Source organism: Neophocaena asiaeorientalis, unplaced genomic scaffold, assembly GCF_003031525.2.
Source record: "Neophocaena asiaeorientalis asiaeorientalis breed wild unplaced genomic scaffold, Neophocaena_asiaeorientalis_V1.1 scaffold278, whole genome shotgun sequence".
In the NCBI taxonomy this organism is placed as follows: Eukaryota; Metazoa; Chordata; class Mammalia; order Artiodactyla; family Phocoenidae; genus Neophocaena; species Neophocaena asiaeorientalis.
This window is the reverse complement of record NW_020174431.1, coordinates 1,325,037-1,386,829: the sequence shown is the minus strand read 5'-3', so window position 1 is coordinate 1,386,829 and position 61,793 is coordinate 1,325,037. Positions and strand designations below refer to the sequence as shown.

Genomic DNA, 61,793 nt, shown 5'->3' with positions numbered 1-61,793 from the left:
GGGGACCAGGGAACAGACCCTCCCTGCAGGAGCCTCCAGTCCTGAGGTGGAAGGGGGCGGAGTCATTGCCTGGGGTGAGGCCTCCTGTCCTCATGGATGTCCCAGGACAGTGGAGGGAAACTGGGAGACATGGAGGATCCAAGGTCCCTCTGCTCCCCCCTGGATCCCGTAGGTCCTGCTTCTTTGCCCCCTGGGGCCTGGGAGCCCCACAAAAGTGGGGCTTGCCTTGATGACCCCAAACAAAGGTCTGTTCTAATTTCTGGTTTCCTGTCTGGCGCTGCAGCGCTGCCGGTGACCACCGGGGGGCAGTTGTGCCCACTGTGGTTAACGGAGCAACTGGCGCAGGGAAGGACACCAGGGATCATGTAAGCCTGTGTACCAGGGGACAGAGGGACACACAGGCCGAGATGAGGCACTTGGGGGCCTGATTCTAAATGTGGGAGGTCCTTGGAAAGTTTCATGCCAGAGAAGGGGAGCATCTGAATTTCATTTTAACCCCTCCATGGGAGAGACTAGGGCATAAGGCCAAAAGGGGGGAAGATTTTGTTGGGGGTTACAGGCCCAGGGGCTTTGCACCTGAGTGGCCAGGGTCCCAAGGAGTCTGGGCTCCTCCCTTCCTTTACCTCTACCAGTCAGCCCCCTCCTTGGTCAGTTGCAAAATTACTTTTCATATATTTGGAGGGATATCTGAGAAAATTCTTTACATATTGCTTTGGCTTCTTGCTATGGCTGTATTTTTGCATTTTCCTACTGTTTACGTACATTTTGTGTGTGTGTGTGTGTGTTGGGGGTTACAGGCCCAGGGGCTTTGCACCTGAGTGGCCAGGGTCCCAAGGAGTCTGGGCTCCTCCCTTCCTTTACCTCTACCAGTCAGCCCCCTCCTTGGTCAGTTGCAAAATTACTTTTCATATATTTGGAGGGATATCTGAGAAAATTCTTTACATATTGCTTTGGCTTCTTGCTATGGCTGTATTTTTGCATTTTCCTACTGTTTACGTACATTATTTGAAGTGTCCCCCTTCTGTCCACCCCAGCATGAAAACAAGTCAGCCCTGAACGTGGAGAATCTGGTGCCTGCCCATCAGAGCAGAGCTCCTGTGTCCCACCTCCCCTCCACCTGCTGAAACGTCATTGGCACCCAGCAGGTCCCCGGCCTGCTGGTGAAAAGGTGGGTGCTTCTCCCCTCTACAGCACAGCTGTGTGTCTTGGGAATGTCGCTGCACCTCTCTGTTCCTGGGTTTGCTCATGTGACAGCTGGGGTATGACAAGGACCAAACTCACAGGGTTACTGCCAGAACTCAGTGGGACAAGCTACGGGAAGTGCTGAGTCCCTGCCTGGCCTGTGGAAAGGATGTGGTGCTTCTTATTTATGATTTTCCTCTCCTCCATGAGGAAGGTTTCTGCTTCAAGCCTCACTTATCCTGTGACCGTGGGCCAGGCTCTCTCCCATTTGTAAAGGAGGTTTCACATTCTGTCTGTTGGGCGGGGTCCCCTGTCCTGGGTGTAGCCAGAGCAGGGATCCCTGGCGGCTGGCTGGGGGGCCCCAGGTACACTCAGACATCCGAGAAGTTTCATTCTGTCAACAGTACATAAAGTGCCTACTGTGCACAGGCCCTTTTCTAAGCACTTAACAGAGTTCAGTGAACAGAGTGGACAAAAATCCCTGCCCCCCTGGGCTTCCATTCTGGTCCGGGGTCCACCAGTCCCACTGGACACCAAGGCAGGTAGTGGACACGTATGTGACACCCTCCTGCCCTCCTCTGGATAGGGGTTCCTCTCCCCTCATTGTCAGAAGGAGGACGGACCCCGGGAACAACTAAAGAAGTGAGTGGGCATCAAGGAGAGGACTCCTGTCTCCACACGGGGTGACATTTGGGGACTGAGGTTGGGGGTTCAGGCAGAACCCTGGATCCCTCACATCTTGTGATTCCTGGTAGAGGGCTGAGGGCTGAGGGCTTTTCCCGCACGAAGAAAGGAGTCAGAGAGCTGTGGCTGGGGTCCCGGGTCCCCAGGGAGCAGAGGGGAGGCTGAGATCTCAGAGCCAGTCCCCAGAGAAGATGCATGCACCCACAGCCCAGCCGTGCTTGCCCCTTCCCCGATCTGAGGGCTAAGGACAGAGGTGTGCCGGGTATCCTGATCACACATCGGCCTTGCTGTCCATCCTCCGAGCCCAGCTGCGCATGGAGCACCTACTGTGGGCAATGACCAGAGCAGCGCAGCCCTCCCTGCCCCACTGGGGTGGATGTTCCAGCGGGGCGGGGACAGACAGAGGGCTGTGCCTGGCTTCCCTGAGGGAGGGGGCGGGTGGTCAGAGTCTCCTGCATGAACACTCTTTGTAGCTCCTGCCTGTTACCAGGCCTGCCCCTGCTTGGCAGCCAAGTGGGGGCAGGCTGCGGTGGGGCTGGCCTCTGGATGGGCAGGGGCTGGCACCGGGGCCCACAGGGGTGCCTGTGGAAAGGAAGGAAAGGCCAGGCCTCTGACTCTGCTGCCCGCCCTCTACCTCCAGTACCACCTGCTCCTTCCCGGGCACCTGACTGGACCAGTTTCCAGAGGACTTTTGTCAGCCCTCAGCCTAAAGCAGTTTATGGCTTACGTGCAGCTCAGCATGCTGGGCTCAGACCTGGAGCCCCAGGCCTACCTTCTTCTGACCTAGCCGGGGGACCAGGAGCCCAGGAGGCAGAGCCGAGCCCAGGGTGAGGAGGCCAGGGGTGGGCGCACATGAGCATAGAAGGAGGGGTCCCTATGGGCCACTCAGGTCGGAGCCCCCAGGGGCCACTGTCTGACCAGGAGCAAAGACTGGCCTGGGACCACCCCTCAGCCTGGGAAGACTTCCTCCTGTGGGCTCTTGGGCTCCGGCTCCTCTGGAAAGCACCAGGATGTGTGGTCTTTGGAAGGCACATGGGAGCGCAGTCACACCAGTGACCTTTTCTCCTCTTGCAGCTCCACTGCCCTCCCGCGGTGAGGCTGGCTCCAGTGCCAGCTGCTGTACTTACTATCTCAAGACCTTGATCCAGCTGCATCACTGCAGTGCCAGGGCCAGCTCCAGAGAGGTCCAGCAAAAACAAGGCAAACGTCACTGGTAGAAGGACAAATGAACCTAGGAAAGCATTCCTCAGAACCCAAAGCCAGAGGAAGGTTAGCATCCCTGTGGTACCAAAAACTCTAAAGTCAATGGAGGACAAACACATGCAGTTCAAACGAGAAGTGATGCACGTGGCCATAAGCAGCAGAGATGCTGGCCTCCCTGCTCTGGACGCACACAAATGTCCTCACTGCCAAGGAGCACTGGGTACCATCACTGGTGGGTGTTTATTTCTGGTGATGGTGTGGGGGAGCAGAGGCCCCATCAGCTGCCCTGGAGGGACACTCCTCTCTGGAGAAGAGCTTTCAGGACCCGTCAAAGTCCCACAGGTGTATACCCTTACTAACAGTAATTTATCCAAAGAAATTCTTGCACAATATTTCAAAGATCCATTGATACGACTAATCATCTGGGCCTACACAGACTCTCCATCGCAGGCCATGCCCTGGTCCTGGCCCCATCCCCGGCCCCGCCCCTCCTGCATCTTAATGCAGCTTCTGAGCTGAGCACCCAGCCCTGCTGTCCAGGACACCGGAGGGCATGGCCTGCCTGCTCCCTCTCCCCCAGGCATCCATCCAGGGGATGTTCTCAGCTGCAACAGCAGGACCCTTGAGCTCCTATGAGCAGAGGAGGCCTTCACAGAGCACGGGGGTGGGTGGGGGCCTCAGGGAAGCTGCTGGAAGGTCAGAGCATCAAGCTGGGGGCTTTGGAGACGGAGCACTGCTCAGACTGCATCTCAGGCTCCATGGGGGTGCGTGCTGACACCCCAAGCCCGAGCTTCAGTCACACTCAGCTCTGCCTGGCCGGGAGGAGTCGGAGAGCCTCACCTGCCTCAAAGTGGGTTGGGGGCAGGGGGGTCCACATGGTCTGAGGCTGTCGGATGAAGCCACAGCCACCTGTGTCTTGTCTGCCTAGACTTGGAGCCCCCCAGGCAGACAGCGTCGGTCCTCAAGGGGGGAACTCTCCAGGCTCTCCCTGGAGGAAGGGGAGGGAAGACCCTGACCGTATGGTGAGCAGGTGAGGGCAGAGAGCAGGGATGCGTGACGGCCGCGTGGCTGGGGCAGTGCCACCTGGTGGTCGAGGCACAGGCTCTGAGGTCAGACAGACCCCGTCACCGGGGAAGGTGTTGCTATTTGAGCCACAGTTTGCTCCTCTGTGAAGTGGGGCCAGCAGTGGCCTTGTAAGGTGATATGGAGACAGACTCAGCGCGACTGCACTTGGGGGCCCCCCGTATGTGCTCAGTGACAAGGACCCGACAAAGGGCCACCTGGAAAGAGCACCCGTCCCCGTGGGAGGCACATTCTTGGGGGCTGTGGGTGCACTGTGAACTACTGTAGCTGTCCCACACATGTGACAAGAGGCGTCAAGGTGCCTGTCCCCTGTGCCCCAAGAACGGGACCCTGGGAAAAAGCAAAGCAGCGATTTGCCTAAGGACATCTCAGCAGTGGTGTCTGGAGCAGAGGAGGCCTGGGATGTATCTTGGAAAAGGACAGTGAATGATCGTAAGCTCAGCCAGGCGGTGACTGACTCCCGTTGCTGCTTCCTCAGTGTGATTTCATTGCCTGAGCAGAATAACACATCCCTCGGTGCCTGGCATGCAGCTATTGATCTGGGAAATGCCACTTCCTCCATACCTGCTAGGAAAGACCACCAGAATCAGAGCCGGCCAGCAGAACTCATTCATGTCCTGCCTCAGGCTGTATCAGGTCTCCAGCCCGATGTCACGGTTTTTTCCCTTCGTTCTCTTAGAGTGTTGCATTGATTGGTTTTTGCATGTTAACCCATCCTTAGAAGGTCCTACCTCGCTGTGCTTGTAGCACTCCTGAGCATCTGCGTGTGGGCCTCTGGATGGAATCTGTACTTTCTACTGTTCCACGTGTCTGTCCTGCACCACGACCGCACTACCTTGTTTACTGTTGCTGAATTAAAAGTCTGGGTGTCTAGTACTGTATGTCCTCCAACTTTCTTCTTCAAGATTATTTTGACTATTCTTGGCCCTTTATATTTCTGTATATATTTTGAAATTAGCTCATCAGTTTCCACAAAGGGATTTCTGCTGAGGCATTTTATAGAGATTGTACTGAATCTATAAGTCAAATTGGGGGAGAACTGACATTTTAACGTTGTACCAAGGGAAAAGACACCGTAACCTAAAAAGGAAAAAGTGATAAGCTGGGAAGAAATATTTGCAACTTATATCCCAGGCAAAGGGCCTAACTGCCTCTATCAATAAAGAGACCCTAGAAACTGGTAAGAAAGAGAAGAGCCACAATATAAAATTGGGCAAAAGACATTATCATACACTCCACAAAAAGCACATATAGCCTTAAACACATGAAATACGCTGAGGCTCCTATGACAAAATTAGTAAATCCAGAAGATTGAAGGTATACTCTGAAGCTGCTGTAGAAATAGCACATAGGAATGCCTTCTAACAGAGGCAGTGGAGCTCTATCTATCCACAATTACAAATGTATTTACCCTTTGATTCAACAATCACAGTTCAGGGAATTTACCCCATGGAAACACCTCTACACTTGGCATATGTACACAGTTATTCATTGCAGCCTTCTTCACATGAGCAAAAGATTGGAAATAACCCAGTTTCCTCCATTAGTGACCTGGTTAAATGAATGATGAAAAATGAATGAAATGGTGGGAAAAGACAAGCATGAAGGGAGGAAGCTCTGTCTACTGATTTGCCAAGTTCCCTCCCTGGTCCTGATGCTCGCAGGACTGATCCTCGCTGTTCTGTCCCTCCCACTTCCAGCTGGCTTTTTTGAGCACCTGTGGACATGGCTTCACTACTGTGCCACCAATGCCAGAGGCATCGTGGGCACTGGGGCTTAAAGCCCAGGGCTCCGAGCCCAGTTTAGACACTGACCAGAATGGGGACCTGAGCAGTCTCCTGGAAGACACAGCAGTTCCCTTGGAGCGCCCTGGGGTTTCCAATGAGAAGGCAGGTCACAGGGAGTTCTTTGTCTCATAGGATCAAGACAAACTTCATGGAGGAAGCTAGGAATGGATTTCCTCAGATGCCCACTGTAAAGATGGCAAAACTGAGGACCTGTGAGGGGAATGGTTGCACAGGGATCCCATGTAGCATGAGCGTTCAGACCAAGAAGCCCACGTCCCCTCCAGCCCCACCTAAACTGGTCTTCACTGGCTGATGAGGACATGGTTCCACCTGCTGATCCTGGCAGCTGCCCCGGCTGGGCTGGGACACCCCTGTGGCCCGCTCTCCTCACTCATGCCCTGGTCTGGTCAGCTCTGCGTGAGCCGGGGCTGTGCCGCTCCTTTGCTCTGCTCCCAGGTCTCTGCGACGGTGCCCAGCACACAAAAGGCACTTACATATGTATTCAGTCAGTGTGATCCTCCCAACGGTCCCAGGCGGTAGTGCTGTTCTTTTACAGATGTGAAGCCTGACACACAAAGAAGCCCTGGGTTGGGGGATGGACTCATTCACGTATTCACGTGTACTGCTTCTTGTAGTGTGCAGGCACCTGCAATATAAATGTGAACCCTGGACACCTTCCTTGACCTCAGAGCTCACAGCCTAGCAGGCAGGACAGCGTCTAACCCACAGCTTGCCAGCGGGAGACACAAAGCTACAGCCACTTCCAGCCCAAGATCTCACACAGCTGGGAAGATGTGTCTGTCTGGCCCCAGCTACACAGCAAGATTGAGGGCCAGCTACAGAACTAGAGACGCCTCCAGCCTGAACCCTTGGACCAGCTTAGGAGTTACAGCAGCTCCGGTTCTAGATCCAGGCCGAAAGTGATCCAGGCTCATCCTCAGTTTCCTCACCCCCTGTGGTCCTGGGGCCGGAATGAGAGGCAGCCACAGAGTGAGAGCTCCTGTACCAGCTCTGGCACCAGATCCTGTGCTGGTGCCCAGCCCAAGCCAGGTGCGTCTCCAGCTTCTGCCCCTGCAGTGGCTCTGGCATCCCCGTCAGCATCAGCTTCAGTACCAGAGCTTCTGCCCTTCCCTTGTGATGACAGCTTTTTTTTTTCCCAAATGTTTTCTATTTCATATAGTTTAAAGGCTTATTAGATTTTATGTTTTAAAATTTACCTGTTAATCATTTTAAATTATACAATTCAATGGCATTAAGCAAATTCAATATGCTGTGCACCCATCCCCATGATCTATTTCTAGAATGTTTTTATCGCACCAAACAGAAATCCTGTGTGCAGTACTGCAGAGGCCCGGACTCTGCCAGCACCCAGGCCTGCTTCTAGCTCTGAGAGATCTCAGAAGCTCTGTTCCCGACCCAGGGATATTGGCTCTTTCTGTGGGTGCAGAGTGGGGAACCTGGCACCAGAAAGGGTCCCGATCCCCATGTCCCTCCCACCCCCCTGCCCTCTAGTCATCTCCTGTTTCTAAGCATTTCCTTCTCCCTGGCCTGTCGCCCCTCTTGAGCACAGCTGACCTTTCCCCCGCCCTTCCCTGACCAGAGCTAATGATCCCTGACAACGCCAACCTGTTCTACAACATGGGCCCTTCAGGACTTTGTCCTGAAGACGTGGACTTTCACCTTGGGGACGCAGGTCAGGCCTGGAGCTAGGGACTCGAGATTGCCAAGGGCTCCTTCTAATCGGTCCCCAGTGCCGACCAGCACAAGGCCACGTCCCCCAGGGTCTTTCTAGTCAGGTAGCTAAGCGTTTACACACCACAGAGTCCCAGACCAGGTGGGCATCTTCCCCCAAACCTGCCAGCCCAGGCCACCCCTGGAGCCCTGATTCATCCTGAAACTCTCCTGCTGCAGCCACGATGCCCTCCAACAGGCTGGCCTAGCCTCCCCTTGTCCACGCGCATCCTTAGGTGTCTCAGAAGCCGAGCTGACACTTGCCAAGGAGTGTGGGCAGTGGGCAAGGCATCCTACCCACCTCAGGGCACTGACCTTCCTCACAGCTTCCCAAGTCCAGGTCTGAGCCACCTGTGCCCCCAACGTGGCTCACCACCCAGCCACAGGGACACAAACATGGAGCCCAGAGCCACTCCTGGTCCTGGCCCTTGGACCAGCTCAGGTGTGTCCTCTACTTCAACAGGGATGGTGCCCATGTGTTCCTCACGCACTCGGTCAGCTTCTCTGACTCTGAAGCAAGAAGATCAAGGTGAGCATTTTGCTGGGGTTCCCACTGACCAGGATGTGAGGTTCCTGTCTCGCTCTGTTTTCCCTGTAGCTCTCATCCTCCCCAGCCCCTCCCTCCCTGTTGCCCAATTTCCCGCTCTGCACCCACAGAAAGAGCCAAGTGTCCCCGGCTCCTGGACAAAGTTTCTAGAATCCTCCAGAGCTAGAAGCAGGCCTGGGTGCTTGGTAGAGTCTGGGCGTGCGGTGTACTTGCTGCCCCTGCTGTGCCGGGTCAAATCCCCATCATCCTGGGTCATCTAGCCAGACGTCAGCCTCCATCCTTCTCAGCTTCCACCACACCCATGGCCACCTTGTCAGCCTGGATGTGGACAACAGCAACATGTACATGGCAGCCTGGGGGTGGGTGGGCTGTGCCTGTGTCCCCTCTCTCAGACCTCTCTGAGTGCAGACCTCTCCTGAGTGGCTGCTTAGAAAAGTAGCCAGCTCTGGGTTTCCAGGCATCACGTGCATCCCTGGGAGGAGGCAGATGGCCAGCATCTGGAGCTCAGCCAGCTCCAAAACCGATGCAGAGTTAGAGTTAAAGTATGCAATTCAATGGCATTAAGCAAATTCAGATACAGAGCCAGGCACAGAGATAGAACTGGCACCAGGCTCAAGGAAGAGCTAGTTACAGCACTGGTTCTAACATCAGTTACAAAGCACCACATCCTGCACCAGCTCCAGAGCTAGAAACAGCTCCAACACCAGCTCCTGCACCACTGCCAGAAGGAGAACCGGCTCCAGTACGAGCTCTAACACCAACTCCAGAGTTAGAGGCCGCTTTGTCACCGTCTCCTATGCCAGTTCCAACCATAGCCATATCACCATCTCTAGAGCTAGAAGCAGCCCCCAACAGATTCCAGAATTAGAGCAGTGCCAGGTCAGAACAGGAACCAGCACCAGTTTCAGAGGAAGAGTCAGGTCCAGAACCAGCTCTAGCATCAGTTCGAAGCTGTGCCAGCTCCAGAGCTAATACCAGTTGCAACAACAGCTTTAGCTCCAACATCAAAACTAGAAAAGCTCAAGCACCACCACTACCAGCAACTCTGGAGGGTTGTCATCAACCGGGGTGCCGCCCCCAGCACCAGCTCTAGAGCTGTAACCTGCGCCAACACCGACTGCAGAGATAGAGCCACTGCGAGTTTCAGAGCCAGACCCAGCTCCAGAACCAGCTCCAGAACCAGCTCCAGAACCAGCTGGAGCACCGACACTGCACCTAGAGCCAGCTCTGCCGCCTGCTCCAGAGCTAGGGCTGCTGTAGCCTCCGCGGCCAAAGTCAATGAACGTGCCAGATCCAGCCCCAGCTCCAGAACCACAGCCAGATTTGGTGCCACATCAGTGCCAGCTCATTGGCAGCAGCTCCAGAAACAGAGCCTTCCCGTCCCTAGTCTGCGAGGGTATCCTTTTTATAGCTTTTATGTCTTTTTTTCCCCCCATATACTGTATGGTTACCTTTATGTTACGTCATAAAAGTCACGTTAAATAAAGTTTACCTTTTGAAACATTTTAAACTGTACAGTTCAATGGCACTGACTCCATTCACTATGCAGTGCACCATCCCTGCTACCCAGTTCCAGAACATTCTCATTACCCCAAACCTGCACCTATTAAGCAGTCACTCCCCACTCCCCCTGCCCCTGCTCCCTGGAAAGCACTAATCTGCTACCTATTCATCTACATCCTAGTCAGGATCTTTGTACAAGTAGTATCATACAACATGTGGCCTTTTGTGAGGGTTTCTTTCACTTGGTATCATGCTTTCAAGGTTCATTCACTTTGTAGCAGGTATCAATACCTTGTTCCTTTCATGGCTGAATAACATTCCATTGTATGTCTCTATGCCATTTTGTTTATCCATTCACCTGATGGAGACTTGGGTTTCCATTTTTCAGATATCATGAGCAGTACTGCTATGAATACTTGCACAAAGGTATTTGTTTGAATACCGGTATACACTTCTTTTGGCGTATACCTGGGAGTGGAATCGCTGGGTGAAATGGTAAAGCTATGCTTAACTTTTTGAGGAACTGCCAAACTGTTTTCAACAGCAGCAGCACCATTTTGCATTGTCTCCAGAAATGTATGAGACTGCGAATTCCTCGACATCCTCTCCAACAGTTGCTATTTTCTGTTTCTAAATGATAGCCTTCCTGGTAGGCATGGAGTGGTATCTCGTTGTGGTTTTGATTTGCATTTCCCTCATATCTAAGGATGTTGGTCATGTTTTCGTATACTTACTGGCCAGTTGTATATCTTCTATGGAGAAATGTGTATTCAAGTCCTTCCCTCACTTTAAATTGGATTGCTTTTGTTGTTGAATTATAAGGATTTTTTAATTTATTCTGGATACATGACCCTTATCATGTTTTGTGATTTGCAAATATTTTTCTCCCATTCAGTGGGCTGTCTCCAATCTCTTGAGAATGTTCTCGCATGCAAAAAAGTTTTAAATTTTGATGAAGCTGAATTTATCAGTCTTTTGCCACTTTTGCCTTTGGTGTCATATATAAGAAACCATTGCCAAATCAATGGTCGTGAAGATTTGTCTTTATGTTTTCTTCTGAGAGTACTATTCTTTTATCTCCTAAATTTAGCTTTCTGAGTCACTTTAATTTTTTTGTATGGTGTTAGGTAACACCCCAACTTCACTCTTTTGCATGTGGATATCCAGTTTTCACAGCACCATTTGTTGAAAACACTGTGTCTCATTTAATGATCCTGCTACACCTCTGTAAAGTCAATTGACTATACGTGTATAGATTTATTTCTTGACTTTTAATTTTATTCCATCAACCTGTTTGTGTTAATCTTTCAAAGCACTGCTGAAAATGTTCACCGGTTCTAACAGGTTATTTTTTGCTGTTTGTTTTTATTCCTTAGGATTTTCTATGTAGAAGCTCAACAGAGATACTTCTCCCTTCCTTTCCAATTTTGGTGTCTTTTTTGTCTTACCTAATTGCTCTGACCTAACTTCTGTTACCATGTTGAAGTGACGGGAGCAGGCATTCTTTCTTGCTTCTGATCTCAGGGAGAAAACTTTAGGTCTTTCATCAATGAGTATTATGGTAGGTTTGAGTTTTTCATAAATAATCTTTGTCATGTTGAGAAAGTCATCTTCTATTTTATTGAGCTCTCTTATCATGAAAGGATCTTGTATTTTGTCACATGCTTTCTTTGCATCAATTGAAATGATCATGTAGTTTTATTCCTTCATTCTACTGATATGGAGTATTATGTTGATAGTTTTAACCATCTTGAACAATGCTTTCATTCCTTGAATAAACTGCATTTATCATGATGTATATTCCTTTCAATATACTGCTTAATTCTGTTTGCTAGTATTTTGTTAAGGATTTTTGCATTTCTATTCATAGTGGATTTTGACCTGTAGTTTCCTTTCTTGTGAGGTCTTTGTCTTTGGTTTCAGGGTAGATTGCAGGCATCATAGATTGTTTCTTCCTCTTGTATATATATATATTTTTTTTTAGTAGTATCTGAGAATGATTGGCATCATAGCTTCTTATATATTTGGGATAATTCACCAGGGAAGTGATCTGATTCCCTGCTTTTCTTGGTTGAGAACTTTCTGATAACTGTCTCAATCTTGTTACTCAGGATCACCCCCTCTTTAGAGTTTCCATTTCTTCTTGAGTCACTTTTGGTAGTTCGCCAGCTTCTAGGAGTTTGTCCATTTCCTCAAGCTTAACCAATTTCTTAGCCTACAATTGTTCCTAGTGCTCTCTTACAATCTTTTTCTTTATGCAGAGTCATTAATAATGTCCCACTGTCATTTCTGTTTTTGTTATTTGAGTCTTCTCTCTTTTCAAAGTCAATCTAGCTAAATATTTGCCAATTTTGTAAATTTTCTCAAGAAGGAACTTGAATTCATTGTTTTTCTCAAGTGTTCATCTGTTCTCTATTCCATTTACCTTGCTCTAATCCTTATTATTTCCTTCCTCCTGCTAATTCTAGGTTTACTTTCCTCTTCTTTTTCTAGGTCACCAAGGTCATCTTCTAACCAGCTTGGCACTGGCAGGCACTGAGCCGTGCTCCCCAGGGTCTGGGTGGTCAGACAGGTAAGTACTTGCAGACTGTAGCAGACTGAGCTACCTGGGCATTTTCTGCCCAACTACCAGCCAAAGCTACTCTCAGATTCCACTTTTACCCTGAAATTCTCTTGCTGTTGAGAATATATATGGTGTCATATACGAGAAATGAGTGGTCTATAGGCTGACCTACCTCCATAGACCATTCACAGCCTTGGACGCCTTCTGTTCTCTGTGATCCAAAAACCAGCTCAGTTTTGCCAAGGAGCACTGCCACGGGTGTGGAGGCGTGTGTGCCCACCACCACCACTGTCCTCGAGGACCTCCCTCGTGTCTCCCTGGGGGTGGGTCACTGCCACCTGTGCCCACAGGCACCCCAGAGCACCACTCCTGCATGGCTCTGACCACTGCAAAGCCAGCCTTCCATTCAGCTACAAGGGCCCCATCAAAGAGCCAGGACCAACAGCAACTCCAAGTCCACAGGACCCCAGGACCCCAAGTCCTGTGAACATTACAGATGTAGCCCTTCCTCAGCAGAGAGTTCAGCGAGCTCTCTGGCAGCTCCTTCGGCTCCGAAGTGAAGGAGATCAACATGAGCTATGTCTTCAAGTCCTCCGATGGCCAAGAAAAGAAGCCTCTTCTCCCTGACAGCTCTTCTACAGCCTCTCCTGGTGCTCCCCAGTCTGTACGCACAAAAGGAGCCAGGAAGCCCCCAAAGCTGCACCCTGGCATGTGACGCCCTGCAGAGTCCAGGGCTACTGCTGCCCTTGCCATCCCCCACTGTTCTGGGAGACAACCTCCTCAAAGTCCCTCCAAATCTACAGCAGTAGCTCAGCTTCCAGCAGCGTCTCCTTTTCCGTGTGGTTGCCTGTGACTGTCCCACGCAGCCACCAGCCCTGTGTCTCAGGGGTCTGCAGGCACAGCTCCAGCAGGTAGGCGATGCTACTCCATCCCCGTCAGCCTGGAGGAGGACAACATACACAAGAGCACCCTGGTCATCTGAATGGGTGGGGCGTGGTCCGCGCACTCAGACCTCTCTGGGCATAGACCTCTCCTGAACAGGTGCCCTTCAGGCAGCACAGCCAGTCCCAGGGGGAGGCACGCCAGTGCTCCGCTGCACCATGAGGACACAGAGGCGGTCTCCTTAGCCCTGGGCGGTTCCTGGGGATCCATGCTCATTAAGCTCGCTCCAGATCTAAGATGCTGTGGCTCTGGTCGGACCACCTGGATTGTGTCTCCTGCCCACCCCCAACCTGCAGTGGCCCCTGACTCCTTGCTTGGCGCTCAGAGCCCTATGTGTTCGGATCCAGAGGACCTCCCCAGGGTGCACCGTCACCCTCCCTCCCTCCAGCCTCCCTAGAGCCTTCTTCATCCATGGAACCCACCGCCCTTGCCCCTCCCCATAGTCCCCCATCCACAATAGACTCACCTCCAAGCCTGGGCTCAGGGGCCACCTCTTGGGCTCCTGGGCACAGCATGGCCTTTTGGGTCAGATTGACCTGGGGCCAGTCACAGCCCCGTGACAGGCAATCTTCGTGGTGACTTCTCAGAGGGTCTTGGGGGCGAGAAGCCCAGGCCGGGTCCACACCGAGTGAGGCTCCCACAGTTCCGTGTCCATCCCCTCCTGGGACAATCGGGGGAATCTGAGACCAGGAGAGTTGGGGACTGGCCCAGGGCCCGAGAGGTGGGCCGAGTCCAGAGGAGAAGGGAGCGTTCAGTACCCCGAGGCCAGGGTTTGCTTTGGGAATGAGAGCCCCTAGGATCCTGAGGGACCCCCTGCGCACTTCTCCCACGTGGGGCCCTTTCCTCTGTGCATCCCCACTTGGGCACAGGTGTGGTGCATGCGCGACCTCATGTTTTCTCCCCGTCCATCTACTATGCTTGGTATGCAGAGTACATTTTTGTAGTACAGTGTATGAGGAACTTAGCAGTGTTACCTGTGGAATGGAGCAATGAGGTAGATGACATAATTTAAAACATTCTGGATGTTGTGAGATTATTTTTATAATACACATAGCTTTTATAATTTTCAAAAATAGTTTATACATTGAAGCAATGTGAGAAAAGGCACTTTTAATGTTTCTTTCAACAGGCAAAAAATGTAGGGCTAATTTTTTGTTTTAAAAGACATCATTTTAGAAGTAATTATTTTATTGCTGATTGTCTATAGTTGCAGAGAAAAAATCACAAACTGTAAATTAAGTAGATTACTATTTAGAACGTGCTTCACCTGAACTTGGGAAATCTTTTGTGACTCTCTAGAGATGGGTTTGTTTATTTCGGAAATATAACTGAGGAAAAACAATTGTATGATAAAAAATAGTTACCTTTTAATTGAGAATAGTTACGTATTAGTTGAGTTACCTATTAGTATTCCTTCTAACGCAGAACTTCAATCTTGATGAACGGTATGAAGACTTCGTTTGGTTCTCCTGCCCTCTAGTGGTAATTTATCAAAATGCAGAGAAACTTGTATTAGGTGAACCACCCTGAAATTATACAACCCAGGTGTGGGGATCAGGTTCCGAATTTTGGAGATTAGAGGAACCTGAGAAATTTTCTGACTTGATTTCCTCATCTTTGCAACATAAACACCATGTGTCGATTACATATTCCCTTGAGATTACTGATATAAAATTCAATTCTGGCACCTCTTGACTATTTGACTTAGTAAATTATCCAAAGCTACAGTTATTTTCTGTAATTTTTTAACATATATGGTATAATCTTAGACCTTATCGCTATTGCATAAAGGTTGTTTTGCAAGTAAATAAACACTTTAAAATGTACTTATACTGTTTCCTACTATTAGGTAAGTCCGTTATATACTGTACTTTTTATTCCTCATAACTACCCCGTACACTTTGTGAAGTACATGCTATATTATTCTGATTTCATGAGGAAATAAAGTGATACTGAGGGGGGCTGATAAGACTGAGGAAGTGGTACACCCCGGGCCCGAAAGACTGAATTTTGTGCCATGACTTTCTTTCTTCTAAAAATCCATATGGTTAATTAATTTTGAATTGATTTAAAATTATTTAACCAGAATAAGTTGGTCATGTTTTAACATATTAGTATGTTTAAAGCAACATTTGTGTATCACATTCTTTAATATGCTAATGTATGCCAGCCTCAAAGACCTAGGTTTTTCTATAAAGTTTAAGAACCAGGCCCCATGATTTTAGAGAAGGTGAGTTTTTATAAAGTCTAAAAAGAGGTTTTCCATTTTAACTGAAGAATTTAGAAGCAAAAACTAGAGCTTTGTGTCCCTTTTCACGGTAGATAGCAAAGAGATGCTGTGGGCTAAGAAAGTTGCACCCTGGGGAAGAGTTACATGGTATGGAATTAAGAGTATGATTTCATATAAGAAGGATAATTAACTTCAAAAAGACTTTTCATTGCTATGGAACTCCAGACTAAAAAATTTTAAGTCCTTTGCTTAAAATAGCTTCACTACAAAATCCCTTGTGCATGCCTCTGATAGCCAGGTCTAGATCAGATCATTTCTGATTAAGCCATTTGGCATCTAGCTAGACAGGTCACCCTAGTCATTCTAGCCAGTAATGACTTTACCTCCCCTGAGTTTCTACATCTCGTTTATGCTGCTCATACATATGACTTCACAGATCGGAACAATGGGACAATCCTTAAGAACGAAAGAAAGACAATCATCCTATAAGAAGAGTTAAGCCCATAAAATCCACATATAATGAATTAGGTTAGCGGCTTATAAAATAACCAGAGATGCATCTGGATGTGTGTGACTTCACAGGATCAAAGTGACTGGAGTGAAGTTTTAGGGAAGCAGAACAGACTCAGCTATAAATAGGAAGGCACAAATGGGGGGCTAGTTGTACTGTGTCCTGTGTGAAGAGTGTTTAAAATATTTATGTAACTGTTTTGATGTTAATTTAATAATAATAGCTATGTCAAATATTTAAAACCCATTTGTTATAAGTATTAATTCAAGCAATTCTCACCCCAACCCCAAGGAGATGGGTATTCTTGTTAACCACACATTCATGATGAATAAACTGAGGTACAGATGAAGTTAAGTAACTTCCAGGATTTCAATCTAGTAACTGATGGAGAAGGAGTAATTTCTGGGTTCTAGGGTCAGCACACATAAATACCCCATTATACTGCCTCATTTAAGATGGTCTACCCTGTGATGGTTCATTTATGTGTCAACTTGACTGGTCCACGGGGTGCACAGATATTTGATCAAATATTATTCTGGGTGTTTCTGGATGAGGTTAACATTTTAATTGTAAAGTAAAGCAGACTGTCTTCCCTAATGTGGACAGGCCTTATCCAATCAGTTTGGAAGCCTGAATAAAACAAAATGGTTGACTCTCCCCTGAAAAGGCCATCCTCCCGCCAGATGGCTTTTGAGCTGGGACAATGGTCTTCCTCTACCTTCAGACTTGGACTCAGACTGGAATTTATACCATCTTGGTCCTCAGGCCTTTAGAGTCAAACTGAATTACACCATCGGCTCGCCTGAGTGTCTGGCTTGTTGACTGTTGATTTTGGAACTCCTCAGCCTCCATAATCGTGCGAGCCAATTCCTTATAATAATGATTATATATGTATATGTATAAAACACACATATATAAAACCCTCATGTGCTATAAGCTCCCCAAAATGAGGAAATGTATGTTATTTTTCCACTATACATTCAGTACCTGTTACAATTCTGCTGCAGTGCAGGCTTCCCAAATTAAGCATGTGTCATTGGAGAGAAGTGCCCACAGAGCAAGGATTTGCTCTTATTCTCTTCACAAAGCACTGTCTGGGAAACAAAGGGACCAAAACTTTGGGGAGAGGAAGCATTCTTTCATTTATTCATCAGTGACTTATTGTGTATGTAGTATGAAACAGATCTATCTTGTGCTGGGTGAAAAAATACAGAGATAAAATATACAATTACTGCCCTCACGGGCCTCACACTTCTTTGGATAACAAGTAAAACCTAAGCGGATAAAATCCTAATTAACAGGGTGACTTCCACATTAATCTGAAATGGGTATGGACCTAATAACGCAGCTTCAAAATCTATAAATCCAAAGCTGATAGAACTGAAAAGGGAAAGAGCTCCACAACCATGGAGATTTCAATATGCTGCTCAGTAACGGACAGAATGAGCACACAGAAAATCAGTAAGAATAGAGAAGCGCTGCACCCAAAGCAGAGAGCCCATTATTTTCAGAAGCACCGTTACATTCACCAAAAGAGACCGTATGCCGGCCCATAAAACGAGTTTGGGTGTGTTTAAAAGGATTGAAATCGTATAACATTCGCATTCCGCCTGGCCGCAAAGCCTCTCCTCTCCGGGTGCAAGTGGAGAGAACTGGGAAGGTGACAGGCAGCGACTGTTTGCAAGTATTCGGAGCTGCGCTAAAGCAGCGAGAGATTGTGAGAGCATGAGAGATTGTGGAGGAGAAATAACGTACAGGACTCGACTCCTTGCCGTGACCGTGCGGAACAGGAGGTCTTATCGTTCAGCATTCGTCCCCCGGTTTCTGGCGTGGGTAAATGGACAGATGGTGAGCCATTTCCCAATTAAAAAAAATAGAAGACAGGTTCCCTCCGTTCTTCTCTTCCTGCAACAAAAATGATTGCTCTACCACCCTTCCTTTTCAAGTCCCGCCCTTTTACCTTTCCGCCCCGAAGAGTAATCGGAAGACCAAATACTGCCGGAAAGTGCGACGCCACATTCCAAGGAGCGGAAGTAGATTTCCCGGAAAGCCGTAAAGCGCCTCCCTCTTCCGGTTAACAATAGCCGTACCGACCGTCCACGCCGGCAGATCTCCGGTAAGCGCCTCCGCCGGGCTCTCTGTAATTCAGTTTTCTCTTCGATTCCGGGCGCTTCCTTGTCGTCGCCCTCTTCACCTTGGATCATGTTCAAGAAATTTGATGAAAAAGAAAATGTGTCCAACTGCATCCAGTTGAAAACTTCCGTTATTAAGGGTATTAAGAACCAGTTGATAGAGCAATTTCCTGGTATCGATCCGTGGCTGAATCAAATCATGCCTAAGAAGGATCCGGTCAAAATAGTGCGATGCCACGAACACATAGAAATCCTCACTGTAAACGGGGAGTTACTATTTTTTAGACAAAGAGAAGGGCCTTTTTATCCAACGCTAAGGCTGCTTCACAAATACCCTTTCATCCTGCCCCGCCAGCAGGTTGATAAAGGAGCCATCAAGTTTGTGCTCAGTGGAGCCAATATCATGTGTCCGGGCCTGACCTCTCCCGGAGCTAAGCTCTACCCCGCCGCGGTGGACACGGTGGTTGCAATCATGGCAGAAGGAAAACAGCACGCCCTGTGTGTGGGAGTCATGAAGATGTCAGCAGAGGAAATCGAGAAAGTCAACAAAGGAATCGGGATCGAAAATATCCATTATTTAAATGACGGGCTGTGGCACATGAAGACGTATAAATGAGCCTCAGAAGAAATGCGCCTGGGCTAAACATGGACCTCGTGCAGTATCTGTGTGTGACGGCATGAAGACGGCACGTCTGTGGATAGCAATTCAACAGACGCTAAAAACCGGAAATAGACGAAGTAAAGCTTTGGAACGAATCCATATGTCTGTGCATGTGTCATTGTATGTGTGTGTGTCTGTGTGAGTGTGTATGCCTGTGAATATGTGAGGGTGTGTGTGTGTGTGTTTACAGGGGAGTGATTAGATTTGCTGTCTTGTCTGTTTAAGCAGATATCAGTTCAAACAGGTAAATTATCTCTTAGAAAAATAGATTTCAAAGTCAAGAGCTTGCAGTTGCTAGATGGGAGAAGAAAATGACTGGAGAGAGACCCTAAACAACTCTATTCATGTGGCCGTTTAAGGGATGAGTACTAGAAACAGAAAATCCGGTTAAAAGTACACAGCGGTCATTATTGGTTGTCCACCCAACAGAGTAGCCCCCTCCCACCTTGGTGGCACAGCTCTGTCCATCTCTTTTCTACACGAGTCTGGAAAATGCTGATTAGTCAAGCCTATCACGGTGGTCTCTTTCCCTATGAGATGGATTCATTTGTAGGTGGGCGTGGGGCCTAAGGCCAAGGAGGCTCTTATGTTTAGGAACCCAATGGGAAAGTGAGGGTGCTTCCTCCCATGGTTTTGAGTCATTTATAGGTGGAACCACTAAAAGAAAGATGCATGGGGAGAAACCCTCCCTACTTTGGATGGACATTAGCATATGATTTTGCTCTTGCCAAACACACACACACACACACACACACACACACACACACACACACCCTTGATTAGCATAAAGTCTGAACATATTAAGTTGAAAATAGAAAAGAGTGCCCTTGGTGATCTATGAACTAATGATTAATCAGCTATGCAGATTCCATATATTGGGACCTCTTAAGGGGTGTGACTAAGTTCTGTGAAATAATAAAATTTTCTTATAGATTACTTCATTTGTACTTGAGTTTTCTGAAATTTAAAGCTAAAGAGAGCTCAGTTTTTATAGAGTGGCATCATAGACACCCAACTGAAAAATATCTTAAACAGGGATAAAATAGGTCAGCTGAAAGTTCATCAGTGACTTTCACATGAGCAGTTTCAGTGAAATTCATATGAAAGCAAGATAAATTGCAGTAGATCTGGGGGTGAATGGGGAGTGAGAAGGTTAAGGTGTGGGAGTTTACACTTCATGTTATTATTTACAGAATTTTGGGAATTAAAAGGTAGGTGAAAGGAAGGTCATAGTCAAGATAGTCTGTTTTGGAGTTTATATTATTTTGCTGTTGTTATTTTAATTGTTTTTGTTTTTTTCTTGTGGCATGTTTGTTAGTGGGGTATCTGAGTATATTTATATGCTGAGGGGAAATATTCACTAAGAGAGGGATACTTGATGGGGATTTAATCAGTGGAATAGGAAAGCAGAAAGGAATGGCTCCAAAAGCAGGGGTAGAGGATGACCTTCTGTCCTCAGAAATCTGCACAAATGAAACACATTTTCTGTTTCTAGTACTCATCCCTTAAATGGTCATATGAATAGAGTTGTTTAGAGTCTCTAGTCATTTTTTTCTCCCAACTTGGGTCCATCTAATAGCTGCACAAAAGATAATGGCACTGATTAATCTGCACCACAGGGTTGTCATGTAACAGCTCTTAAATACTCTTCAAAACACTGTTTTTTCCTTAAAGGCTTAGGGCTTTTGCCCCTATTAATTCTCCACCCAAATCAGCACCATTAAGTCTGGTCAGTGGTGGATACCTGTGGAGGGTCTCTGAACGTCTCATGATAATCTGGAGCACCCAGGCCTCTGACGAACACTGATGGAGACAATCAAGTAAGCAACCTTTCAGTTCTTCTTTTACCATATTGTAACTATCTCCACCAAAAATTGAACAAGGACCCTCTGGATCTACTCTAAGCCTTCTTTCAGGTCTCTTCTATTCTTTCTCTCATTCCAGCCTGGTTCACTTGGTCCTATTGGATGGTGGTGTAGTCCTACTGAACAACTCAGAATGGATAGCCTGTATAAAAACTGGGAAGTGGATGGAGATAAAGAGTTCTATGAACTTCCTGGAATTTCACACAAAATCTGGTGTGTATGTGCATAGATAACTGTACTTGGTAAAGCATTCTCTACACTGATCATGTGTTTAAGGTGACCTGAGAGCCAAAAGGGTATTATGAACAATTAAAGTAGAAGAGGATCCCCATCTACTTCTTGGCTAATGCCAGTGCATAGTTCAATGATAGGATGCTGGATAATGAAATACAAATTACAGTCATATCTTACCTCAAGAATCTACCCACTCCAGTGCTATGTAACCCAGAATAGTTCAACCAACATTATTGGGTACTTACTGTAGGGCAGACACTGGGCTAGGAGTAAGGGACAGAAAGAGAAATATACTATTACCTTAACTTTTAGGAGCTTGGTCTTGTTAGGAAGGCAAACTTAGATAATTTCACTTTCGTATATTCGTGTATGATATAACCTACGGTAAATATCTGAATTATCTATTACAACATAGCATGAATGAATGAGGGAAAGCTGTCTCTCCCTAGAGAATCAAAGAGGGTTTCTGAATGACAGGTTGTGTGAGTAGCACATAAAAGATGATTAAGAATATTGGGAATTCCCTGGTGGTCCAGTGGTTGGGACTCTGTGCTTTCACTGCTGAGGGCCAGGATTCAGTCCCTGGTCAGGGAATTAAGATCCCACAAGCCAAGTGTTGTGGCCAAAAAAAAAAACAAAAAAACCTTCATAATGAATATGGTGAAAAATTACAGTAAAAGATGCAGGGCGAGCAATGCAGTAGATTCACAGAAATACAAGCAGTTTGGCTTTTGTAGGCCATGATTTTCCTGGAAAAGGTGAGAGGAGATGAAGCTGGAGGCTTATGGTAGAGACCCATTTTTAATATGCTAAAGAATTTATATACTTAAGGGACTTCCCTGGTGGTCCAGAGGTAAAGAATCCACCTTCCAATGCAGGGGATGTGGGTTCGATCCCTGGTCAGGGAACTAAGATCCCACAGTCGCAGGGCAACTAAGCCTGCATGCCACAACTGCTGAGCTGACGCACCTCCATGAGAGAGCCCACATGCTGCAAACTACAGAGCCCACGTGCTCTGGAGCCCACACGCCACAACTAGAGAGAGGAAAAAAACCCCAAAAAACCTGCACGCCACAACTAGAGAGAAGCCCGTGTGCTGCAACAAAAGATCCTGCATGCTGCAACTAAGACCCAGTGCAGCCAAATAAATATTTAAAAATTTATATACTTGACAATTTAAATCGGTCTTTAAAAGGCTGCTAAAAAAGAATGAGACATGAACAATATATTTTGGATAGATGATAATGGTGAGGATGGGTTCTAGTGGGGATAAGACTAGAGAAAGTAACTAATACTGCAGCATTGTAGGTATTTCAGGCAAAAGATAATGGCACTGGTTAAAAGGATTTGAACTATTCTAAAAATGTTTGTGGAGGAAATTTTCCTAAGACATTAAGGGAACCACCAGCTCACTTAAGAAGAAATGGATAACTACAATAGTACTGTATCTATTAAAGTACATAATTAAATTTGTAGTTAAAATTCTACAAACAAGGAAAACTCCAGACCCAGAAAGTTTCACTAGTGAAATCTACTAAACATTTCAGGAAGAAATAATTTTAAAATTTATAGAATTTCTTCTACAGTAAAGAGGTTTGGGGGATACTTTCCAACTCATTTTATGAGGCCAGCAGTACTGAAAAATCCAAACCAAAGACATGGCAAACCCCCCACAAAACTATAGACCAATACCCATCTGAATATAAACACAAATACTGTTTAAAAAATGAGCAAACTGAGCCCAGCAATATGTAAAAATGGCAAAACGGATTTATTCTGGAAATGGAATCTTGGTTTAATATTTAGAAATCAATGTAATATGCCATATTAATAGATTAAAGAAGGAAAAGCATAAGGTATTCTTACTAGATGCAGAAAAAAACATTTGACATAGTTCATTATTCATTCATTCACTGAAAGAAATCTTCCTCAACCTGATAAAGTAGGTCTATAAAATACCTACAGCTCACATATATTTATTGGTGAAAGACTGAATGCTCTCTTCTTAAAAACAGGAACAGGACAGAAATGTCTCCTATAACTCCTTCTATCAGTCATTTTAGGTAGTGATTCAGTAAAGGAAGACCAAAGAAATAAAGGCATACGGCCTGCAAATAAAAAGCAAAACTGCCTCTACTTACAGACAACTTAGTTGTCTAAGTAGAAAATCCAAAGGAATGTACAAAATAAGCCATTAGAACAGATACATGAGGTTAGCAAATCAATATTTAAAAATCAGTTACATGTCTACATGCCAGCAAGGAACAATTGTTGAAATTTAAAAATAGACCATTTTCAGTAGCACAAAAAAACTTGAAATCCTTAATCAAACAGTATGTGCATGATCTGTATGCCAAAACCACAAAACACTTACGAATGAAACACTGATTAAAGGGCACTTTCATAAACACAGAGGTTTGATCTGTTCAGGAACAGGAAAGTGATAATGTCAATTCTGCCCAAATTAATATAGAGATTTAATACAACTTGAGTCAAAATCACACAGGCTTTTCATAAGAATTGGCAAACTATTTCTAAATTTTTGTTGTTCAATTTATTTATTTATTTATTTATTTATTTATTTATTTCTGGCTGTGTTGGGCCTTCTTTCCTGCACGTGGGCTTTCTCTAGTTGCAGTGAGCGGGGGCTGCTCTTTGCTTGTGGTGCGTGGGCTTCTCATTGTGGTGGCTTCTCTTGTTGCAGAGCACGGGCTCTAGGCGTGTGGGCTTCAGTAGTTGTTCACGAATGAAACACTGATTAAAGGGCACTTTCATAAACACAGAGGTTTGATCTGTTCAGGAACAGGAAAGTGATAATGTCAATTCTGCCCAAATTAATATAGAGATTTAATACAACTTGAGTCAAAATCACACAGGCTTTTCATAAGAATTGGCAAACTATTTCTAAATTTTTGTTGTTCAATTTATTTATTTATTTATTTATTTATTTATTTATTTCTGGCTGTGTTGGGCCTTCTTTCCTGCACGTGGGCTTTCTCTAGTTGCAGTGAGCGGGGGCTGCTCTTTGCTTGTGGTGCGTGGGCTTCTCATTGTGGTGGCTTCTCTTGTTGCAGAGCACGGGCTCTAGGCATGTGGGCTTCAGTAGTTGTGGCACGCGGCCTCAGTAGTTGTGACTTGCAGGCTCCAGAGCTCAGGCTCAGTAGTTGTCGCACACAGGCTTAGTTGCTCCGTGGCATGTGGGATCTTCCCGGACCAGGGCTTGAACCCGTGTCCTCTGCATTGGCAGGCACATTCTTAACCACTGCACCACCAGGGAAGTCCCTATTTCTAAAATTTTAATGGCACTTCAAAGGGACAGAATAATCCAAACCATTGTGAAAAGGGAGAACAAAGTTGGACGGCTCACATTTCCAGACGCCAAAGCTTCCTATAAAGCTGCGGTACACAGTGTGGTCTTAGCAAAAGGACAGGCTCATGAATCAAGGGAGCTGAGAAGAGTCCCCAGATGGACCCGCTAAATATTGTCAATTGATTTTCTACAAAGTTGCAAAGGTAATTCCATGGAGCAAGAATAGTCTTCTCAACAAATGGTGCTGGGGGCAACCATAAGCAAAAATATTGAACTTTGGCCCTTACTTTACAATGTAAATAAAAATTAACTCAAAATGCATTGTAGACCGAAATGTTAAAATGTATCAAATTTCTAGAAGTAAACATAGGAGAAAAACTGTGAGTTTAGCAAAGATTTCTTAGATGTAACACCAAAAACACTACCCTTTTTTAAAATTTTAATTAATTAATTAATTTATGGCTATGTTGGGTCTTCATTGCTGCAGGTGGGCTTTCTCTAGTTGCGGTGAGCGGGAGCTACTCTTCGTTTGCGGTGCGCGGGTTTCTCATTGCAGTGGCTTCTATTGTTGCGGAGCACGGGCTCTAGGCACGCAGGCTTCAGTAGTTGTGGCTCGTGTGCTCTAGAGCGCAGGCTCAGTAGTTGTGGCGCACGGGCTTAGTTGCTCCGCGGCATGTGGGATCTTCCCGGACCAGGGCTCGAACCCGCATCCCCTGCACTGTCAGGCAGCTTCTTATCCACTACACCACCAGGGAAGACCCCAAAACACTACCCTTAAATGAAGAAATAGAATTAACTGAAATTAAGAACTTCTAAATTTTTAAAGACACTGTTAAGACACGGAAAAGACAAACCGTATACTAAAAGAAACTCTTATCAAAACATATATTTAATAAGTCATTAGCATCCAAAATGTATCTTTTCAAAATTCAATGATGAAAAAGCAAGAAAAAGACAGGCAAAATGTTTGACAGACACTTCACTAAATAAGATATATATGAATAGCAAATAAGCACATGAAAAGATGCTCAACATCTTTAATAATTAGAGAAATTAAAATTAAACCACAGCGAGATACACTACATACAAATAACAACAACAGAAAAGGCTGGCCGTGTAAGTGTTGGCAGAAATGCTGAGCAAATGGAACTCTTAACCATTGCTGCTGGGAAGGCAAGTGGTGTAGCCAGCTGTGGAAAAGAAATGTTTATAGTGGCTGTATTTGTAATCCCTCCAAACTTGAAACACAGTGAAGGGACATTCCTACCAAAGGGACATTCCTACCATTGCCATATACTTATCCACTCTCAATCTTTATTTTAGTAGAAATCTTTTAACTGCAAACATTTTACAAATAATGACCAATAAGGATGTTGAATATTACAAACTGAGGTTTTCAGATTATGAGGATTAATGATAGTGAACATATTGGCACATTTTTTCACCTCTGTGCACTTTCTCATTCTTTTAAAAATCAAGGTCTATGTTAATCCTGGGACCTCAGTCCTTCAGTTCATCCTCACGTGATAAACTCCAGGAAAACTTTGAAACACAAAGAACATGATTGCAATTCTTGCGTGCTCTTTCAGCAGAGCTAAATTCAGGGTATAAATATTTTCCTTAAAAATTCAGTTGGCTCAACATATTTTCAAAGGAGGAAACTCTGAGGCTTTGAAAAGCACATCTGTGTTACAGAGAAAACATTTTCTAAGCAGGAAAAGTATTTCTGACTCTGCAAAACAACATTTTCACTTGCATATTTTGCGGTTATCTCTGTCCGAAGACTCTTTTTCTTCAGTCCGAATGATGTAGAAAGCTGCACAAGCAAGTCATGGTTATGTCAGAAGCTTAGCCAAACAATCGTGAAAACCAAATATGATATCAAATGGTTTTCTTTGGGCAAAATAATGCTTTTTAAAGTAAGCCCTGCATTTCCGGTCTGTTGAGGATTTGAGCTGACGCTGACCATGCCTTTCACCATGAAGTGAGCAGCCCCTCCAAGGGCTCCTTATATACATACTGACTATTGGGCATTACGTCTCTATTCTTTTGAGGTCAAATGACAGTTGATTTTAAAAAATTTGTATTTATCTCTATATCTCAGTAAAAATCTATAAAAATGTAAGAAAGGAATGAAAACGGGTGCATGTAGAGGGCATTAGGCTAAGAAGGACACATTCTTAAAACCATTGCAGACTCTCAGGCCAAAGAGAGCTGTGATTTGTCGTCGTGTTTATCTGTTATGCTGTTTTTTCCTTTCTTATTAACCTTCCAAGTTGTACTAGATGACATTTGAGAAGCTGCACTAAGGTTTCGAGTATCACTCTCTTAATTCCAGGTAAAGCACCACTTCGGTGAATGTGGTTTATAAGTGAGCCCTTAACCAAGCAATGCCCTCATTCTGGTGATGCACCAAAGAGGCTTAGGTTTATTGCTTTCGTTAAAATTCAGTTTAATGTACTATTACCCTCAATGAAAGGATGCTGTTCTGCACTACCTATTTGTAGATGAACGCAGGAGAAGTTCCCTGAGCTGTGTATACTTCCCCACAGGATTAGGTGGTGACTAACTCCCCATAGCTGCTAATACCCTTTACCCCAGCCTTCTTTTCCTGGTGCCCTTTTCCCCAAACCTACACAGCCCTTCCTCTTCAGCCTCCCCCTCTCCCCATATACCCTTTAAAATACTCATAATTTATGAGAACAATCATCTGAGATAGGATTATAACCTCCTTTTTTTGGAGCTGACAATTTGAGGCACACAGAGAGGCAAGGCTAATTACCCAAAATCACAGAGCCCGTGAATGATGGAGATGGGCTTGGGTCTCAGACATCTGACTCCAGATCCGGGTGCTCATCTATAGAAGACACCAGAGTATTTCCCCACCTGATTCAACATGCTGTTTCACTTGTTACCTCACCCTCAGGGACATGCAAGAATTTCTGTTAGTTTCCTCTTACTGAAAAAAAAGTCACAGAGTCTTAGTTTTCATCTCTAAAAGCTAACCATCCCACTTCACTCTAGCCAACCTGTTTTATTCACTCTCTCACAGACTTTTTGTGGACATTTTGGAGTCTAGCTTAGGTTCAAATTATTCTTTTATCTTGAGTTTTCTATTCCCTTTTGGCCTAACTATTATATACATTATCACTTTTCTTCAGAACTTAATGAAGGCTTGCATTTCCTCTATTAGATTCTCCTTTATCATTCCTCTCGCCAAAAGTCGAATCTTCTGAGATCTTAAGAGAATGTAATGTCTGTATATCTCATTTGCCATTTTATCACGTTGGCCTCAAGGAATCATATAAAAGTTACATGGATTGTCATCTACTAGCAAAATCACAGTGCTGGTTATGTTAGAACTGCAAAGCAGTGTGAAACAGGGTTTTTGCACTCAGTGAATTTATATATATATGAAGTCAAGATATAAATGTGAATTTTTTTAAATACTTTTTTAAAACCAAAACTAGGAATAAGACAAGATGATACCAAAGTAGCTGGCACTACACAGACATTCTCTGTGAGGACAATATCAATATATGCATGAAGAGGAGGGAGAGGTAACTAGTGTTCCGACCAGTCCAGAAAGATTTATGGAGGAGACAGATGAAGCCATAAACATGTAACAGAAGAATAATGTAGTGGAAGTGGAATGTAAGAATGGAAAAGGTGGATTGAAGCCACATAGAGAGTGCTTTGAGTTCTCAGTCAGTGCATTCACTTGAAGGTAACAAGTCACCTGGGCTTTTGAGCCCAGCAATGGAATGTTGATTTTGAAAGTGTCTTGCAAGAGAGACTATAGATGTGGGAAAGTCTGCGTGCTGTAAATATGGAGGGTTGAGACCCTGAGCGCAGGAAGTAAGAGAGAGAAAGGTGGGAAAGTCATGTCTGTGGGTTACATACCCACTGTTGTTGTTGTGTGTGTGGTGTGAGAGTGGGTGTGTGCACACCGATTTAGCAGGAGCAAGCTATTTGAGAATTGAACAGGCCAACTTTACATGGACTCTTCCCTACAGAATCCTCAAATAATTAGCAGTTCAATGGAGACACTGAAGTCTGTTGTCTGACACACTGTAGCCTGGCAAGAATAGCTCCGTGATTGACAGCCCCCACTCTCACCTGCTGGGCTGGAGTTACTTGGTGTTGCCTTAGTGTCTGAACTGTGTCTTTTTACCCCATCCTGTACTAAACATCAGAAGAAACACCATCCATGTGATTAGGGAACATCTGTTTGTTCTTTTTCTCTTTTAACAGCAGTGAGAACTACAAAAGCCTAGATCTTTTTAGCCCTAGGAACATGGATGATTTAAAATATGGATGATGGAATTCAGGTACGATAAAATTAGTGCAGAAATCTAGCTATAAATAAATACCAAAGAAGAATAAAATACAATGTGCAGGATTTTTCACATCAAACTCTAGTTCAGGGATAGATTATGCATATGTTCATGTATTTAAATACCTGAAAATTAAGAAATATGTGACATACAATATGCACAAACTCTAAAGTATGAAATTTATAGTAGAATAGCTTTGTAGTATATTTTATTCCCTTAGAATATTTTAAGATTTTAATGTAATAATGAATTAAACTATTAACAATAAAAACAATTTTATGAAGTGCATTTGTCAATTTTAATACACAATCCAATAATCAGTAATAATGGAGAAACCCTCAATACTTCTTATAGCTTTAAAAAATCATAGCCTTTCCTTTTAGACTTACAGCCAGAACTCTGAATAAGAATTAGTTATTTTTAACATTAGAAAATACAGTTTTAATTAAGGACTGGGAGTTTACACAGGGAAGGACCACTTCCCTGCTCTCCCACCCCTCCACCATGCTACACACTTTTCGTTTAAAACAAATATTTCGAGCAAGGTAATCATACTAGTGCATGAAAGACAAACTGCCTCTTTTTGGGGGGAGGGGGTAGAATTGGGAGTGAAAATGTAATAAACAGATGTAGATAATTAGTTGGAAGAACTAATAGCCTTATGCTGTTAATGAGATTTCCAAAATTCATCTGAAACCATTGACTTAATTTATGTATTCATTTATTCTTACATTAATTCATCTGACAACTACTAATTAACACCCACCATGAAATGGAAATTAAAATACTTAGGCAAGCCTTTTTGGCTGCAATTAACAAAGCCCTATTGCCCTAGTAGAAGCAAAACATTGCCGGCCATCTTAAAGATTTGGGGCATCTCCAGGAAGGCACAGGGTGGGAATGGGGTTGGTTCTCACGGGGCTGTGCCCGCAGACCCGTTACGACTCAAGGTGGGGGGGGTGTCTCATCCCTGTCTCTTTTTTTCTGCTTTGTTCTGTTCCTTCCTTGCAAACCAATTGCTCTGATTTTGGTGTACGTGAGTCAGAATTGCCCAGACTGTTCTCCTGAGTTGGCCACCTGTGGACGCTGATTAGTGTCTGAAATCCAAATCCAAGCTCCAGGAAGAATGTGTACCCTTGGCATTGCTTTGCTCTCATCACCCCTCAGCTCATCAATTACTGCAGCAGCCTCCTGCCCTCCCTACTCTGGTCTTTTATTTTTCCCAGTCTTCCCTGCTGCGTTCAGATGGATCCTTCTGAAATTCAAATCTGATCATCCCTCACACCTAGCTTTTAGTCTTAACAGGCTGCATATTACTCTCTGGTTAAAATAGGGATGCCTTAAATGGAGTGCAAGGCCCTTCCTGATTCAGCCTCTGGGAATTCTTAGGTCTCCTCTCTCACCAGCTTCACTAATTCTAGCCCTCTCTGCTACGGAAACCCTGAATTTGTAATTTTTCTAAGGCACCATGCTGTCCCCTGCCTCTGGGTTTTCACTTCTCTGTTCTGTCTGAAGAACTTCTCTATTCTGCCTACCCTCTGCCTTCCCGTGGCTAACACTTACTCCTCCTTCTGTGTTAAGGATGCATGTTGCATCCGGCAGACTTTCCTGATCCCAAGTCTGAGCCACGGGCCCACATGCCCCCTCGCACCAGGGACCACTGCTGCTGCAGCCCTGGGTATCTGTACAGTTGTCTGCTCATGTGTCTGTACAATCTGTGAAAACTTGTTTCCACCTATTATATACTGTATTAGCAATAAATACTGATTACATAGGGAAATAATCAAATCAGTGGAATCCATAATCGAATAATAGGATTTCCAGATGGGAAGGAGACAAGGATTTTAACTGCCCCACCCCCTCACTAAGTGAACCAGCTGCCACAGAATGCTGTTGTTTAAGGAAAATATACTGACGATTTAACTCAGAAGAAAACTGGTTGGTAAGTAATAGGAGACAGGAGGGGTTAACTTGAATGCGCTGGATGTTTGAAAAATACAATGTCTAATCCTGGTTCTTCCTGAACTTGTGTGAAATTAGTCAAATTCCTTACTAACATTAAAGGGTTGGTATAAAATTTAAATAAAACAATACAAGTATTTAGAAGCTGTAGAAGTATCTCCCCGAAGACTACAAAGTCTAAAATACCTTTATAAATATATATCTATATAAATCAATAAAATGTGAGTAACTCGGGGGTTGACATTCAAGTAGTACCTAAGGCATTAGCTCTTTTCTTGGAGTTCCTATGTTCAAATAGCCACATGCTTGTTCCAGGTGGTCGCCCTCAATACGTGCTTCCCTGTTCCTCTTCTGCATCTGGAATCAAATGAGAGAAAGACAAACCAAAAGGTAGATGGGGATTAAAATATTCGCAGCCACAGAAGCCAATTCTGTGGGCAATTGCTTCTATCTGGCCCTGCCAGAATGATGCCCAGGACTTTATTTACCTAAAGGACAAATAGCTTAGTTGTGTGACAACGTTCTTACTAATACTATGACAAACCCACAGCGCTTAGTGTCAAAAACGGTGGGAATTAAGGCTTTGAAACGTCCTAGTCTTCATGATCAAGGCCAAGTCATACATCCTTGTTTGAAACTTGATTTCATTATCTGTAAATGGAAATAAATATACAAGCCCCCCACCCCCTTATATTTGTTTTGGAGACCACATTGATAACGTGGGAATTTAGTCCATGTATTTTTAAATGGTGTAGACATTTTATTAATTAAGCATTAAAACAGCAATAATGCATTGTAATATCCCTGACATGAGACTGGGTAACTCAAGACACTAAGTCCTGGCTGTAGGGCAGTTCGTGCACCAGCCCTCTGTATACTTGGGTGATAAGTGTATCGTTCCAGAATTTGTACCTTGAATACATTTCTGTGCATTTGCTTATTTTTCTTTAATATTTTAGTCATCCGTGCATTTGACTATCTTTCTTCTAATCATCGTTTTATCATATCGTAGAAAGAGAATTCATTTGGGTTCACTTCAGGTTTTTTGAAAATATGACCTAAATATAATCCAGGTAGATTCCATGCGTCCAAGCCTGAGTTACCTGGAGAACAGTGGTGCAGCCGAGAGAAGTACAGTGTTCTGTGGGCTGGTGTGGACGGGAGAGGGTTTGTGTGCTCTTTTGTAGATTTGCTGGGTTGAGGGAATAGTGGGACAACCACATTACATATGAGTCACCTGCAGACTAGTGTGTGAATTTGAAGATAGATGTTAAAAATTAAGATGTAGTTTTGAGTGTCTTCAATGAACACTTATTATTCCTCTCTTTTTGAAGGAATAGCTTTCCAAAGCCTACTTACTGTGACAATCTATTGTTTGGGCCTCCTTACTCTCTCCTTCCCCCTTTCTTAGTACAATAACCTAGATTTTTGTTTCAGTATTTCCACAACCTTCAAAATTGGTTTGTTCCAGGAGCAACTAGATGGCCCTGCAACCCTGGGCTCAGGCCTAAGCTCGGCAGTGCAATCCTTGCCCTGACCCCAGCCCTGGTCAAATTGACTGTTTTAGGGGTCTGGGCAATTGCTCCTCTTTGGCTCCACCAGAATGATGCCAGGACTTTAAAGACTGGGGAATAAACTGGGTAGCAGGCTTGGGACAATGGCAAGCAGATTGCAACCAAAAGGCAAGTCAGCCTGAATTTGAAGCCCAGTCATGCATTGGGGGTGGATCCAAGAGGATGAGAAGAGCAGGAGGGGGGCTGTGTTGAAACTGCTTTCGAAGCCTGAAATTCTTCTGACCTTTCAGTTATGTGTCCATAACTTTCCTTTATAGTCTTAGCTAAATCTATCTGTGGCTTGTGGGTTATTATTTTTGTTATGTTGTCACCTTTGCTAATATAATCAATGCATGAGGTTGAATTTACAGATTGCACGAGATATTCAAACCATACATTAGCATCACGTATCTCTAACTATATGCAAGGAACGCCCTGGCAACTTAATCCGAGAACTGCCCACTATAGGCACCTCTAAAATCATGTAGTTCAACCCCTCATTTCATAAAGGAGAAAACTTGAGGCCAGCAAAAATAACTGAAATTGTCCAACTTAATAGACTTGGATAATGACATAGTTAAGATTAAAAAATCAGTTCTCTTTGTCATGGAAATCACTTCTCCCAGCACAGAGCGTTTTCATTATGTTTTCCACATACTGTGAAATTAGCCAAGCAAGTAGCCAAGCTAAGCCAGTTGAGAGCACTTTGTGAAGTGAGGGAATACAGGAGCATCCTCTCTAGAGCCCAGAGCCAAAGCTGAGGAACAAACCATGAAGGAGATTAGCATACATTTTAGCCCTGGAAAGACATCTACCCACCTCACAGAACACAGCCGCAAAGACAAAATGAAAAGAGAGGGAAAGAAAGATGCAAATTAGCTGCCACACCACCCCCACTGATTTATTAATTTAACAAGTCCTGTGTGTTTACTTAGTCCTGTGCTAATGCCTGGAGATGGAATGGTGAGCAGAGCCAGGCTCTGCCCTCACACATCCCCGTCTGGGTAGGAAGGGGAGTCTAGCAAATAGACAATTATAGCACAGACAGAAGGTAAGGTCTGCGGGTCAAGAAAAGAATCCTCAGGGAATCCACACCTGTCTGCAGACTGCAGGGTAGGGAAGGTTTAGGCAAGTGGAAGTCAGGGAAGAGCATTCGAGGCCAAGAGAAGAGCAAAACGAAGGTTTGTGGTTGGGAGCAAAAGCCTCGGAAATGCAGAAAGTCATGTTCACGTGGCCGGTCGTGGAGCAACAGAATGCTGAGTGATGCTAGAGGGGAGCCAGTCCTCCGGCAGAGAGACAAAAGCACACAGGAGTCCTTCAAAGGGTTGAACACCTCCTGGGAGATAGTATGAATGAACCCTTCATTACAGGAATGCACCCAGTTTTCAGCTGTAGTTTGGATCGAGACTTTGCAATTTAGAAAATCCTTTCCAAAGCAACTGAACTTTAAAGATTTTAAAGGCCATAGGCCAGACAGCATTCAAACTAATATGTTTTTGTGTTTGCTTATAGATGCAAGACAGGTGGCTTCCCTTTCACATATTATAAGGCATTTTTAGGTTTAGAAAACTGGAATGCATGCTGAACAAAATTCCTGTAAACAATCATTTATTTATCTGTGTCTTTGAAGAAACAAAAGATTGCTTTCTTTAAAATTGTATTACAGCAGAAGAAAAAAATTGTCTTTTCTACAAAGAGGTATCTAGATTATTGGGGTATTTAAACATTCCATTCCTGATATAACCAAGTCTCATTTATTCCAATACATTTAAAAAAATTATGGTATACATGTATTTGCCAAATTATGTCATGGGCACTCAGTATACTTTGAGTAAAAATAGCAGATGTCTGTATTTTCCAGTTTTATGTGAATCCACTAAACATATATAGTCCTATACTCAACTGTAATTTTCTTTCTAATTAAAAATATATGTTGGATACATATTTACATGTTAAGCTATGTGTGCCTTATGTATAGACTCTTTGGCCTCCTTAAAATAATATTTCCATAGTATTTATGGCTAACCAACCACCTGCCAAAATTTTGACATACTAAGAAATGGTCAATCTACTCCAAAAATAGCATGTTCTCTCAAATTTCTTAGTGGGCTTTGGACAGAATATTTCATTTCCTCTGACATTTTTAACTCCCTTCGAGCCAGTTTCAAGAGTCCTAGCTTCTCAAAAGTAGCTGTAAGGTAGGAAACTTGAGTTTAAATACATTTATGAATTCTGTTCACTTATTAGGAGCATGCCACAGTGCAAGTTCTATGAATGCCTTTAATTATCCCATTTAACCAAACATCTCAAACTTAGCGTGTGGAGTAGGATGAGCTCATTGTTCACAAAATGTCTCAAAACAAGCTTGATGCTCTGATTTAGCGAGGGCCTGTTACAGAGAGCAAGACACAATCGTGAAATTTAAGCGGCTTAAGTTTAGTTGAGGAGTCAGAATGTATGTATTTACATACAATAATGATACTGAAATATCATCGACATGTTAAATTTATGGCACAGACTACTTAATCGAGAGTTGCTGGGGCTGACTAAAATTAAAAGTTCACCAAGTTCACCAAGCTCGTATGCTTGGCATATGATAAACTTTCAGTGATAATAATTACAGTTAGTAGTAAAAAAAAAAAAAAGTGTGTGTTTGTGAGAGTGTGTGTCATTTGGCTCCATAGACTTGCACTGAGAGAAAGAAACATGAATGGGTAGAAACATCAGAACGAAGATTTTTTTAGTGCTATTGTTGCAGCAATTAAGACAAGAGACTATGAGAATCCCACCACTAAAATAGAAAGAAAAGGAGAGGATTCAGGGGTTTTTCTTGCTATGGTGGTGGATTATGTGTGATTGGCAAAAAAGAAAAAAGAAAAGAGGAACCAACTGATGGGAATCGCGGGGGCTTCTGTGTTAGTGGATGTCTCTGTGGCTGCTTCACCAATAGCAACAGTAACCATCGTGCACAGTGGTGATAACGTGCTCAGTCGGGGTCAGAGGTTAGGGTTGAAGATGTAGACTTTGATCAGCGCTTTGTGGTACTGGAGGCCTCGTGGTCTCAGCGGGATGGGTCGAAACTCACAGACGCCCCTCTTGATTGGGTGCAGAGCAACGGGGCCGCCCACATCTGCAGCTCTTCCTTCGTTTCCGTGGTTCCCTGTGGACTTACTTCAGCTCTGAACACGTCTTGCTTGTTATGAATTTGGAGGTCATGTTACTGACACGAATATGAATTCTAGGAAGTAAAGGTAAGCCACCAATCAAGGTTCACCGATCTGATATTGGCCTAGGGCCCAAAGCTGGGACCAATGTGGGGAAAGTGATTTGAAACAGTGCTTGACATTCACGTAATAAGCTAGAAATGTCAATTGCTGCTTGAGGTAAACATTTATTTTCCAGAGTAAATGTTACAGCCCCTGCTTTTCATGACCCTGTGCCATTCAAGCATTTGTCTAAAGGGCGGAAATGCATCTTGGAAGTAGCTTTCATTCCTAGTTCGTAGTTGTGTTTAACTACAAAACCATTTAATCCACCCGCTCATTGTAATAAGCAAAACAGAGAACACACATTTCCTTCATTATAAAAATGAAACAAAACCAAGCACTTTTCTCTGCGTTAGATTCCTTTTGAATACTAATGTATAAAAGCCCAGGTTAAATTAATCTCAGCTGTCACAGTCACACTTGGCAAATGAATCATAAAATAATTTCTTCTTCATGTGACATAATTTGATAGCAAATTACAATCTTAATAAGGGCTTCTAAAATGCACATGCATATATACATGCATAATCTTTATTGGAGCTCAATGTCAAAATACAAATTATTTTGCTTTGTTTTTTTAAAATTGTGATTTTTAAAAAAGATAAAAAGATTTTCCAGATCTTTTTATCTGGTGGTTTCAAACTCTCTATACCCTTGAATACTTTTAACTTACCTACAAAATAAGTTTTGGAAATCTCGCCAGAGTTGTTGGATAATGGTTTGGTTTTTTTTATCATGGAAAATTATTTATTAACTGTTTACTTAAATGATACAGATATCAATGATACAATTCTCTACCTCCTAGCTTTCCTCAATAACAGTGGCCCTTCAGGGCTGGGATGTCACATGAAGAAATCAGAGGCCAATTACAGGGGCAGATTCCTGCTAGCTCTGTAGGTGCAACTCTCAAGGTGCAGAGAGGTTGCAGAAAGACACATGAGGAAACAGGTGGAGACTTACAGCTTCAACTCAGACACGTGAAGAGCTTGGAAGTTGTCATTACCATCCTCACATCAGGAAAAAAGATGAACTAACTGAAAAAAAATCAATGAAGTCTCAGGTCTAGGTACCACTCCAAATTCTGGAGAGAAATGTGAATCTGGAAAGTCAGAGCCAAGACCTGCTTTCCTGGAACAGAACCCACTGGAGCCACAAACTGGTAGCAACACTTACAGGGTAATTTGGTTGAATTGCTGGAAGCAGAGTATGGTCTAGTTTGAGAGTAAGAAGTTGGTGGAGACCACTGAAAAGGGCTTTACCTCCAGGAATTCTGTGAAGAGCCAAGGAAGAGCCCCTTGTGGCTCTGGCAGGGGAGAAGGAGAGTAATCTTTGAGAAAGACACCCAAGTGTTCTCCATAACAGAATCCTACTCTGTGGGGAGCAGATTGTACCATCACCTTATTCCACCTGGGGGAAGACAACTGCCCTGACTCCAGCCCCCTCTAGACTTCCTGAAGCTAAGTAGCATGTGTGACGGTCACAGCTCAGGGACACAGGCCCACCAAGAGACTGGGGTTTAATCAGAGGATAAAAGAGCACTTCTCCTCTCCCCCACCCCACAACTACATCAGCAGGGCTCCTGTATAATAACAGCAGATTTTACGGGATTCAGACTCTGAGGAGGATTCGTAGGGAAGCCCCAAAGACGTCAGGGGAGATGAAACCAATGGAACTAGAGGAATTTGAAGCCTCTGGCGTGTACAACTATAACAAACATTAAACATAGCCTGAACTGCACATGAAAGGTCTGTTTACCTCAGTTCCTATTACCCAGCATGTCATGTCTGGATTTCAGTAAAAAGTCACAAGGCATGCTAAAAGGCAGGAAAATTACAATGTGGAAAGACAAAACGAGCATCAGAAAGATACTTAGATATGGCACAGATTTTGGAATGTTTTAAAATAACTATGATTAAGCTCTAATGGAAAAGGTAGACAGCACACAAGAAGAGATGAATATGATTTTTTTATCAACACAACTACAGAGCACCTGTGGATTCCCTGCCTCCATCCTTCCCTTCCTTTTTTCAGGGCAACCAAACAGACTGCTTGAGTTTCTTGATGCCAACTGGGTCTCTGATAGAAAATTGTATGTGCTCCTAAATGATCTTATTTTCCACCGTGGATGTTGAATGGTGTCATTAAAACTAGATAAGTCAATGTGATGAATGTAAAAAAAAAAAGATGAATAATGGAAGCAGAGAGGTGGAAACTATCTGATGGGCTCATGAGTAGATGAGACACAGGCAGGGAAAGAATCACCGAGCTTGAAGGTATATCAACTGAAACTTTCCAAACTAAAGTGCAAAGAGAAAAAACAACAACAACAAAAAATTAATGAAGGAAGGAAGGAGGGAGAAATATGACTGGTAGCTAGATTTTATAATATCTATGGTAATTTGGGGATTGGGAAAAAATAAAGGACAAAGGTCTAATCAAGATCCCATAATCTTAAAATATTTAATAGATGACTGGATGCTTAAAGGACCACCCAGAAGCTAGGATCTGGGTGATTTAAGTCCAGCTCAAAGGGGCATATTTTAACTGAAGTTTACATAAGACATTTTTTTCTCCCAATGTCACATCTTCCTTTCCCTCCTAATCTCAATTCTATTCTCTGTGGGTCTGGGAGGGAACATTAAGTGCTAGGAAACATTAAGTGCCATACGATTCAGGCTTCTCAGTTTCCTGGCAAGGGCGTCCAAACTTCACATCCACGTGTGCAAGGTAGCCTGGCAATGCTCCAGTAATTGTAACAGCCATATTACTGTCTGCGTATCTGGCACAATTAAAAGCAGACTGAAAATTGTTCTCAGACCCATTTTCCTCCATTTCAGTATTCCAGTATCTTTATAGCTTTTTAAATAAAGTATCATTTAAATATGGACTTTATAGATGAGAAATGTACAATGCTTTCAAAGTTGCTGTGTTTTTAATAATAAATATTATACCATTTGCAAGCTCATGTTTTGATTTACATAAATTAATGCCTTGTATTTTCCATAATACTTCCTGACAAAATTGCATTTGATACTTGATGACGAGGCTTACTTGGAGGGTCATCAATTCAGTCTTACGATGATTGAATCTCTAAATGGAATAGTTGGCAGCTGTTTCTTAGCCTCGATTATACTTGGGTGACCTTAACTCTATCAGGGTATAAATAATACTCTATAAAAAATAGATTTGTGACTACAGTTTTATATCAAACATGTTTGGTTTAGTTTGAAACACTGAAATATTATATGGCCTTTGCTGAGAGTCAAAATATCCTGTGGGGTTTGAGGTCATGGGCTCTGGAATAAACTTCCTGGGTTGAAATCCGGTCTCTGTGCCTTTAGAGGCTTTGTGACTTTGGGGAAGTAACTTAATCTCTATATTCCTCCGTATTTTCATATGTAAAATTGAGATAATAATAATACCTGCCTTGTTTAGTTCTCGTGGGATTAAAGGTGTTAATATACACAAATCACTCTGAAAGGTGACTAAACAAGTGATCAGTGAGTATTTGCTGTTATCTTAAAACTTTCTTTGGTCCTGGGGCTCCCCATACATGCTGTTAAAGCCAATTGAAGATAAAGTATTGGTGGTCCTGAAAAACATCATAATGTTTGACTAACTGGTAGGTATTTTACTTGCCACCCAATGATGCAGAATTTAATCCGTATGTACAATGCTTCCTTCTGTAATTGTCATCAATGTATCTTGATGACTTTCCATATCTTTTTTGGAGTTCTGTCTTTTCCCAACTGGGGTCATCAGCAGAATTTCCTGAGCACTTGTTAAACACAGTGATTCCTAAATCTCTCATCTGGAGGTCTGGAATGTGGCACCTCAGAATCTATATTTTTAGTAAGCGCCTCAGATATTTTAATGACTACCTCAGTTGGAAAAAATATTGGTCAAAAACATACATTTTAATTAAGGTCTACATCCTAAGAGCATTGTAAACACACATATTTTTCATATATATTGGAAACCATGTTAGAAAAATTAATCTCTGAGGTTACTGAGCACTTGGTGTCTTTTGTGATCTATTGACATGGTTTAACTTGACTCTCAGTTGCTTTTCCATAATGAAGATGTCGTTAGCAGGATGTGCCCCCCCCCACCACCACCACTCTAAAGATGTCTGCATCTGAATCTCCAGAACCTGGTAATGTGTTATGTTACATGGCAAGGGAGAATTAAGGTTGTAGATGAAAGTAAGATTGCTAATCAGTTCACCTTAAAATAAGGAGAGTCTCCTAGATTATCCCACTGGGCCCAATGTAATTTCAAGGGTCCTTTAAAGTATAAGAGGGAGACAAAAGAGAAATTCAGAGTGAGAGAAAAATTGGAAGATGGAGAAAGGTGCCGTGAACCAAGAATGCAGGCAGCCTCTAGAAGCTGGAAAAGGCGAGAATACCGAGGCTTCCTAAAGCCTTCAGAAGGAACACAGGCCTGCCGACCTGATTTTAGCTCAGGAAGACCTATTTTGGACTTTTTGACTTCTAAAACTATAAGATGATAAATTTGGAGAAAATCTATTTGAGCTTCAGTTTGAATTTCTACATATAGCACCAAAAGCATGGTACACACACACACACACACACACACACACACACACACATACACACACACACATACAGGGTGAATGAGAGCTAAACCTTGCTATTTTAAGCCTTTCAGATTGGGAGTTATTTGTTACCATAGCATAAGGATAACCTCATCTCTCCAGACTGATAAAAGCCAGAAGAATTAACCTGCAGTGTGTAATGTGAAATCATTCAGGGGCAGATATGAGATCAAATCCCTTTCTGTTACCTCAATTAGTAGAAGCTGACCTTTGAAAAGCTTGTAGGGGAAGTAGATTGTAAGATTAGGATGGCATGAGGGAGCGATACTTCATTTGACGCTATTTTATTTGGAGATGAAAGGCAAGAATGAACTTTCACCTTGGAGGACTCAGTTGCTTTTATCTGTTAAGCACTTATATTAATATTATATTGATATTTTGGAAAAAGAATGTGAAACAAATGAACAACAAAAGCAGTGGCAACAAATTCAGAAATAAGTTTTAACTTGAATTTTATATAGCACATTCTGGTGAAAATATTGTTCCTATTATTGGTAGTTACATAGAGCTTTAACGTGCACGCCTATCACCCGGAAATCCGGTTAACTGCAGATTCCGATTCCACACGTCTCAGGTAGGGAGTAAGATCCTGCATTCTCGTGGAGCCCCATGTCATGCTGATCCATGGACCACATCTTGACAAGCAATGTGTAGAATACACACATGCAAATAGAATATTTTAATTTCATTTGAAAGCGTAATTCCAGTTTTAGAAAATAAAGGTGTATTTAGGCAAGTAATTCCAGTAGTTGTAGTTTCTCAAAATATGAGTTAGCCAGCTAAATTCAAATCCTTTGTCTGCTACCTGTTTTCTTTGAATTCTCAACATTGGCTTAGTCTCATAATACATCATGTCTACTTAGCTCAAAAAGGTTTCCTAAATGAAAACTATAATTGTAGATAAAAAAGAAAAAAGAGAAGAAAATAATGGCAAGATATAAATTAAGAAGAAAAGTATAATCTTAAAATTATTCAGGATATTTCTTTTCTATTTTGCTTTGTTGGATAGACGAGGAAATGATATTGTATATTTATCAAAGAAGATTTAAAATAAGGATTTTGAAATATTACAATTTATTACTATTTATTCTTACTTTTAGCAAATAAGATGCTGAATGGAGCAAGTGCATATTCAGTTGTAATACTGATGTTTGTGCCAGGTTAAAACTCAAGTCCAAATGCCAAGACATTTAGAAAACTAAATTCTCAGATACTACCTCAATACTTCTTTTTTTTCCAAAGCGAGAACATTGTTATTGGTGCACTGACCTTTCTCCCAGGTCCCAGACTCAAATGATTGTACAAAAAGCAATACTCTGCACTTCCCTGGTGGTGCAGTGGTTGAGAGTCCGCCTGCCGATGCAGGGGATACGGGTTCGTGCCCCGGTCCAGGAAGATCCCACATGCCGCGGAACGGCTAGGCCCGTGAGCCATGGCCGCTGAGCCTGCGCATCCGGAGCCTGTGCTCACAGCCGGAGAGGCCACAACAGTGAGAGGCCCGCGTACCACAAAAAAGTAATAATAATAATAATAAAATAAAAAGCAATACTCTTATGAACTATACATTCACTTATTATTTAAATGCATCTTAGCAAATTTCTTTTTAATAGATTTATTAGAATCAAAGTGTTTGTTAAATATCAGTTGTTTTTATTCTTATTTATAAAATGAAGAATAGAGGCACAAAATCTCGAGACATCCAAGATCACACTGCCTGCTAAGGAAAGCTTAAAACAAAGCACAAGAGTCCCTTTAACTACTTATTTTACAGAGACATCATATACAGCCATATGGGAAAGACTGGAATAAGATATATTAGATGTTGAATTTAAGTTTCATCTGAGTTATTGGAATTTGATTTTAGAAATATATATTTGGATTATGAGTTCCTTTTTAGTCTGACAAAATTGAGAGATGTGATTCAAATAACAATTAATATATTACTCATCTATGTCTTTATGAGTCTTCATAACTCATTCCTTTTTATCTTTGAATAGCATTCTAAGGTGTGGATGTACCACAGTATGTTTATTCACTCAAATATTGAAGGATATATTGATTACTTCCAGTTTTGGGCAATTATGAATAAAGCTACTATAATACTTGCTTGCAGGTTTTTGTGTAAATGTACATTTTCCAATCAGTTGGGTAAATACCTTATGGGCCTGATTGCTAAATCATTTGAAAGACTATGCTTAGTTTTGTAAGGAACTGCTAAACTGTCTTCCAAAATGGCTGTACCATTTTGCATTCCCGTGAGCAATGAATGAGAGTTCCTGTAGCATGCTTGGTGTTTATGGGTCTTTACGGTTAAGAATACTGATAGGTGTGTAATGGTTTTCATCACTGGTTTAATTTGCATTTCTCTGAAAACATGTACCATTGAGCATCTTCATCTTTTCATGTGACAATTTTCCTTTTTGGTGAGACGTCTATTCAGATCTTTTTACCATTTCTTACTTGGGTCCTTTGCTTTCTTATTGTTGAGTCTGAAGGGTTCAGTGTATTTTTTAGAGACAAGACTTTTATCAGATAAGTGTTTTGCAAATGTCTTCTCTCATTCCGAGGCTAACAGCATCTTTCACAAAACAGACACTTTTAATTTTAATAATGCTCACCCTATCAATTTTTTAAATAGATCATGTTTTTGGTGCTGTATGTAAAAATTCATCACCAAACTGAAGGTCAAATAGATTTTCTCCTACATTTTCTTCTAGAAATTTTATAGTTTAGTATTTAACACTTGGGTCTATGGCCCATTTTGAGTTAATTTTTGTAAAAATTGTATGGTCTGTGTCTACACTTCTTTTTTTGTGTATGGATATACACAATTCTGGCACAATTTGTTTAAAAGACTATTCTTTCTCCACTGAATTGCCCTTGAACCCCTATCAAAAATCAGCTGACTTTGTTTGGGTCTAATTTTGAGCTCTGTATCCTGCTCATTGATCTATGTGTCTATTGTTTTGCAAATACCACACCCTCTTGGTTTTCTGTAGTTTGAATATAGTCTGTGATATTTAAAATAAATATTTAAAAATATAAAAACATATGAAGGTGTGATTTTTAAAATAAATATTTATTCTTCCTGATGTTCTATGAGCTTCCTGGATTTGTGATTTAGTGTCAGTCGTTAATTTTGCAAAGTTCTTGACCATTATTTCTTCAAATATTTCTTTTCCTCCATCCTATCTTTATTCTCCAGATATTCCAATGACACATATGTTACATACTTTTAAATTGTCTCACAGTTCTTGTTATTTCTCTTTCTCTTTTTTTTTTTTCTCCTTGAATTTCAGTCTAGGAAGTTTCTATTTATATATCCAAGCTCACTGACTCTTTCCTCAGCTGTGTCGGGTCTACTGATGATCTCTTTGAAGGCATTCTTCATGTCTGTTACTATGTTTTTTATTTCTAGCATTTCTTTTTGATTCTTAGAGCTTCTGTCTCTCTGCTTACATTACCCGTGTAAACTTACATGCTGTTAACTTTTCCCATTAGAGCCCTTGACCTACTAATCACAGTTATTTTAAATTCTCTAATTAATTCCAACATCTGTGTCACATCTGTCTGATACTGATGCTCACTTTGTCTCTTCACACTGTATTTTTTCTTGTCTTTTATGCTTTCTAATTTTTTGTTGAAAGCGGGACACACATTGACTAACAGGTACTGAAGTAAATAGGCTTTTGGTTGAAGGATTTATGGTCATCCGGCTAAGGGTAGCTGTAGCAGAATGTGCTTGAGGACTCAAGGTCCTCCAGTGCCCTTGTTTTTGTCTCCATTGTGATTTTGGGGTTCCCTAATTAATCCCCAGAGAGAGTCTCTGTCTTCCAGCTCTTTCAGGTATAATGCACTGTTATTGTACAGGAACCCTATGTTTTGGTGGTAACACACAGGGAAGGACAAGCATTCTATAATCTCAGGACTAAATCCCAGTGTCTTGCAGGCCTGCATCTCTGAGCTGTGACCTTCACGAGTGTTTTTCCCATGGTATAGTTTTCTTCCCTCATCCACCTCTCCCTTCTTGACTAGAGAGTTACCTATCTATTTCCTTAAGCTCTAACCTCCTGACTACTGTTGTGTTTTTGTTTTATCCTCTTGAGTGAGATATAAATATTAGAGGGAGTGGAAGGAAGACCCTCCCCCAGCTGAGGTAAGGCCAGTAAAGTCTTTTCTAGACTCACTGGTCTCCAGATTTCAGAGTGGCAACTTGCCCCACAGCCTCAATTCTCTGATGGGTCCGAGAAAGTCATTTATTTTCAGTTTGCCTAGATTTTTTGTTGTAAAAATGGGAGTGACAGCTTCTAAACTCTTTACACGTCAAAGCTGAAACCAGAAGTCAGGCATCAGTTTCTCCAAACTGATCTTCTCCAAAACTCCTTTACCTTAAAAAGAAGAGTTTTGCCTGCAACAATGACCAAGTAGCGAATGCCTACAGGAGTGACTTCAGGACCATGGAGACACAGTATTTTACATGACTAATGGTTTAAGCACCTTGGGATGTTTATCCAGGTGCAAAGGAAACTCATGAAGGGCGGGTTGGAACATTCCAGCGGTCCTCACATATTTGAAGGGAAGCCTTGTGAAAGCACAATCAGGTAGGTTTGTATAATAAATGAATTAAAATCACGTGCCAAACAGATTACCGAAAGAATACATTGCTGTCACAAGTTTATTTAGAATGTCAAAGGTCAAGCACACACACGCAGTTTTCCTGCTCTGGCTAATACATCATGTCAAACTGTGTACAATCCTCTGACTCCTCTGCCACTGTTAGAGTTTCTTTGTTGATAAACTTAGTCAGTGCTTCTCAGCACTGGTGTACACACGGCCTCAACTGGGATTTTGGGGATACTACCAACACCTTCTGCATCTTTCCTTCTCTCCCTCAATGTTTGCTCTGTTTTCTGAAGCCAACCCTTTATTCTTGGGGAGTCAAGGCCCCTCACTTTATACTCCTGATTATACATACAAGTACTCTGTGTGTGTGTGTGTGTGTGTGTGTGTGTCGGGGGGGGCAGTTGTCAGATACACAATCACGTACAAATGGCTGAGACTTTCTGTTGACAGGGGTCTGGCAGGGCCTGAGGACAGGAGTGTGTGTATAAGGAGTGAACGTGAACCATCAAACATCAGAAAGTGATGTCAAATGCCCCTGAAGAGGAAACTGGGAGAGTCAGAATATTTTCTCTGGATACACAATGTCCCCGTTTTCCAGTCTTAAGACTGTCTAATAGGATTCCTACACCACGGCCACTGGCATCTGAGTTTATTTCCCTTGGCGGTTGCCTGCTGCACACTGTGTTTTAGGAGGCAGCGTCTGTAGCTGGGTGCTATGCCTGGTCAGGTCAAGCAGCTGAGCATTTTCTGTGTTCTGCCAAGCAAGTGTCAAGCACCCAGCTTCACAGGTACCCTTCCTCCATAGAGTCTTCTTTAAAAACGTGAAGTATAGTTGATTTACAATTTTACTTTCAGGTGTACAACATAGAGATTCAATATTTTTATAGAATATACTCCATTTAAAATTATTATAAAATATTGACTATATATCCCTGTGCTGTACAATATATCCTTGTAGCTTATTTATTTTATACACAGTAGTCTGTACCTCTTAATCCCCTACCCCTATCTTGCCCCTCCTCCCTCCCCTCTCCCCACTGGTAACCACTATTTTGTTCTCTATATCTGTGAGTCCGCTTCTATTTTGTTATATACATTAGTTTGTTTTATTTTTTAGATTCCACATATAAGTGATAACATAGAGTGTTAGTCTGTCTCTGTTTGGCTCATTTCACTTAGCATAATACCCTCTAGATCCATCTATGTTTTTGCAAATGGCATAATTTCATCCTTTTTTATGGCTGAGTAATATTCCATTGTACCTATTTACCACATCTTCTTTATCCATTGATCTGTTGATGGACACTTAGGTTGCTTCCATATCTTGGCTATTGTAAATAATGCTGTTATGAGCACTGGGGTGCATGTACTTTTCAAATTAGTCTTTTCATTTTTTTGGGTTATATACCCAGGAGTGGAATTGCTGGATCATATGGTAGTTCTAGTTTTAGTTTTTTGAGGAACCTCCATCCTGTCTTCCATGGTGGCTGTACCAATTTACATTCTTGAGCATGGCATTCTGGGACTCTTTCATGATTTTCTCCATTTAGCCCCTGGAGATTATTTTTTAGAGAAAGAGACCTATTTGCAAAAGAGCTGTAAAAGGTTGATATAAGATTTTAACACTGTTGATCATAAGCCTGTACAATAAAAAGAATAAGTAAAGACCAAAACTCTCATATTTGAAAATGACTTCAAGACACAACTACTTTAACTTCTCCTGGTCTCCTTAATGCTTAAAAACTGTGATTAAGTCTAACTGCAGAGCTCTTTTCTAACAATAACTATTTTAACCCCTTAAACTGCCTTCATAGGTGCTCTTTTTTTTTTTTAATTTATTTGTTAAATTTATTTATTTATTTATTTTTGGCTGTGTTGGGTCTTCGTTGCTGCACGCGAGCTTTTTCTAGTTGCTGTGAGCGGGGGCTACTCTCTGTTGTGGTGCGCGGGCTTCTCATTGCGGTGGCTTCTCTTGTTGCGGAGCACAGGCTCTAGGCCTGCAGGCTTCAGTAGGTGTGGAACATGGGCTCAGTAGTTGTGGCTCGTGGGCTGTACAGCACAGGCTCAGTAGTTGTGGTGCATGGGCTTAGTTGCTCCATGGCATGTGGGATCTTCCTGGCCCAGGGCTCGAACCCATGTCCCCTGCATTGGCAGGCGGATTCTTAACCACTGCACCACCAGGGAAGCCCCGGTACTCATTCTTTTAAGGATTAATGAGGTTCTTGAATAAGAAGATTAAGGCCATTGCTTTGGCCTTCTGAAACGTCACTTATGTTTAATTATTGATTGACTAAAACCAGCAAGTATAATTTTTTTGTCATCAAATAGCTTAATTAATGTGTCCTGGTATTTTCCTGGCTGTTCTTCCCACATCAGATTCAACTGGTCCATAAAAACATGAAGCCAACTCTTTACTGACTTACTAAGACAAAAGAAGTCTCAGACTGTATTTTTCCATATGGAAATCCTCTGGAGATCCTTCTTTGTATTCATCATTAGTGTGACATTTTCTCAAAACAAGATTAATCAACAAACATGGATTTGTTGATCTTTGCATTGAAAAGTTTATATTTTGTAAGGAAAGTATTTTTGATACTTAAAATGTTATGAAGCAGCTTCACTGTGTCTGTGTATTCCGAATTCAAAGAGTGAAACTTATAATAAATTCTCATCAAAGTAAAACACACATTTTTTAAAGATCAGATAAGACCTTGTGGTTAAGACAGCAAGACTCATAGCAAACACTGGTGATCTGTCCTGCATCCTCCTGTCCTGGTCACATTCACTAAGAGGCAACAGCTTATAATTCTCCCAGTGTTTATTCTTGTTAGTTACCTCCACATTTCCAAATAATATTCAAATTATCAACTTTACCTATTTTCCATAGCCAGTTCCCTTCTCCTCTATGAATTCTACCTAGTAATATCTCCACTGTGTGCTAAATAATTTTTCAGTGTCTGCAGTGCTATGACTATGTAACTGCTTAGCCAAAAAAAAAAAAAAAAAAAAAAAATGAAGAAGAAGAAAAGAAAAGATGTTTCATTTTCTTCTTAGACAACTTTTATTTTTCCTTGGAATTTGTAATTATTCTTTCATTTTGATTTTGTTTGCCATCTGCTTTCTTTTTCTATACACCTCTAAATAATTCTTCAAAATACTCCAATAAAGTAGTAAAATCCCTCTTATTGGAAAACTATTTCCATGTGGTCAAATGCATCCATTTCTTTCCTCCTCATTGAAATCTCCCTTTTACAGCCATCGTCCAACTGCTCCAGATACACTGTCCTCTACCTGTCCCATCCACAACTGCTGTGCTATTCATTTATTCATCACCCTCATTTGTCCTGTTCATCACCCACTCAGAGTCTTCACTCCCTCTCTCCTTTACTGGAACCTCTGTTTTAGGGATTGCAGACTTTCCTCTTTACCCTGTTATTTTAGTAACACCATCCTCAACCTGAGAAAGGGTACATATAGGAACTTTTTTGAGAACTTCTGTAGTTTTGAATGTCTCATTAATTTGCTCCAGTATTGAATTAAGGAGAAAGTGATTTTTTAGGCAATTCTGCCATTGTCTTCTATACTACAGGCCGTTGTTGAGATGTTGAGGTGTCTGATGTCATCCTAATTCCTGCTTTTGTTATTGTTTTTGGTAGTGGCCAATGTTTGTCTATATCTTTCTGGAAACTTTTAGAGTCTTCTTTGTATACCTGGTGTTTTGAAACTTCATATCGGCATGTTTTGGTGGAAGCCATTTTGCAGTCAATACACTGAACCCTGGCTAGTCTCTTGTAAGATAGAAAATCTTGCAATATAGTTCTCTGAGATTTCTTTTTTGAATGGAAGATTCTTTAAATTCTGCAGTGCTTTACAATTTTCAAAAGTTTCACACACATGATTTCATATAATCCCATAATAACCTTTTATTCCCCCACCCTTATATTGCCCCACCCCCTGAGATTTTTTGATATTATTTCTTTAATAATATCTCTCCTGCACGTGCGTGTGTGTTTCTTTACTCTTTCTGGAGCTACTATTAGTTGAATATTGGACCTCCGTGATAGACCCTTTGATATTCTTAATTTTCCCTCCAATTTTGTCATGTTTTTTCCCTCTTAAAATGAATTATATGAAATTATAAATCTGTGATCACTTTTTAAAATTTACAAAAGTGGCAATTCCGTGTGGTTCAATTCGTATGTTGTTATGAATATTTCTTTGATTATATCATACAAAATATTTTATATTGATGATATTTTAAAGTTCCAAATTATTTGCAATTAATATCAAGATTTTTGTTTAATAGAAAGATTCACTATGTTCTCTTATTTTCTTGAAGATGTTCATTAAACTTTTTAGAAGTTTTCATCTACTTTACTGAATTTCTTTATTTTCAAAATCTTTTGTGCCCATTGCTTTCTTCTAAGAGGTTTTCTGGATATATCTGACAATCTTTAACTATCTGTCGATGTTTAAGAATGGGTCCCTAAAAAGCTGATTAAGAGCTATGTGCTCACAGTGGAGTTGCCATGTGATTGGGTACGAATCCATTCATTTTCTTGCTGGAGCCTAAAATATGCAAAATTGTAGGTCTTTTTAATTTTTCCTCTAAGATGAATTTTTTTCCAGAGACAAAATGTCCTGTCTTCTGCCCGTAGGCTATATGATCAACTTCCAATTTTGTAGGAGTTGAGCAGGGGCAAAAGGGAAAGATTTCCCCATTGAGGTTATAAACTTTAACTTACTTTCCTTAGTTTTACTTTAATGACCAAACAGCCACCCTCTACTGTGCTTTCCCTGCCCCAGTGGGGGATCTCTGAGGTCACTTTCTTTCTGGATGGGAGGGGCGGACTCATTAGGCTGCAAAGAGTGAAGAAGAAATCTCGCTCACCTAATCACTCTGTGTTCAAGCTGCCAGCCCCCTCCTAGTTTGGAACCCCCTTTACTCACTCTCCTTGCTGTATTTTGTGCTTCTGATTCTCCATTTTTCCCAGGTTCCTTAGTGAAAAATCCACTCAGGAGTCAGCTTCCTCTGTCCTAAGTCCATGTCCGCTGTCCCTCTGCTTTCTCTCTTTCGAATATTTGTAAGTCTCTCGCCCACTGATGCCTCTTCTTTCATTCACCTTGTGAGTTTATACTTCTTTTCTATCATTTTAGTAGGACTTCCAGAAGGAGAAGACCTAGACCACCATGTGTTTAATCTATTATATTTAACCAGAATTCCTGCAGTTTATTTGCTTAGACATGTTATCAAGCTTATTTCTTTTTTCTTTTTGGCTGAACCACATGGCATGTGGGATTTTAGTTCCCTGACCAGGGATCGAACCCACACCCTCTGAGGTGGAAGCGTGGACTCTAAACCACTGGGCTGCCAGGGAAGTCCCCTCAAGCTTATTTCTAAGTCCTATGACAGACAAAGTGCACTATTTAGTAGAGCAGAACCTATGTTTTACAACTTTATCATTCATGCATAAGTAATGAAACCTGAAGGAGGTTAGCTCTAAAAAATGTTTGAAGCTTAAAAATGTCTAATTTATGGAATTTGAGAAGCTTATCATCCCCAGAGTAGAGATTGGTATTTCTCTTTGTGGTGAATCCTCTCCTTGCTTTGGGATAAAATGATTTGGTGAGTTTAATTTCACATACATGGTATAATGTCCGTATAAACTCATACAGGGTTGAGGTTGGTACCTAATCATCTTTGTTAGCACAGGAGATTAGCCCAAATGCAGTTTTTTCATTTTGAGATGCTGTGCTTTCATTTAGAAGTGGAAATTAGATATATAAACAAGGCAATATCACTGTATGATTAGAACATTTTAAACCTAATTTTGGATTTAGACTCCTCAACGATGAAAAATTAGACATTTGATTACAGAAATCTAGGGTCATTCAGCTGGTAGAAGGATGTGTCAGTATCATCTCTACTCAAAGCTCTTCGGAGGAAATTCTATGACAAGGATCTGGTTTAGCTGAGAACATCTCTAAACTATTAGCTCTTCAAGGGGGTGTTTAAGAATGAATAAAATATGACTTTGGGGAAAGTGGACTATCTCATTTGTGGTTTCTGGAGGACAGACCATCTCTGAATACCTCTGCTCTTCTGAAGTAAATAAATATCTTCACGGTCAATTAAACTTCTGTGGGAACAAAGTCAATACCTAGATTCCTGGCATTGTTTTGAGAAAGGATATTAGCAGTTATTCTCCACCCTCTTCCCCCATATCAGGATCTAGCTCATCAAGCACTGTTATGTGGGGTGGGCAATATTCAGAGGATTTGATGTTTACTGGGAAGAAGAAGATTGAAACTCATTCATACCCACAGACATAATTACCTGCAACTTTAGCACTCAGGGAATCTTGCTGGCACAGACCCATCCAAAATCTTGGAAGACGCTCCATCAATACCCACCCTCCCACAAGGCAATATGTCCTATAAAATTTGCAAAAGCAAGAGACCATTCTGATGTCCCCCCTTCCCCCGTCACACTCTCTGTAGGTGGAGAAACCACAGAAATGTTGAGGATATAAGGGGAAGGTGAGTCAGGATTCACTGAGTTTGGGCTTAGTGAGAGATATTTATGAAATTCACAGTCACTTTCTAACATTTCCATGTGGAAAGGGCTGCTAGGAGTGTCTTTTTCAAAGATCTGAAACTCATTTCTTTAAAACATGATCATCAGGAGGGTTGGGCACTCTGTCTCCCGTCTCTGTGGGAGGGTAGAATCCTAACTTTTTTTTTTTTTCGTTACCAGCCAGCAGACACAGCTGGCCCAATCGCCTTTACCCTTGCCAATCCTTTCCGAGTTTTCACTTCCCTGGCTCTACAGAGGTCCCCTAATCCCTCATCTTCCCTTTAAACCAGTCACCTCTGTACTAATTGAAGTTGAGCTCAGTTTACATCAGATCCTCTTCCCTCCTGCAATAGTACGTTACCGATTAGAATCTTCCTTGCCACTTTAACTAGTGTCCAGCTTCAGCTAAGTCCCAAAATGTCCAATCAGGCATCTTGTCATCACAAAGTCTCATAATTCCAGACCTTATTCGTTTGCTCGGGCTGCTATAATGGATACCACAGACTGGCTGGATTAAACAGCAGACATTTATTTCTCACAGTTCTGGAGCCTGGGAGTCCAAGATCAAGGTGTCCTCAGAGAGTTATCTTCTCCTTAGACCTTCCCTTATGTCTCTTTTTATAAGGGTACTAATCCCATTCACGGGGGCACCACCATCATGAACTAATCACCCCCAAAGACCCCGCCTCCTGACATCAGCACATTGAGAATTTAGGCTTCAACGTATAAATTTTTTAGAGACACGTTCAGTCCACAGCACAGACTAAGCAGTGTGCACAATGGCCTATAAAAACAAGCATCCCAGTGACGCTGTGAGGATGCAAGACCAGCCTGATGACACAATTACATGATTCGCACCTCAATACAACATGTGGTTTGCTTTTATTTTTCAGTTTTTAAATTTTTTAATTCGTTTCAAAGTTAAACCCAAGACACATTGACTTCATAGATAATCCACTGAGAAATGTTTTTCTAGGCTGAACACCTCTTTCCCTTTAGTCTCCCCCAACAGAGTATGTACATGTTAATTACTTTCATTTTCTAATCACTGCTGTCCCACCACTATACCAAGATCACCTAAACTGTGTGTGTAGTATCCTGAATGTTCTTAGTTATACCCTAATTTCACTAATGGCAAAAGATTTTCTGCGATAACCTGTCACTTGAACTCTTTGGCTACTTTTGAAGATGAAGTCCAAAGAACTCTTAAATGATTCTCCTTTGGTGGGGGCGGGTAGGTGGTATTTTATAGGCATTAGAAACTAGCAGCTGGGGCTGTGCTGATCCCATCTGGCATCACTGGGAGAGAACCTATAAAACCGAAGAATCATTTGATGCAGCAGCCAACTAAGTGACTCAAAACTGAAGGTTAAATTTAAAGAAAAAACTAATTTAGAGAAAAAAAGGTAATCCTAGAGGAACTCATTCTAGGCAATCGATCATTATGCCTGTGTGTGTGTGTGTGTGTGTGTGTGTGTGTGTGTGTAAGGCACAACCAGATCGATTCAGTGCAGCCTGGTAGGTTCCAGATGACTCTCCTTTTCGGAAGACAGTGCTCTGAGGGAGAAGAATCTGGCAAGTGGCCGGTACCAATAAAGAGCAGCTGTGAAGTGCTGGCAACATTTATATTCAACCGCCCCTCTGGAGTCAAACCGGCAGGTTCAGGAATTCCCTGGCGGTCCAGTGGTTAGGACACATCACTCTCATTGCCAAGGGCCAGGGTTCAATCCCTGGTTGAGGAACTAAGATCCCACAAGCTGTGCAGCGCAGCTTAAAAAAAAAAAAACAGAAACAAACCTACAGGTTCACTTGGGTCCCACAGAACAGTCAAGTCCACTCAGAAGCCGACTATAACCCAGCAGGTAGACTTTCCCACTTGTTAACACATCCTTTCACTTTGTTTACTTCCAGCTATAAGCTGCTTGGACCAGTTTTCAGGCTCTTTAAATCTCATTCCAAATATAGCTTCCTCGGTGACCGAACAAATATGTGACCTTACATATAAAGGGCTGCACACACCTCCCAACTTCAACAGAAAAGAAAGGCAATCTGTGTCCACTTCAAGCCTGGCATTTAAATGGGAACAAAGCCCAGCGCCACTTTGCTACTCTCTTGCTTACATGCCAGCCATGCCATTCAGACAGAGCTGAGCTAATGCCAGGAGGGCTCCCCGGTGTTAACAAAGCACCTGGAAACCAAATGGCTCTGCTAGTGCCATTGTACCCCTTCTTTCCTGAATGTCAGGATATGGCACAAAGACAAGAGGTCAGATAGTCCTGAAGTGTTCTCACTGCCACAGCTGGCATACATCTGCCATTCCTGTCTGTTTCAAAGAGCACATTCATTTTCTTGAAATATGTGACAAGCACTCTTTCATTCCACAATAAGAGTATAAACCAAATCTGGGCCACTTGCCCATTTCTGCCACCTCTTATAGCCTGTGCCCTCAGAGCCATTAATCAAGGGGCCTAAAGTGTGATAGGGCAGCCACACCACTGGTTTTCAAGTTGCAGAGGTTTGATGCACTAGGACTCGGGTCTCGGCAGGGTATGCACAATTCCCTTTGGAGTCCATTCAATCGATCCCTTATAAAGACTGAACTTCTTTTAAGAGCACAGGGTCAGCCCCTTAAGCCTCAGAACAGATTGTCTTCCCTTAGTGGAGATTTTCAGACAGGGATAACTAAGCATCATAGGCTCGGGACATGTAAGATGGAAACAGCGAGCTTACAAACAACAAGAGAGGAATCATCATTTCACTTGCTTCAGGCAAAGCAGTTCAGGTCTGTCTCACTCACTGCAGACACCTAGCAAAGAAAACAAACCTATATCAAAGTCTCCCTGACACTTAGCACAACTCAAAGGCCGGGACAGGGGAAGCAGAAAGAATACTCCACCCAAGCCTGTTCCAAAGGTCTTCTCTATTACACACAGGAGAGAAATTCCGCCTTGGGTCCAGGGCAGCTGAAACAGCATGGCTGGTAGTTAGTGTCTTGTTCTGGAGCATCCTTTTCAGCCTCAAACTGAGTCTGAGACTGTACCATTTATAGAAATTTCATCACGAAGATCCTTACACTCAATATCTTTGGATGATGGTTTTCATGTGACTTTTTCCAAGTCCACAGCCAACATCTTTAATCTTTCTCATTTCTGGTGCCCAGCCAGGTCTTGCCTGCATCCATTCTTACTCATTTCAAGGTTCCATTCATTAGTTTTAAGCTTCAACATGCGTGTCAGCTTCTCACCGTCTCTGCAGACGCCAAAGGCCGCTGCCAAAGGTCTGAGGTTGCTGGCCTCGCTTGGACCAGACTGAGGCCACCATGACTTCCAGCCATGAGACCGGCCCCAAAGAACTGGTTTGCTTTTGTGGATACCATAATTTTGAATTCTTTTTCTTTACTTTCTCTGTTTTTCAGAGTTCTCAAATGTTACCTATGATAGAAAGTAAGTGTTGTTAATTCAGAGCATTTATGATTAGTCACTGCATAAGAATACTTGACTAAATTATATTTTTGGTTTTTCTAATAGAAAAAGTTATGTTACAAAATCATTGCCAAATGGAGAGATGCTCAAAGAGAAGAGTCAGAGATGCAGGGAGAAGCAGTAGAAAGATATGCTGGGCAGCAAATTAATTTAAAAAAATCATTCTAGACGTGATGTGTGTGGCATTTGTTAGCTTTTCAAAAATTTGTAATTTGTGGGAACGTGTATTCTCATTTCAAACAAACATCTATTTTATACATATTTTTGGATTCCCCCATATTATGTCAACTCCAGAGCCCATAAAGCTTGGATCCCCTTTTGCTTAGAGACATTTTCTTTGGAGCACAAATATACTAAATCGTGTCTGCTGAGCTCAGGGAGGTGGAACTGAGGGGGACTTAGAGGAAAGGGCACAGGGACAGCCCTTGAAAGAAGGAGGCACTTGTTAGAAAGGGAAAGTTTGGCTCAATTTTCTGGTTCCTACTCCTGGACTTTGGTTGTCCACCTAAAGAACAGATTCCAGGATGGGGGTAAGGCTGAACCCTTCCGGACCAGCCACCGTCTCCCTGGAGTGTGAGAACTGAGAAAGTGGCTCTGTGTGTCTGCACGTGGAGTCAGGAGCCTGTCCTTACCTAGCTGTAGCCCCGGGAGCCTCAGAGCCGATTGGACCCGGGAGAGAGGAGATCTAGGAAGAAGAGGCAGCCGTGTATGTCCTGCCACACTGAGAGCAGGGGGATAGTCAGGGTCCAGCATAAAGAGGAGAGAGGACATAGAAAAGAACCGCACGTTCCCACGGCTGGTGTAAGTATGGATACTTCCAGCTCTGAGTGGACTCTACCTGAGGGTTTTTTTGTCTTAAAAGATTCTATTTTTTAAGAGCAGTTTTAGGTTTACAACTCAGTTGAGAAGAAGGTACAGAGATTTCCCATAAACCCTCTGCTCCACAAATGCATAGCTTCCCCCACGATCACCATCCCCACCAGAACTGTCCTTTGTTTTTTTTCTCTTTTAACCAAGGATGAACCTACACTGACACCTTTTTTCGGGTTTTTTGTTTTTTGCCGTACGCGGGCCTCTCACTGTTGTGGCCTCTCCCGTTGCGGGGCACAGGCTCTGGACGCGCAGGCCCAGCTGCCATGGCTCACGGGCCCAGCTGCTCCGCGGCATGTGGGATCTTCCCAGACCGGGGCACGAACCCGTGTTCCCTGCATCGGCAGGCGGACTCTCAACCACTGCGCCACCAGGGAAGCCCCACTGACATCTTTTTTTTTTATACTTTCCTTTCTTCTCTTGAACGTCCTCAGTGGAAAAACATCAGTTATCAGAAGCAAAAACTGTCAATATTACGGTGTGGGCAGAGAGAACTTTATTTACAAATTATCGGTTTCACTTCCTGCTTCCTGTAGATGGAGCTAAATCCTTAAGCATATGTTCTGTGTTTGCACATCTTCCAAGTTTCTGGGAAGGAAATCTTTGAAAGACGATATTAATGTCTGAAGGCTCTTCGTTCTTTTTACTGTAAGTAGTGCTACAATGTGCAAGATTTGGTGCTAAAGAAAAAACACTTCTTTGAGTCACAGGTCCTGTGCCCGCTTCCTTGTCTTTGCAGGGAGCTTGTCTTAAATAGCAATGGCAGCATGTTGCTACTATTGTTTATTTCTGTGTTTTGTGGAAAATTAAACTGCCCGTTATGCATTGTCCTTTCCCACGGCTGTTTCCTGTGTACTGGTCTCATCCCTTGCTCTGTGTGATTGAATGATCATATATAACAAGTTGCAATGACCTCTCCGTATTTTTTTCAATCAGTTAATAAACATTGCGTACCTGTGGACAGAAAGATGCGCTTTATTACTTCCCCACGTGGTTTCTAAGGGATGTGAGAACACAATGTGTTAGGCCAACAGGAAACTTAAAAAAGGAAACAGAAAAAAAAAAAGGATCTGATTGTGTCCCTACCAAGTTCATAGCACTGTATTCGTTCATCAATTCCAAAACCAGGAAGAGAAACTTTATACCTTAAAAGGAAAAGAAAAAGCCAAATAATATTCAAAGGGTTTAAAATATAAATATAGGAAATATTTTGATTAAATGAATTTTCCTATATCTTAGATGCTTTTTAATTTACCCAACAGTGCATTGAATACATTTTACTTTTTGAAATAAGAAAAAAGAACCCTTCAAAAAGTTTTTAAGGTGTTTTACTATTCTTTCCTAGTAGCTCCCAAATTTGTAGCTAGGATAAGTCAGAGGCAGAATAAAAATGAACGAACGATTTTAATTGTAACGTAAAATATTATCTTGAGCTTAAGACATTGCAATTATTTTGAATTTCAGGAAGATGCTGACAGCAAGGTAAATTTCATTCTCCACGTTTTTAAGCTGCATGTTAGAAACTTTACCACCCTTCTGTACCTTTTAATTCTCTAAAACTATGACATTTTCAATAATCAAACATATTTCTTTTGGGTGGATTAATATGTGAATTTGCAGATTGGATTACTTTCACTAATATGTGAGTTGAGAAATAATTCTCAAAATATTAGAATACTCAGTTTCATGTATTGGTGAGCATTCAGATGTATCATTTGCTATAGTTTGCAGAGTTTAGAGGATTAAAGAAAAGAAATGTTGATACTAAAGAAGTGAATTATGAAGTTAGTGATTCTCAAAACAACATCCAGGTTTATTCCTTTAAAAATTAATATAATTTTCTCAAAGTCACATTTACTGTTATACAAGCTATCCCTTGTTTTGAGTTATTAGGAGGATATGAAAGGCATATTCTTTTTTTATGCATTTTTCTTAAGACTACATTAAAACAAATGGCTTTCCGGTCTGTGCCCCCTTCCTATGTAATTATATATCAATTTAATATTGAGTTGCAAAAGGGAATCCATTACAAAAACCTTTTGTAATTGTCTAAATTCCCTGTGTTTAGGAAGCTTTTGAGACATCCAGGAATAAGCCAATTTCCCTAATGGTGAGAGAGGATTGTATGGTGGAGACAATAAAGTCTTGTCTGTTGACTCAGGCTTGTGCATGAATAAGTATACGATTTACTAATTTAAAAAGATGTTAACTTTGAGTTGTTGCTTTCTCTATAAAAAAACAAACCGCTAGCAACTCTAGTTCTGTTTTTCCCTGTGAGAATGCTGTCAGCCCACTGTCTTGAGGATGGAACTGAAATTCCATAGGATGGAGAAATTTAAGTTTATTTTATGTGCTATACAGTTTACGGAAACATTCTTAACACGTAAGTATTAGACTGGATTCCAAAACACTGAAAGCATGCCAATTGACAGAGATTTGTAAGGATCGTTGAAGACATTATCTTTGCATAGATAGCGATAGTATATTTACGTTTTAAAATGGATACCAGAGACTTGCGGGGGGGCGGGGCACAGGGGTGGAAGAAATGGGGAGATATTGGTCAAAGGGTACACATTTCCGGTTAAAAGATAAGTTCTGGGATCCAATGTACAGCATGGCGATGATAGTTACTCATACTGTATCGTGTACTTGAAAGTTGCTAAGAGAATAAATCTTAAATGTTCTCACCACAAACACACGCGCACACACACACACACACACACACACACACATACACACACAATGGTAACTATGTGATGTGAGGGAAGTAATCATTTTGCAATCTACAAGTATACCAAATCATCACATTGTATACCTTTGACTTATACAATGTTATATGTCAATTACATCTCAATAAAGCTGAAAAAAAGATAATTTCTAAAAAAAAGGGGAAATAATTTGAATATACCTTCTTACGGGCTAGGTGTTTTCATTGGTCACACTCAAATCTGTTGTTTCCTATTCTCCCCTGGCATAGGTCTTTCTGAGAGCAAAAGGACTGACTGAGTTAGGGTAATGGGTTTCCAGGGTCCTCTTGGCTGTTACCTTATTTAATAAGGCTTGGCTTGTGCAGTCACTAGTTGGATTCAATTATGTCCCTTCCTGACATTTTCATTCATTTGATTGCCCAGGCCTAATATGTCAGGCAAGATGAGGTCTGGCACCAGGATGATTTTCCTTTGAAAGCATCAGTGCGGATCAGATTTAAATATTTGTTCCCCCTACCCCTGCTCCGGACCCCACCACCTTGGCTATATCTAAGTCAACCAAATATTCTCCCATAAAATTTATCAAAGCCCCAGAACAATCAAGAAAGACACATTCAAATCTGCTGACTCAACTATAGGTTGAGACAAAGAAATGCAGATTTCATATGATTGTTCAGTCATAGAAGTGTCTTTTTTTTTTTAATAAATTTATTTTATTTATTTATTTATTTTTGGCTGCGTTGGGTCTTTGTTGCTGCGTGTGGGCTTTCTCTAGTTGCGGCGAGCGGGGGCTACTCTTTGTTGCGGTGCGTGGGCTTCTCATTGCGGTGTCTTCTTTTGTTGTGGAGCATGGACTCTAGGCACGTGGGCTTAAGTAGTTGTGGCATGCGACCTCAGTAATTGTGGTGCACGGGCTTAGTTGCTCCACGGCACGTGGGATCTTCCTGGACCAGGGCTCAAACCCATGTCCCCTGCACTGGCAGGCAGATTCTTAACCACTGCGCACCAGGGAACTCCTAGAAGTGTCTTTTATTCATTCAGGAAGCATGGAAGGCAGTTCTAGGAAGGAAGCCACTTTGAGCCTAAGGGACCCCTTGATGAATTTCTCTCTTTTCTTGATCTATCTCTTAGTTCCATAGCTGTCAGTGAAAAAATGTTGCCTGCCATAACAGTAAACAAAGGATGTTGTAGCCATCAAGACATCACACTGCAGCCACCCCCAGTGATGCACCCTGAGGAGACTCAGGGTGAGAAAACACAGTATACTGACCTCAGATAGCTGAGGTGCATATCAAAGGAATGATTTCAGGAGGCCCTGATTTTTGAATCTTCCCCTACATAGAAAAGCACTAAATTCCTTAACTTGAGATGTCTGATTTTCTTTAATTAACAGTAATCTTTTGATGTTCCAACTACCTGGTCTTTGTTGCAAAAACTCCTATATACCCTGGCTCCTTCCCTACCTCTTTGGAGCAGTCCCTCAGAGCTATCTGAGAGGCTGCCTCCCGGGCTCAAGTCCTCAGTTTTGTTCACCGAATAAAAACCTCTCTCTCAACTTTTAGTTGTACATATTTTTTTCAGTTGACATAGCCTTGTTGGAGTTTGCCCACTGTCCCCGGGCAGAGGTGAGGTGGAAGGAATGAAGGAAAAGATAAAGCAAATCACAGAAAACCTTGATGTAGCCAATCCAAATTTCATAACCTGACTGATAATGTTTTACAGGCACACGAAAAAATTAGCTTGCATTTCCTGAGTACATTCTACCTCACCTGTGTCGTGATTAAATCACAGACTGTCACGGATTTGAAAAGTTCAGGGCAGTGAGGCTGGTGTTCTAGTGGAGGCCCCTGAATCTTTCAGCAGAACTCAGCCACGGACGTCAATATTACCAGCCCTTCATGAGCTAAACTAAACATGGATTCCATTTAAAAACACTCTTGTTTTGCACGTCATGTACTTTTACTACAATCATAATTATCAGTGATTCCAGTAATTAGCTGCTTGCTCACTTTCAAACACTACAATATGATTATACAACATTTATAAAATTTGGAATCCATCCTGTCCTCCATTCAAAGAGTTATTTCAGGATTTAAAAAATCCTTCTCGCTTATCACCTTCAGTGTGTGCTGACAGGACTGACAGGTCCTGGGGTAGCACTTGTGTAGTTTCTATAATCCACCTAAACAGGAGACTTTTCTAGAAGAGGTTCTGCAAGCCTGCCTTATGTGAAGGGTGATGGAAGAACACAGTTTATTTTCTGAATACAAGAACCATAAAAAAGTCACTGAAACAATATTACTTTTTGTTTATGCTAAAAGGATCAAATACTCCGCCCTCTCTAGAAACTTAATTAGAACATCTTCAAAGGCCCTCTAGGTTGCTGAAAGAGATATAATTTCGGGAACTTTCAAGTGATGAATAATAAAGAATTCCTTTATTTATTCCTTTGATAATTCTACCTAAATTGCATTTTTTCCCCAAGAAGACATTTTCTTTGTTCTTTGTTCATTAACAAATCGTTATTCATCATAACTTGGAATCCAATTACCCCTTTCCAGAGCTGCCCGTGCTATTTCACTTTCCTGGGCACAGTGGGGTCATGCATATGTGTGACATCTCACAAAGTGTCATTTTAGGAAAGTCCTCTTACTCTACGTGTGGGAAGAAACAGAGTTAGGTTGTGTAGCCACAGAGCCCACTTTATTTTGCAACCTTTAGCTTCCTGGGGGGAGTCCAGAAATGAGGAGGGAATTTGACTTAAAACACTAGGTTGTTAGAGTTCAAATGTTCCACTTATTTATATCAGCAAATTCAATCTAGACAACATCTCATTTAAAAATGTACATATCAGTGCCTCTTTGGAGAAACATGTAAAAATGTATGGCTAAATGCTCACAACTTTAATTTCATACCGTAATAACTATCTTGGCATTTCTATTTACCTTATGTGAAAATCAGAAAACAATTTTGAAGGCTTTTGGGGGCAACAGGGGCAGAAAGGGCAGGTACCCTTAAAACAGCAAAGGCATTGCAGTCACCTGAGAGGCAACCTCAGAACTACCAGCAGAGGGCGCAACAGCCTATTTTATAATCAGTAGGAAGCATTTCGTGATCAGAAAACAACCTAAAATGGTATTTTCTCTCTTTGCTTATTAATTCTTAGTGTACTAAAAATATAATGACTTTATTTATTTACATAAATTTATTTATATTTCATTTTGGGCTGCGTTGGGTCTTTGTTGCTGTGCGTGGGCTTTCTCCAGCTGCCGTGAGCGGGTGCTACTCTTTGTTGCGGTGCGCGGGCTTCTCATTGCGGTGGCTTCTCTTGTTGTGGAGCACGGGCTCTAGGCGCGCGGGCTCAGTAGTTGTGGCTCGCGGGCTCTAGAGCGCAGGCTCAGTAGTTGTGGCGCACAGGCTTAGTTGTTCCGTGGCATGTGGGATCTTCCCCGACTAGGGCTGGAACCTGTGCCCCCTGCATTGGCAAGAGGATTCTTAACCACTGTGCCACTAGGGAAGTCCTATAATGACTTTATTGACAATAACATTTGGAACTAAAACCACAGAAGCTGTAATAATTGTATAAGAGTAATGACAGGATTATTATACATAGTATCTGACTTTTGGAA

At 42.4% G+C, this 61,793-nt stretch overlaps 1 protein-coding gene across 1 annotated transcript; it reads left to right on the top strand.

Annotated features, from left to right (window-relative positions):
* The first annotated feature begins 18,054 nt into the window (after positions 1 to 18,054).
* Positions 18,055 to 18,854, top strand: LOC112407553 (malignant T-cell-amplified sequence 1-like). Its single transcript, XM_024756889.1, has one exon. It carries the CDS (start codon positions 18,169 to 18,171, stop codon positions 18,712 to 18,714), a length of 546 nt encoding a protein of 181 aa, XP_024612657.1. The 5' UTR covers positions 18,055 to 18,168; the 3' UTR covers positions 18,715 to 18,854.
* Positions 18,855 to 61,793: the final 42,939 nt, after the last annotated feature.

Coding starts and splice junctions, on each gene's coding strand:
- LOC112407553 (XM_024756889.1), top strand. CDS start 18,169: ATGTTCAAGAAATTTGATGAAAAAGAAAATGTGTCCAACTGCATCCAG.